The sequence below is a fragment of the Silene latifolia genome, chromosome 1 (genome assembly GCF_048544455.1).
Source record: "Silene latifolia isolate original U9 population chromosome 1, ASM4854445v1, whole genome shotgun sequence".
In the NCBI taxonomy this organism is placed as follows: domain Eukaryota; kingdom Viridiplantae; phylum Streptophyta; class Magnoliopsida; order Caryophyllales; family Caryophyllaceae; genus Silene; species Silene latifolia.
The window spans coordinates 45,194,075-45,266,163 of NC_133526.1; the positions used below are offsets into that span (position 1 = coordinate 45,194,075).

Here is a 72,089-nt window from a genome sequence, read left to right on the forward strand (position 1 = left end):
CTAGACTTCCTTCTTCAACAAAGTACCCATTTAGGGTAGGGAGATAGGGTCGCATTTGGACTCCTACATGCTTACGGTTTTGGACTTGAGCAAGCATCTCGAGAACCTCTTCTTTAGTGGGTTTGTACCCTAGTCCAAGTGGTATCCTCTTTGAGTTGCCTTCCTTATATGGTGCGAAGGTGTTTCTTCGGGTAGGGTTCAAAGGCATTCCAGGGAAGTATCCCTGGGTTTTGAGCATGTGGTTGACCACCAAGTTGGAGTAGGGATCATAGTATAAGGGTGTCAATTCGCTTTCTATGACACTTATGCTTTGGAAGCCCCCAAGTTCGTATACGGGATCTGCGAGGACTTGATTGTTCGACTGCTTTTCGATTATTGCCTTGATGGGTGACGAAGTGATCGTCACCACTTTGCCATTTAGTGGGATCTTGATCTTTTGATGAAGGGTGGATGTTACCGCTTTGGAAGCGTGAATCCAAGGTCTTCCTAGAAGTATGTTGAAGGAAGCTTCGATGTCCACTATTTGGAAATTAACCTTTCGCTCAATTGGCCCTGTGGCTATGGTTAGGTTAACAAGTCCTACCGCCTTTCGTCGTGTACCATCATATGCACGCACACCTTGATTGGTAGGGGTCCAATCCGACTCTTTCATGCCTAATTTGTATGCCGTTTTGAGGGGTATGACGTTGACCGCGGAGCCATCATCTACCAAGGTCATTGGCATGTTCTTCTTTAGACAAATTACAGTGATGTAAAGAGCTAAATTGTGACTAGCACCAAAAGGTGGCAAATCTTCGTCTGAGAAAGTAATAGGATTACTTAGCTTTGGTGACTCTTGGAAGACCAAGTTGACTACATCTTCGGGTGTCGAGTTATGTGCTACATTTAGTTTGGCCAAAGCTTGCAGTAAAGCTTGGCGATGTGGGAATGAGCTCGCTATTAATTGCCAGACGGAAAGATCGGCCTTTGTCTTCTGTAATTGCTTGAGCAAATGGTCAGTGGTGTCCTCTTCGTTATCATTTGGTGTGACAACGTTGGTTGGACCATTTTGAGTAGTGCTTTGATATGGACGTCCCGAACGAATTAGGTGGTCCACATCTTGGTCTTCACCATTTTGGACTATTTCCTTGACTAGGGAGTTCTCAATGAGGTACTCGTCCTCGTCATCGTCGGCCCAACCTCCATTGATTGTAGCTAGTTTCCTCATTCTCATGATTTCATCTTCTAGTCGTATGATTTGGTCGACTAGTTTATCAACCACGACGACTATTTCTTGCATAGTAGCGTTTTGAGAGAAGATTAGTGGCATATGTTCCTTGGGTGTTGCGTTGGGATCGCGTAAAGTTGTCACCATATTTCTTAATTCCCAAACTTACCTATCTACACTCCTTGCCCATGTGATGAAGTCGGAAACGGTAGGGGAGATAGTAGAATAGAACCCTTCATTCTCGATTGCATGGATTTCATCTTCAATTGGAGAAATGAGGTGTGAGCAATCTAAGGTAGATTCGTCACTTATAATCACTAGAACTCCAAGAGGATTCTGAGTGTTGTTGGGTTTACCTCCCGGCGGTATTGGCAATCGACTATCTTCAATCATGTCTTGAAGCACATTTTTCAACTTGTAGCATTTTTCTGTGTCGTGCCCCTTGCCCCTATGGTATTCACAATACGAATTCTCGTCCCAGAATTTGGATTTCCTTTCGGGTTCGGGAGTAGGTCCAATGGGTTGGAGTTTGCCTTGCTTCATTAACCTTTTTAGAGCGTTGGAGTAAGTGTCCCCAAGATTTGTGAATTTCCTCGGTGGGGTACTTTTCTTGGACGGCTCGAGAAGGTTAACTTCATCGGCCTTGCTAGTGGAGCCGTATGAACGACTTGTTGAGCCTTGATACCCTCGACCTACCGTTTTGGACAAGAGTCCTTTACGGATGTCATCTTCAATCCTTGTCCCTAGTACGGTTAAGTCCTTGAAAGTTTTGATATTTTGGTATCTCAAATGATTGGCATGGATGGGTTTGAGATTGTCCACAAACTTCTCCACAAGGGTAGCCTCATCCGGGCGTTCAACTAGTTGGGTACTAGTCTTCCTCCACCTACTTAGGAAGTCGGTGAATCCTTCTTTGTCATTTTCGGTAAGAACCTCTAGAGTGCGCATGTTAACTTGGATCTCGGCATTATCCGCATATTGCTTAGCAAACTCGATTGCGGCATCTTCCCAAGTAGCGACCTTTTTGTGTTCTAAGAGCATCCGCAAAGGTGAGGCTCCCCATATTTTCTCTTTCCTTTTCTTATTCGTCCACCTCATTTTCCACTAACTTTTCCATTTACCCTCCCCATTTTATAACTACATCTATGCAATAATGAGGTTCCCCAATTCACACACAAAAATTTGGAAACCTCCCCAAAAGCAACACAAATTGCCTTACTTTTCTTTTGGGGACCTTCCCTAAAAACAGTGGAGCCCCTAATGTTGGGGAGGTTGGTGCAACAATGAGGAGCCACATATGAGGAAATAGAGTGTATATGGGAAGCTCGATTTCCACTTTTGCGGATGCTCTAAGGAGTAGAACCATTGCTTCGGGATGGTGTCAAGAGATGAAGGAAATATCCTTAAGAACATCTCGGGTTTGATGCCTTTGATAGACATGTAATCCTTGAAGGCACGGATGTGGTTCAAAGGGTTCTCGTGCCCCTTGAATTTAGGGATATCCGTCATATTGAAGTTGGTTGGAAATTTGGAATTGACGGCTTCATACTTGCGATTATTCTCCCTATAAATGTCATCCCCTTTAAGGTACATCAATTGTTCCTCTAAGTATTGGAGTCTTTTCTCGGCTACAGTTAGTCCCATGGGAGGATTTTCATCCCTGGATTCATCCGCGGAGTCACCTATTACTTCACTTTCATTGGGAGGCAACCTTCCCTCTACGGCATATATCCGGCCCTCGATGGTCTCAAGGCGATCATGGACTTGGTCTTGGGTAATTTGGATTTGGGCTAGCGCGGCTAGGATTCGATCATTACCATCTTGAAGTTGGTGGAGGTTTGTTTCGCTGGATCCAGGCATCTTGAAAACTGGATAAGAGATCGATGACGAATCAAAACACGATCGACCATTCTAATACACTTGCTAAACGAAGAAATGTTTTGACTCATAAAGTGGGTGTGTGCCACTTGTGTTGAGTGAGCTTTGAAGAAAGGACAAGAATTTTGAAAATGTGTATCCTAGTCAACTATAGTGTAGTTGTAGGAGTGGACTCGAAGTGAGGTTTTGAAATGGGCTTGGGGCCCGAATTTTGACTCGACAAACGGACAGAGTTTTGACTGGGTTTTGCGCTAATCGATGGCCTATTTCGAAATATTTATTTAAAAAAGGGTTTTGATTTTTGCAAAATCGTCATGGTTTTGTTTAGAAATGGTGATCACATAAGGTACAAGCATTTATACAAGCATTATAACGGGATGCTGAGTGCATTTAAAAGGGTTTTGGTTTAAAGGGTGGGTTGTCATACCGAACCATCAAACCGAAGTCTGTGGAGAGGCTCGTACCAAACAAGAGTAAGGCTGATTCCTAGTCCATTTCCTCAAGTAGTGAAGGCCCTTGATACAAACAAGAGTAAGTACCATGGTATGGATGACGTCAATCGCTATCCATCCTTAGGCCCAAATAAGAATTAGGACCGTTTATTCAGGACGATTGGTCGAATGGGTTGGGTTGGGCCTAGGAAGGCCGAATGAAACGATCTAGGAAGACCGAGTTATGAAAACCGACAATTGTCTTGTACAAATTATTCCCTAACCTTGTTCAAGTTTCACCCTTGGCTACACGTAAGTGTATTATCCCCAGTGGAGTCGCCAAACTGTGGACAGCGGGGGGCCCACGGGGGCGCTTGGGAGGAAGAGAACAAGCGTTTGCATTTTTGTGGAGTCGCCACCAATTTTTATGGGAAATTGGAACCGTTCGAATACCTCGTGTAATGTCAAGACACAAAGTAAAGACATGAACACCAAGAACTCGTTACCCTTAGCATTCTATGTCTAGAATGACTCTCGTGGATGCCAATGAACACGGATGTTCACAGAGATCTGGAGTAAGGGGTGAGGGTACGTATTAGGAAGCTCTTTTGATCGAACACCTAATCCCGCCCGCCTCGATAGCGGCCTCTACTAATGATTAGGGAAGTTATCTATACTCGATATATCGTCAATTATATGCATGCAATGCAACACCCAAGTTTTAATCCTAACATGTGAAAATTAGGCTAAGTCGGTTGACACGTAATTTAACATACAATTGGGTCAAAGTAAGATTTAATGCTCAATTACATGTGAAAACATACAAATGATGCAAGATTCAATGATAAATACAATAGGAAAATTACAATAATAAAGATTACAACGGATTAGGCGATTCATGTCGAAAATACCTTTAAAACGGATAATTTGAGAAAAAGAATAAAAGAAATAATTAACGAACAGATCAGGAGGTGATAATACGGGTAATAGTCAATTATAGGTAAACTAATTAAACTAGGTCAAGCAACAATGGAATTCAGAGACAGAACTCAACCTGGAACAGGCGCAGCAGGACTGCGCCCTTTGGAAGAGGCGCAGCAGTTGCTGCGTCTGTTCCAAGGGTGAGTTCTGGCTGTGAAGCCGGAACTGCAAATCGTTAATGTTAATTGGTGATTTTAAGGATTGATTAATAATATTTACTCGGATGGAAGTGATTAGCATGTTATTTACATGTGATTAACGGTCATAAAAGCAATAAACATGGATGAGACGGAATTAAACGAATTATTTATATGAAAGAATGATTGATTAGTGACATAGGTGAATGAAATAAACTAAAAAAGATGGATTAATGACAAATTAATGACGAATAACATAATAGACAGATGAAAATATATCAAAGGTCGAATTTCAGAAACTCAATATGAAAGAATTGAATTTCTACAACCCGGATTGAATTTAATGACAAAAACACGCAAATATTGGATTATAAGGGATTTAAGTCGAATTTTAATGACAAATTACATGTGTTAATGATGATGATTAATATACACGTGAAATTATTACGATTGTATGTCAAAGAATTAGCATAAACAAACGAAACGAATAGAACGAACGAATTACATAGGACGAAGGAAGAAGAAAGGAAGCAGGAACTGCGGCAGCCTCACGAAGAGGCGCAGCAGGTACTGCGCTCCTTCGAAGAGGCGCAGTAGTTGCTGCGTCTTTTCTCGACGGTTTGTCTTCTGAAAATCCGTAAAAAGAGGTTTTAAAGTATGGTTTTAGAAATCGGTTTTAATTGGTATTTTCGACATAAACCTTACAATTGATGATACAAAAAGTAAATAACAATAAATAAAGAGAGATTTACACCTTCAGACTTACATGTTTGACGAAACGAGATGGACTAAGATATCGATTAGTGATGCTCGACGCGAATGTAACGAAAGTGCCCTCGTAAGAGGAATTAAAACAAATTGATTAAGTTGATTGATTGTGGAGTTGGTCAAATTGGTCGGTCATGCAAACGAGGCTGGTATTCAGAAGGATCCGAGCTTACGTGGTCGAATGTTCAAGCACGTAGACGCCAAAAAGTAAGAACAAAGGTCTAGAATGCAAAGGGAGAAGAGAAGGGCGGACACTCGCGTGAAAAATATGAGGAGCGAAGGCTCCTATTTATACTAATCACGTGAAGGATTTAGGGTTTCGGAGAGTCTTTGCAAGTGAATCTCGGAAAGATATGAAAAAGATACGAAAATTACGCAGAAAAGGACCTGGGAAGAGGCGCAACAGCCACTGCGTCTCTTGGAAGAGGCGCAGCACCTGCTGCGTCTGTTCCCAAGTGGTTTCCTCCTGCGGAAGAAAGATTTCCGTGTTTAAATTATGGTAGGACGGAATAATTTGGTTTTCCTTAATATTTTATGTGAATATTACGGGAAATTGTTTACCAAAGGATAAAGATTATGAAATATTTATAAAATATGGAATAGAAATATCCGGAATATTCCAGAACATTCTGACTCGGGATTTAACGGTTATCAGAAAATGAAGACGGTTTTAGGCCCGGACTCCAAATGTACTCTAATTACTGTCAAAACGATCGTATCGGCACGTAGATGACAACCAAGAGGTAGACAGTAGTGTTTGAGCAATCACTTGACGATAAACTTACGAACTGTCACAAATCGTTCCGCGTAGCAAACATGCGGCCCAATCATCACCGGGTGGTTTGCGGGAGGTGCAGAAATGAGGTATCTACAACTAGGCACTAGTATCCCTAGACACGCCTCACTATACTTCCCGAGCCTTTCAAATCCCAAACATAAACACAAAGCAAAGTTCTATAACCATAATAACAAATGCAACTCACACTTGACAACACAAATAATTCCATTAAACATCCACACTCACTTCATCAAGGAACTACGTATAAGAATCATTAAGTATGTCTCATCACGCCACCTAAGTTTTTCCAACATCACAACCTCTCAAAACCAGGGTTAAGGGTTAGACACAAACAATCTCCTCAAAAGTCTAATTTTCCAACCAAGGTCAACATTCCTCAAAAGAAAGAGTACTATCAAAAAGGAGTTAAGGGAGGATAAGCAAGGAACAAAGGATAAGTTAGGAGGGCACAAGAGTAACTTTCAAGGAAAGAGAAAAGAGAGTTTAGAAGAAGAAATAAGCATCAAGAATTAGAAGAATGAGGCAAGATACACAAAGGATGAGAAATATCTTCGAGAAAGTAGAAGCATTCTTCAAAGGTTGAACAAATCTTCAATTCCCGGCAATAGGCACCAAATCTTGATCTTCACGTAGGTAAGCTCACGGTCATTGATCCAAGGGTACAAAAATGATTGGCAACCAACAAACAAGTTAGAACCTAACAAAGAGAAAACACACTACAGACTACCACCTTAGATCCTTAAGTCTACCCATCTCTCATTTAAGTCATTAGGGTTAAGCTTAAAATTTAATATTTTATTTGGGTTTACCGAGTGTAAGCGTCGGGAGCAACCATGCTCTGATACCAGCTGTAACAACCACGGTAAAACAAGAATATAAATTATGTTCAAGGTGGCGGAAACACCCTGACACCGCGGTAGCTACTAAAAAAAGTTCTCAACAGGAAATACATGGTCTACGGGGAGTAAATACCCCTATATCCGAAATGAAATAAGACTAAAAACAAGAGTCAAATAAAAACTAATAGAGTGCGCTAAACAAAGGCGCTCGCTAGCTCACTCGATGCAACTCCATCAAATAATAATAAGCAACCATCAACCACCTGTCAGTCATAAGAATGACAGCCACAGTCAGTGGGGAGTAACTCGGACGTCCTCCCAGCCATATTACATCACGATAAAGCAACCAAATAATTAAGATAGATCAATAATGAACAAATGACTTACCAATAAACATATTATACAATTAAAATTATAAGCTCATTATAAATTAATCACACTTTAAACTAAATAAATCAAATGACTCATTTAATAAAGGTAAACTTATTAAACCAAACATACTAAATCGGTTACCACTCAGTAAGGCGAAACGTCAAGGCAACCCATCATTGTTACCTTATCCATACGGTAGGACTACGATATATATACAGTCACAGTCTAAGTATGGGCACACTCTCGGGACAAACAACCCCGATTCGACGATCACCAAGCCTATAAACATTCGGGCTGATGACCCCATAGACTCCATATTAGCCTATAAACAACCGGGCTAATAGGATGACTCCGACCTGACTAGACTGCCCATACACACAGCTACTAGGATACAAGTGAAGCGAATAATAAAAGACAGATTCATACTTACGTTGGTTAACCAGTTAATAGAAGTACAGAAGCATATGTACATACAAATATAAGTGTTGCGATAGTCAACTCTATAAAATTAGTCATATAAACTCATATCGTGACTAACTTGCAGTATTAATATAGTATTAATATCATATATTGACTGACATTGAAACCGTAATGAGAATAACCACGTAATGGCTCAAATGTTTACAATGACGTGACCAACTAACTCGATAACCTTTTAAGCCACTGACAAATTTGATGAACCATGGAATTAGAAATGACCAAACCCATAAATAAGTTAAACATTACCATAATGCACATGGGTTAATTTTATCGGTACACTATTCACTTTGATCCATATTTTACACGCACTACCATGATATAGAAGTCAAGGGTGAATTAGCTAAAATTCATTTCTCATATTAACATCACTAGTATGTAAACGCTTCCATATATTATCAGTATTATTATGTTCAATTGCATTAAAACATGAATCACGCAAACAATAGACCAACTTACACATAAAACACTTTATAATTCACATGCTGTAGTAGTCAAATACAACATCTACGTACCACTTACATTTATTTCCATGTACTTATATGATGATGACGATATTTAATCAATGCCCACAAATTTGCAACATGGAGTACGTACAACAGAGTTCTAATAAGTCTTGTTTCATGTGAGTTTTGTTAAATCAATATCAGTCCATACAACAGACTAAGCAGGTTGAAACACGATCCAATCAAGCAGGATAAACATAAACATCATTGAGAAATTATCGATCCTAATCTAATATACAAGATCGCAAAACCGCGACGTGATACCGAGGACAGTCGTCGATGTTACCTTTTAGCGCTTAATCTTCAATCGAATCGTCAACAACGTAAGAGTCGGCGTCTGGGTCGTCTGGGTTTGAACCTATGTCGAAAACGGAACGAAACGGCGTTAATTTACACGTTTTATGATACATGGACACGTATAAAAGGAGGCGAAATGGAACGAAAATAATACGAATACGATCCTTACCGCGAAATGAAGAGAATGGCGCAAAAATCGATAAAAACGGATGAAAAATAAGGGAGAACGGAGCTTGTGAAGATGAGGCTTTGATATAGAGAAGAATGGAAGGCGAGGAGTTGATATCTTAAGCGAGAAGAACACTAGCGGCTTCCTCTTATCAAAATACTATTGCTAACTAAAACGAGATATTAGCTACTATAATCTTGGGATGTGAAATGATCTTCAACAACCCAAATTTACGAGTTGACTAATTAGCTCAGTTACGGTTTTACATAAAAGCTTAGAGATTAAGCTTAGCATCAAAATGGTCTTATACAACATTAAAATAATGCGGCCTATATAATAAATATGTATCCCGATATTAAACTATGAGTTGAAAATAATTAGTTTTATATTTTATAACAAAAATCTAAGGTTTCGGAAATAAGAATAATTTATAAAAAATAACTTACTTGAATAAATACGGCGGCTTATGAAATATTATAAAATAGTTTAATGAAATTAAAACTCCCTACTAACTAATATTATGACAGATAAAACGCGGGTGTTACAGTTGACACCAAGACCACAAAATCAGCTGAGTACCAAATTTCCTGATAAACTCACCAATTATCAAACTGCTATCACAGGGAATAACAATCTTCTTGTATACCGCCACCACCAAATTGCACGATAAAATCATATGTAGAAGATTTTAATGATATATCTTACTTCCGTAAAAAGTAAATGAAAGCATCTTTTTATAGTAACTGAGAAATTGTGGTGCCTCAATTTGGTGACATGGTAAGCCGAAGTAAGTTGGAATTATCGAGTCAAAACCCTATGTTATCCATCACGTATCCGGAAATGGTGACAGATCAACATTTGTATTAGTTGTTACATAGTTGGCGAAGACGCCTTAAAATATCATGTTTAATGGAAAAACATCACATAACAAAAGTCGGAAATTCGAGTGCGAATGTGTAACACTACAAACGAAAATGGAACATAGCCCATGCCTCGGAGTTTATTATGCATTGCGAGAATATGTTTTCACTAACACCATCTTGACAGAGGCGACTTTAGCCATTTAGCTTTAGCATCAACGGTAAGATGATTAGAAGTAGAAAAAAATCAAAGCACGGTTAGCAAAGCCATTCATTTCATCAAGTGTACTGACTTTTAAACATCCTAGTTTGCTCATTAGTCATCTTATCGATTTTTGACCCTACTAATTTTAAAATGCCACACGGTCCCGGATTGTCTAGAAATTATTAGTTTTACTTTACGAAAAAACAATCCCACAGTCAATAAGGTAAAATATATTTTTTACAACAAATTGGGAAAGGACTCATAAAAGGAATCAGATTGAACTCGTCCTTTAAATAGTGGTTACAATGTTTTATAAACTAATTATGAAGTATGAACACTAAATTTTTTTTGTTAAACATATCAAACAAAATGGTTATGCGTAACTTATGCACCAAGTCATTTACAAATGATATAGTACTGAACTATATTACGAAGTACAACTTTCAAAAATGAGATCGTCAACCGAAACTTCACTCAACGTCTGGAACATAAAACTGCAATGCAATTTCAAAACAATATTTAAGACACGATAAAAGAAACAAAGCTCGATTAGTTAATACCATATCAAACACATTGGCTATAACTTTTTAATGACTCTCCCGAAGAAACAATAGGGTAAGTAGAAAGTGTTAACCAGTTGGTCTCATGTTAGAGTTTACTGTCTTTGTTATATTCAACCAAATTCGGAATTACTGCTACATGAGTACATGAGGTGCACTGATGTCAAGGACATAATAAATGAAGGAATATCTAACTCACAACAAATAACAATGGTGGTTCATCAAGTCGATGTCAAGCATTACAAAGGAACTCAAAGCTCGTATAGTTATCATGCTCTCCAATCTCCATCCTACCTCTCACCAAACAAAAGAACAACCCACACACCAAACCTCCATCGTCCATCGACGCTCGCCACCACTTGTTTGTCATACTTTCCACAGACAATACTTAGTGACCCGCCACAATAACGTTGACATTAAACATATGAACATGCAATGACTATACTAAGAACACTTAAAACAGTAAAACTAAGGCCCTAAGACACATGAACGGGCTAGTACATGCCTTTTTGTAGTACCATGAGAAGCTTGCAACTATTGAACTTTAAAATCGTTCGATGATGTCCCGCTACAATATGCCATCTTTGATAAGTTGAGTTCCAAACTGAGGCTGAATTTTTTTTTTAAAAAAAAAAAAAAAAAAACATTTTCAAGATTCAATCAAACGAACCCAACTTAGAAATAAAGATGCATATAAAAATCCAACTTCCACATAGTATATGCAAGTATATTCCATAAACTATTCATTATACTGGACAAACCTACGGCTGCCTATTCCCCTGCTCATACTCCTCCTTCCTCTCCTTTTACTACTATTTCACTTTGCCTCCATCTCGCCGCGTGAAGTGTATTAGGTAAAAAATGTAGCTAATTATATAGAACAAACAATGTCCCTTGTGTGAGTGTATTGTCGACTTGTAGTGCTCTACAAAAGCATAGCCTTGTGGCTTGTTTGTCTCTTTATCACAGGTCATTTGCGTTTGAGATGACAACATAGATGAAAATTACAGATAATAAAACAGATGCCTATAAAACTCGTTGGTATAGAAACATAAAACCTGATGCGGTCATTTTGTGATGATGTTATAGATGAGTAGATAGTCCCATATAAGTAAGAATCAAATCAATGACAGATGTGCCACATATCCGAAGGCAATCGGGAGATTATGAAGAAACCCAAGCACGTACATTCTACCTCCTTCCTTCTCCCTCTCCCTTCCCCTCCCCCTCTTCTACCGACTCTCGTCCCCTCTCCACTCCTCCTACTATTCTGCCTAGCCTTTCCCAATCCCCTATATTTTATCCCTATCAATCAGAGCAAAACTAAGCACAAATTATAGGCGCTCTCGCTTCCTCTTTCATCCTCTCCATTTCTATCTATCTCCTTCCCTTTTACCTACCCTAACCCGAAGTAATTATCTGCAGTGAGAATAACGGATAAACAAACTTAACAACCTCTTGAAACTATTATCATCATAATAACCTATATTTATAATAATACAGTAAAAACCATTATTTGGAGAAAGTGGATTATCGGGTATATGGGTAGAGTTCATAGTTACATAGGTTGGTCTTATCTTATATCACAAGACCACCTTTCTAAATACTAGCTACAGATAAAAAGTTAAGTGTGATGGCAGTTATGCATGTGTAACTACCTACCTTGTATTGAGGAGTCAAAAAAATATGGAAGTTGTCCTCCATGAACAACCCGAGAATGCGTATAGATAGTAGATACTTGTTTGAACTGGTTTTGTAAAAGACAACATTAGACTTCTATCAGGAAGCATCTTTTCTTTCGAAACATCGAGATATAAAAGTTCACCGACTTTTTCGCCCCTATTGAAGTAAGGCTGGTTCAACCATGGGAGAGCATCAAATATTTTCACTTTCGACTGTTATAAGAAAAGGTTACATATAAAATCAGCTCCTATTAATCATGAAGTCAGAGGATCAAAACGGGGAAAAAATACATTTTACATAGTTCAACATTAATGAGTACTCCTTAGCCTGAACTACTAAATACATTTGTAGTTAGAAAAGCTTACCAAATCCTTTCCCTTAACGTAGATGCACAAATTTCACACTTCGAAGTACCCTGAAAGAATAAATAGCATGACTGTTTTATGGACAGAAACAAGGCAACGATTGAGTAAAGAAACCATGAACTAAAATCACCATGAACTAAAAGTCTCATATATATCCTTGTAAGACCGTATCATCTATGTTTTTGTGAAACTAAAAATAGACAAAGACCTGCTCACCGCCTTAACTTTCACTGGATCAAAACTGAAGTTCAAAGGGAGCATTCTTTCTCACATGATAATAAGCATTAGCGAGGAAAAAGCTCAGGTAAATGAAAACGGGGTACGTCTAAGATGTCCTAGCCTAAAGATTTTTGTATTTCATAGCGACATGTGGTAGAGTAGCACTCATAACTCAATAACATAGCTGATAAATGACACAACGAAAGTAGTACGTGTTAGTATTGCACCATAATTAAACAGCAGACCAACTAGCAACTACTTACGAAACAATCCTCGTATGGTAAGCAGAAGACCTATATGTCTTTAAATATAGGAATGGTGGGCTCACAAATAGGCAAGAAGCAGAAATACAAGCTAAAGAAACTTCGTTAATTATAAAAATAGTAGTTGCAAGTAAAATAAGCTCGAGTTGCTAGTACATTACCGAAACACTCTCCAAAACCAGCCTAGTAAATGTAATTACCTCGCTAAATATTTTTTGGACTTCTACCGCAACCACTGAAATATATATTAAAAAAAAAGGCACTAAATAAATGGTCGGCAATATGAAAACCACACAATAGTATGCAGGAAAACCACACATCAACTCGTCTCGCAAAATCACACAAAATCATGTTGTATCAGTGATGTAGAGCAAAACGATTGAAAAGGGAAAAATCAAATGTTAGAATAAGATTGTGAGAATTTGGAGAAGAAATGGAAGGTAAAGCATGTTGTATCGGTGATGGAGAGCAAAAAGAATGAGGGACAACAAAGGAGGCATAGCAGGGCAATAGAAGAAATGGAATGCCAAGATTGAAAGGGACAAATGGGCTGAGGTGCACTACCGAGGTACTATTCCTAAGGAACGGGTAGGCCTTGTTAACGGTTTAAAGAAAATCCGATCATACATAATGAAAGAGGACACAGCTCTATAAAAAAACGGTAATAAGGTAATCAAGAGCGACATTTTATCCCATTTAACCAGTCTTAAGTTGAAAACAATCTGCTTCGTTCATCCATATTTAGCCAGATCAGATCGCCAAGGATGCTAGTCAAGAATAGTAGGGGAAAGCATCTTAATGTAAGCATTATGCCATGAAAGACTTAGCGATATCTGAACAGAGCTGGCCCTAAATGTCCCAAACAATTACATTAACATCTCAGTTGTTGGTCGGACTATATTTTTCGGTTACTTGTCGTTAGGAGCACCTAGACCAAAACACAATTTATAACTTCACCAACAACTCTACAATTAGTAAAGAGGCAAGTAAAGGTCGGATCCCAAGGGACGGGAATTGAGATGAGATTTCTAATGCAACTAGTGGTGTCTTAAGGGGTGTCACAATTGGGGTTTGATGTAGAAGATCACTAAACTAAATAGCAATGAAAGTAAACAAGCAAGATGAATTAAAAGGGATGTAAACAATTGATAAAAAGCACTAGAGTGTCATGGGGTCATAGGGGATTCATGGGAATTGATCATACAAACATATTCTCAAGTTATAAGCAAGCAATTATTATTGTGATGGATCGAGTTGGTTTATATCTTACAATCCTAGGAAAGTTTGGGTCCCGGAGCCGAATCGATTAGATTGTACAACAACTACAAGTCGACTTAATCTTCCCTACTCAACAATATGCATGGTCTAATGAGAATCGAGTTGGTTTATGTCTTACAAGTCTCATTGAAAAGATAGGTGATGGGTAAAAAATGCAAGGATTCATAGGCTCACATTTCATCAAACATAACATGTGCATAAGTTGAGATCACAACAAGCAAGCAAATAAACTATGAAAGCATATTAATTTAAGCATGAATCATTCCCCATGTTGGTTTCCCCTAATTACCCATCAACCCTAGCTAAGTAACTACTCACTCATTATCATGTTGAACATGCTAGGTAGGTTGTCAATCATACCAACAAAGTGAAACATGATGAATAAATGAAAGTGATTAACAATAATTAAAGAGGGATTAAGAGAATTATACCTACTAATGATTCCAATAATAAAGCAAAGAATAAAAGAAGTACTTGATGCTTGATTGGAAGGTTGTCAATCTCCCAATAATAATCCAAATAATCTTCAATTACCCAAAATAAAGGATGAACAAGAGAGAGATTAAGGAAATAAAACTTGTATTAAAACTTGATTAAATGTTGATTACAAGATTAAAGAGAGATTTGATTGATATTAACTACTCTAAAGATTGCTAAGAAGAACATGCTCTTCTAATTAGACTAATGGGGTATTTATAGTGGGGATTAGGTACATGAATTAGGGTTAACTAAGGACTTAAATGACGATTAAGTCCCTTGTTGAGGAAATGCCGGTCTTTTTGGGAAGACTCCGGTGTCTAGGGAGACTCCGGTCTCTAGAAAAAGATTTGCATCCTTCCTTGAAGCTTGAAGAAGACGAAATGGGTCTGCCTGGGAATCCGGGCGTCTTTAGCACGGGACGGGCAGATTTGGTGGTTTCTGCCCGGGCGTCTTGTGGAGGAAGACGGGCATCTTCTAGAGCTTTTGCCCGGGCATCCTGAGGGTGAAGACGCACGGGTTGAGAGGGGTGGACGGGCGTCTTCAGGGGAAGACGCACGGATTGTTGGGCAGTCTTGTTTCTTCTTCTTTTCTTCCTTTTTCTTCATAAAATCCTTGGGGATTTCCTCGGGGATGCAAAGATCTTTTCTCATCATTGCCCATCTACTATAGTATGTACAAAGGCCTTCTAATCTTGTCTCTACTTGATGCTTGGTCATTGAATTCAATCAATTTAGTCTCATTTTGCCATGAAAATGCAAGGTTTGCACTCCTTTCCTACCAAGGGATCAAAACCTCAAAGAATATGCAAAACAAAGGACTAAAGACAATAAATGACCCAAATATGCACTAAAAAGCATGGGAACAAGGCTAATTCGGGGACTAAATATGCTCTAATTATGGTCACATCAAATATCCCCAAACCGAACCTTTGCTCGTCCCGAGTAAAGAGGTGACTAAGACTAGGACCACTATTTAAACTAACCTAATAACATAGCCGATATGAGACAATTAGCGGGTCTCACTCCGCCCCTTCAACTCAAAACAAGACAACCATGAGGTAGGATGCTTTCTTGCAAGGCAAGGTGGGTCTTGCCAAAATGGCGACACATCCAATCATTAAGCACACAAAATCAAATAATGGATGCATCTACAAAAGAATAGCCACTTTCCTCATCTAAGTGGCGGAAATTATCTACAAGGGAAGCAATTCAAGGGTACACACTCCTTCATAGATGCAATATCTTCAAACTACTAAGCCTAGAAGGATACCAATAAATCACCTCCAAATTGTGTCAAGCTAGGGTACCTTTGTCCTCAATCGTTAAATGCTTTTGTCAAGAGTAGACTCCCTATGGTGTTAGAAACACTAGAGGATCGCGGAATTCCCCCTCTTGCCTAGACAAGAAGAAGGGTCGTCCCCTCTCTACCATGCACAAAAATGGATACGATGGATAAAGGGATCAATAGATATTTGAGTTTCACTTTGGGAGTTTGCTTTGTTGTTGTTTCCCCCCCCCCCCCCCCCCAATTTCTTGTGGCATATAACATTTGAGAACACTTTCTTGCCATTTCTTTTTTATTTTCGGCATTTCAACACTTGACAACTTTCAACTTTTCTTTTGCATTTCTTTTTGAACATTTTCAAAGTCACCCCATATGTAGTGAGGGTGCCTTATATTTGAAGCTTTAGGAGTCTATTTTTGCTCCTCTTTTCATTTGATGCATTTTTGCAAACTTTCTTTCACTTTTCATTTCATTGAGCTTAAATTGATTTCTTTTTGTGCCCATTCTCTTTGATGACAAAAATGTGGTAGAACATGGATGATGGATGCATGGTTTTAAGGGTCACCTTGGAATAAACGGTAGCCAAGGAGTTATCACACCACAAGGTACTCTTGACTAGGCCTTAATCCATGGGTCAAAAGATACTAGCATGACACATCCTAAGGTGTTTTACAAGTATTCTAACAAGCAAAGTCTTAAGAAGAAAAAGCATCTACTAGGGCCTATATACACTTGTCAAGCTTCCCAAGTAGACGGTTTCGCAAAATTTTCTAACATGCAACTACATGCCATGATGCAACAAACATATAAACATCCTAATGCAAATGATTCTACCAACTAATATTCCATATAAACTAAATGCAAGTCCTAAGTTCACATTGTTATACCGCATCAATCAAAATAAAGTCACATAGTCATTAACATAAAGAGGAAAAAGGAGATTGGAAAGATCATACCATGCGGTCTTGAATATCCTCATGTCTCGGATGTGGCGTAGTCAATCAATGTGAACAAGGATAGAACAAACACAATATATACAACAATATATACAAGACTACACTACAAAGGAAATGAACTTGTTTTTGGTTTTTCGATTTTTCAAATTTTTATGGTTTTTCGAAATTTTTCAATTTTTTGGATTTTTGAGTAAAAGTTAAGTTAGAATTCCCCATCCCCACACTAATATGGGTATTGTCCTCAATGGCCAAAATGATGGGAAATTATGCAAACATGATGCATGATTTCTACACTAAATGCAAGCTACACTAATCTACACTACATGATGCATGGGTTTTTGTTTCTGACGGAGAGCGTAATTTAGATTACCTCCCGTTGCGTATGCATGTACTTCCCCAAACCGAGTTAGACATTATTTCTAATGTCCTAAAGTTGGGGGTAGTTCATGCACACAAGATGCAATGCATGAAACTAAATTTGTCATTTTGGATTTTCAAAAGTGGGAACAATGAAATAAGAACACCTCAATGGGGCCGAGGTGTTACTCCTCTATGTTGCTAGGACTACTCCAACCATGATCAAGATAAATAAATAAAACAAAGAAAGATGTAGACAAACCTCAAGAGGGTAGGAGCCTTCAAAGCTTGCTAGTCTTCCACCATATCATCATTATCATCATCTTCCTCAATAGAAGTGGACTCATCACCACTTCCATCTTCACTTTCTTGCTCACTTCCTTCATCATCCTCTTCTTCTTCTTCATTAGCCTCTTCATCAATGCTATCAACAACCTCATCACCGACAACCTCATCGTCACCCGGAATCTCACCCATAGATGCACTCGGAAAGAAGACTTCCCTATCCGCCCAACTAGGCAAAGGGCATGAAGGATCAAGTAGTCCTTGCCTAGCTAAATGAAGGAGGGGTGGATATTGGGCTAACTATGCATCTTCCCGATCCTTAAAAGCTTGTTTGTGCATCTCTTGCATACGTAGAGTCATGTAGTTATTGCTTGCTTTAACACCTTCGGGTTTGAACTCTTGATACTTGAAAGGATAGGGTGGTGTGACAATGGAAGAGGAGGGCATTTCAACTTCACCCCTTTGTTGAAGGATGATGTATTCGGCTTCTTTTGAGAGGGGAAGAAGGTAGTTGGTCCGATGGACACTCAAACGGCATATCTTGGAAGGCAAAGTAAAAGATCTAGCCTCATTGGTGAGCCACCCATACTTGGTGTCAAGAGGGTTATGAGTGACCCACTTGTACTTGTTAATCATGGCATCCATGTCAATGAGATGACCCCCCTTTTTCGCCACATACTTGTTATCTTTGTTAAAATTCGGATCAAAGTAGTTAGCCAAAAGAGTGACTAGACCTCCATTTACAATAACGGTGGTGCCTTGCTTTCCACAATCAACATTTAGCCATCTTTCCACCAAAAGCCTTAGAGAATTGTAAGGCTTGGTGAATTCCCTTCCAATATTTAAGGCCGACTCAAGAAGAACACAATCGAGCTTGGTAAAGTGGTTAGTGTCTTTTCTTGAAATGATGGTATTCCCGATGACCTTATGCCACACTCTAATGCCCGGATGATGGACTAATAGAGCGCGAATAGCATGATAGTTCTCAAATTTCCTCCCGGAAATCGCCTCCCAAAGAGGAGCGGGGTCATACTTTCCGGGATTCTTGAAATAACTAGGTGAATCACTAAGACCCAATGCTTTACCCAATTCATCAAAGGTGATGCGCCTACTCACATTAGCAAGGAGGAACTCGATGTTCTCTAGTCTCTACCTTAGTAACTTTCAAAGAACTCGAGAATTCTAAGGTAAGGGAGGGGTATGTCAATTCTCTTGTAGCAAACAATTTTTCCAACCCCATGGCTTCAAAGAAGGCTTTAGTTTGTTCAAGGACACCCAATTTGTTCAAGGCATCTTCACATATGAATTTGGTGGATAGAAAGGATTTTCTAGCATACTTGGCAAATGTATCCCTATGGGAGTTAGAAATGAAAATTACCTCCGGATAGTTCGATAGCTGAGCAATTTCCGGAGTTGTTGATGTTGTTGCTTCCAAGGGAGGTTGTTGTTGTTTCACTTCCAAGTTTGAACTAGCTACCACCATAGCCAATGAGGCTTTATTTGCTTGAAGACTCTTTTGTCTTGTTGAGAGTGTCTTTGCTTTAGGTGCCTTTGTTGCTCCTTTTGTTCTTGCCATTGATGATTGAACCAAGGAAAGAGTGAAAATCTTCAATTTCCAAGTATACCCAAATCGATTTTAAGATGAAAGGCTTTGCCTTTATAATTTCAAAAATCGACTCAAAGGTTGAAGATTTTGGTGCTTGGTTTGATTTTTGTTGGAAGAGGAGTGATTAATTGTTGTTAAAAGGAAGTTTGGATTTGATTTTGTTGAATTTGGTTGAGGAAATCTTGTTTTGGTGATGGAGAGGATGAGGGTTTTGAGTTTTGGAGTTTATGGGTAGTGTTTTGAATGAAGAAATGAAGAAATGAATGTGGGAGGGGGTATTTAAAATACCCGAAAAATTTGAAATAACAGGGAAAGACGGGCGTCTTTCCTTCGGGACGCTCGGATTCTACCTCTTTTGGTTTGAGAATTCTCGCCTAAAGACGGACGTCTTTCAGTAAAGACGCTCGGGTTTATCGACTGCGGGACGGGCGTCTTCTGCTGAAGACAGGCGGATTCTCTTCCAGTGAGTTTTCTTGTTTTTCCCAGCCAAAAAGACGGGCGTCTTTCCTTCCAGGATGGGCGAATTTCTGAAGACGGGCAGATTCTCTTCCAGGACGCTCGGATTCATCAACAGTCCCAAAATTTCAAATTCTCAGCTAAAATGGACGGACGGATTCTGGAAAAGACGCCCGGATTGCCTGAAGACGAGCGGATTCCCATGAAGACGCTCGGATTCTCCCTGTTTTACCCGGATTCAGTTCTATCCGTGCACTTGCATATCCCGTGTCATTTTTCTCATTCTTCAAATCCCGTGTTCTTCATTGTAGGGGCACTACTAAGGCATGAATAGCCTAGGCAAATGTTATCCCTACACTAAGCTAAAGCACTACACATCAATTAAAATCATTAGTCCCTCTCTCACTTCTCTCGAAAATGATAATTATCTTGATCAAAGTATAAAAATCCAAAAATGACAAAAATGCAATGTAAGAATTAAAATGCGAGTTAGGGAGTTAGAAATATTTACAAATGGTGGTTTAGGGAGGACTCCACCAAACTCTCATCCTTAGTGAGAGGTCATGGGGGCATGCCCAAGGTGTTGTTGATGTTGCTCAACACCTTGAAGAAGTAATCAAAAGCTTGTTCATTGTCATGATAAAGGTCTTCAATAGACCTTTGCCCTTGTTGTCGGTCTTGATCGATAGCATTACCAATATAGGGATTGAAAATCCCTTCAAACTCATCGTCCCAAAGACCACAAACTTCATCTAATTGATCACTAAAGATCTCTTGAGTTGATAGAGACAACTCTCCCACTTTCTTGTCTTGGCCAATGAGGCCATCCTCTTCATTGCTTGACTTTGGTGAGCTTTTCAAGCTCTCTTTGTTACAATTCACTTGCTCTTTGAATGGAGCATCTTCAATTTTCTTCTTCCATTGGAATTCCGACTTCTTCCTATCATCCTTCCGGCTATCATGATCAACCATAAAACATGGTTCATGCAAACGGGGAGCTCTCATGGTCTTGTCAAGATTGAAAGTTATGCTCTCATCTCCCACTTCTAGAGTGAGCTCTCCATGTTTCACATCAATCACTGCACCCGCGGTGTGTAAGAAAGGTCTCCCTAGAATGATTGGAATGTTGGAGTCTTTTTCCATGTCAACAATGACAAAGTCCACCGGGATAAAAAATTTCCCAACTCTTACGGGAACATCTTCCCATATCCCTAATGGTGTCTTCGTCGATCTATCGGCCATTTGGAGTGTGATATTGGTGCATTTAAGCTCTCCCATCCCCAACCTTTTACTCACCGAGTATGGCATAACACTCACACTAGCCCCTAGATCACATAAGGCTTTGTTGATCGTGGTGTCGGCAATGGTACACGGTATTGAGAAGCTTCCCAGATCTTTGAGTTTTGGAGGTGAACTCCCTTGAAGTATTGCACTACTCACCTTAGTGAAGGCGATAGTCTCAAGCTTCCGGATCGACTTCTTCTTTGTGAGGATGTCTTTCATGTATTTTGCATAGGCCGGCACGTGATTGATTAATTCCGTGAAAGGAATTGAGACTTCCAAATTCTTCACAATTTCCATAAATTTTCCAAGTTGGTCATCAAATTTGGGATTGGCTTGACGACTCGGAAAAGGAAGTCTAATCACAATGGGCTCCTTCTACTTGACCTTGTCTTCATTTTTCTTTGAAATTTCTTCTTTTGATAGTTCTCCATCCTTGGAGTTTTGCACAATTTCTTCTTTGTCACTAGCTTCCACAACTTCATCCTCAACTTGCTTCTTTGGTGCTTCATACCTTGTATCACTCTTCAAGTGAATGGCACTAACCGTTTCATGTCTTGGGGGATTACTTTGAGGTGATACTTGCCCCTTTTGTCTTTGTGAGCTTGAAGATGCTAGTTGAATCAATTGGGTTTCCAACATTTTGGTGTGAGCTAGGATGTTGTTGATGGTGATTTCCTTTGCTTGGCTATCTTTTTGCATTTGAGTAAAAAACTGTTGTTGATTCTTTTGCATTTGGAGGATCGCTTTTTGGACATCAAAACCTTGGTCATTTTGTTGATTGTATGGAGTTTGATTTTGGTAACCTTGGTTTTGGTTGTAAGAGGGTCTTTGATTTTGGTTTCTCATGGGAGGTGGGGTATATGTTGGTTGAGGATTTTGAACATTTTGGCTTGTATGAGAGATTTGGATGGAATTTGGTATTTTCATTGTAATAGTTGGAATAAGGGGTACCACTCTTGTATGCTTGGAAAGTATTCACTTGTTCATTTGTTCCCCTACATTCACTTTGGTCATGTCCCAAAGTTCCACAATTCTCACATATCCCACTTGGGATTGATGAAGATGCCGTCATGGCATTAACATGATGCTTTGGTGATTTTGAGGCTTCTTCAAGTCTAGCCATAGCTTTTTCAAACTTCAAATTGATGGTATCAATGTGAGCACTTAGTTGAGCACCCAATTGAGTAATGGAGTCCACTTCATGCTTTCCTCCTCTAGTAGCCTTGCGAGGTCTACTATATTGTGAGTTATGGACCGCCATTTCCTCAATTTTGTTCCAAGTTTGATTGTCATCAACTTCGGTGAACATTCCATTTGATCCCATGTTGAGAATGTTCCTTGAATCTTCATAAAGACCGTTCCAAAATTGTTGTACCAAGAACCACTCGCTAAGTCCATGGTGAGGACATGAGCGACAAATTCCTTTGAATCGCTCCCAAGCTTCATACAAAGATTCTTCATCCCTTTGCTTAAAGCCCGTAATTTGAGCTCTTAGCATGTTAGTCTTTTCCGGTGGATAGAACTTTTTGTAGAAAGCTAGAGCCAACTTCTTCCAAGAATCAATTCCGAGAGTAGCCTTATCAAGGCCTTTCAACCATTGTTTCGCGGTGCCAATTAGAGAAAAAAGAAATAAGACCCATAGAATTTGGTCTTGAGTTAAACCGGTTTGAGAAATCGCATCACAATAGTCACAAAAGGTCTCCATATGAGAGTGAGGGTCTTCACTAGGCATCCCCCCAAATTGGCTTCTTTCGACTAATTGGATAAATGCGGATTTGGCAATAAAATTTCCGGTTAGATTTTATGGTGTGGGAGTACCATTGGATAGGTTCTCCTCGGTGGGTACGGAATGTGATGAAAACTTAGGCATTGTGGGTTGATTTTGTGTTGGATTTTGTGTTGGGTTCTCCTCACCTTCTCTTGCAAAAGGTTGATGAACTCAATAGTATTTAGTTGAATATCTACAACCTCACCAATACCTCTCAAAGTTCTCCTAGCAAGTCTTCTATTGGTTGTCAAAGTCCTTTCAATTTCGCGATCAAAGGGTAACAAGTCACCTTGTGACCTTCTAGACATGCAAAATATCAAACAACTCGAAAACAATTAGAACAAACCTTAAGGAGTTTTACTTCCCCAAGGCAAAGAAAGACACAACTAATAACAATACAAGAAAATCTAAATCAAGTTAACATCGTCCCCGACAACGGCGCCATTTTTGGTCGGACTATATTTTTCGGTTACTTGTCGTTAGGAGCACCTAGACCAAAACACAATTTATAACTTCACCAACAACTCTACAATTAGTAAAGAGCAAGTAAAGGTCGGATCCCAAGGGACGGGAATTGAGATGAGATTTCTATTGCAACTAGTGGTGTCTTAAGGGGTGTCACAATTGGGGTTTGATGTAGAAGATCACTAAACTAAATAGCAATGAAAGTAAACAAGCAATATGAATTAAAAGGGATGTAAACAATTGATAAAAAGCACTAGGGTGTCATGGGGTCATAGGGGATTCATGGGAATTGATCATACAAACATATTCTCAAGTTATAAGCAAGCAATTATTGTTGTGATGGATCGAGTTGGTTTATATCTTACAATCCTAGGAAAGTTTGGGTCCCGGAGCCGAATCGATTAGATTGTACAACAGCTACAAGTCGACTTAATCTTTCCTTCTCAACAATATGCATGGTCTAATGAGACTCGAGTTGGTTTATGTCTTACAAGTCTCATTGAAAAGATAGGTGATGGGTAAAAAATGCAAGGATTCATAGGCTCACATTTCATCAAACATAACATGTGCATAAGTTGAGATCACAACAAGCAAGCAAATAAACTATGAAAGCATATTAATTTAAGCATGAATCATTCCCCATGTTGGTTTCCCCTAATTACCCATTAACCCTAGCTAAGTAACTACTCACTCATTATCATGTTGAACATGCTAGCAAGGTTGTCAATCATACCAACAAAGTGAAACATGATGAATAAATGAAAGTGATTAACAATAATTAAAGAGGGATTAAGAGAATTATACCTACTAATGATTCCAATAATAAAGCAAAGAATAAAAGAAGTACTTGATGCTTGATTGGAAGGTTGTAAATCTCCCAATAATAACCCAAATAATCTTCAATTACCCAAAATAAAGGATGAACAAGAGAGAGATTAAGGAAATAAAACTTGTATTAAAACTTGATTAAATGTTGATTACAAGATTAAAGAGAGATTTGATTGATATTAACTACTCTAAAGATTGCTAAGAAGAACATGCTCTTCTAATTAGACTAATGGGGTATTTATAGTGGGGATTAGGTACATGAATTAGGGTTAACTAAAGGCTTAAATGACGATTAAGTCCTTTGTTGAGGAAACGCCGGTCTTTTTGGGAAGACTCCGGTCTCTAGGGAGACTCCGGTCTCTAGAAAAAGATGTGCATCCTTCCTTGAAGCTTGAAGAAGACGAAATGGGTCTGCCTGGGAATCCGGGCGTCTTTAGCACGGGACGGGCGGATTTGGTGGTTTCTGCCCGGGCGTCTTATGGAGGAAGACGGGCGTCTTCTGGAGCTTTTGCCCGGGCGTCCTGAGGGTGAAGACGCACCGGTTGAGGGTGGTGGACGGGCGTCTTCAGGGGAAGACGCACGGATTGTTGGGCAGTCTTGTTTCTTCTTCTTTTCTTCCTTTTTCTTCATAAAATCCTTGGGGATTTCCTCGGGGATGCAAGGATCTTTTCTCATCATTGCCCATCTACTATAGTATGTACAAAGGCCTTCTAATATTGTCTCTCCTTGATGCTTGGTCATTGAATTCAATCAATTTAGTCTCATTTTGCCATGAAAATGCAAGGTTTGCACTCCTTTCCTACCAAGGGATCAAAACCTCAAAGAATATGCAAAACAAAAGACTAAAGACAATAAATGACCCAAATATGCACTAAAAAGCATGGGAACAAGGCTAATTCGGGGACTAAATATGCTCTAATTATGGTCACATCAGTTGTAATAACCCGCCATTGATGAACTGTATTGCCTTATCTAATTACACTAATTCTAAGTAATTAACAAAGTCAAATGTCATTTGCCTTAAATATACCTAGTCACGGGTTTCCATTGAGGACTGCACTACTGTTGAAGTCACCATGCACTGTAAAAAGAATCCCTGAAATTCTCAATTTACCACGGTCAAACACACTAATGTCCTAACTTGGACTCTAATTAAGCGATGGAATAAATAATGGTCGTAGCTCCCAAAAAACGCATCAATCTAATGATCCAAGTGCTATAAATGATAGTGACCTGCAAAACTAAAATGAACCCCAAGTTGCGAAGTTCAATCCGGAAGGCAGCTGTCTTGCTAATTACAGTTGCCTATCTAGAAGCTGTACACTATTGGTGCGTTGACAAGGGTTAGCCTAACTGGTAATTTTGACAACGGCTAACTTGCTGGTAGCTCATTAAACACCTACATAAAACTGTATGTGACTAATTAAACAGGAGTACTATTTTCAGTTGCAATTGGCATCTAGTTAAACCGTCGTGCCTCATACCTAAACTAATGTAAGATGTGCGAACAGACATTTGAAACTGAATAGGCCAACACCCCAAAAAAATTATCTCCTACCCCTTCCCCGCTTGAAACTATTTAAAGGAGAAGTTTAGTTATTTAATTTAAGGTACGAGATGTTCAACCACCTGGAAAAAGGAATTCTTAGCATCTTTATACTCCTCAAAACGTAGGGAACTAACCCGTACAATTGTACATCGAGGACACTGAGAGGCGTCTAAGGGCGGCCATCAATAGTAACTGCCTACCACCACAGAGCCCCAAAATCTAATAATGCAGCAGGTTAGCTAAGTAGCCACCCATAAATCGACAATTAGACATAGATCTCCCTCCAGATTAAGAACCTTAAATTAAGTCAAACCAACAAACGATATGAGGGAACATAATTAGCATAGTTCACCAGAGTTCAGCTAATACTGCCTTTAGCTAATAATAGAGGAGCTATGATAAAACTAAAAAACTTTAAATTGGGCAAGACATCGTGATGACACAACTCAGTATACGAAATACTATTCTACCGAGTACAATAAAGTAATGTGAATCCATGCGGCAATAGTAATGGCACATACAACTCAAAAAATGTCACGAAAAGTTTAATTGTGATCTGAAAAAAAAAAACTCTAAAAGATTCACCTGCATTTGTGACGACTTTTCCTTGATTTGGATGCCTTTGTTCTTTGCTGACCATGAGCAATAGGAAATAACACTTGGGTTTTGTTGCGAGAAACAGTAAAGTAGGATGCATGTGTGTGTGTCTAATCACCCACGTGGCGAGTCTAGGTCGCGTTAAGAATTATGTAGCTGTCATTTGTACTCAATTAGTTTGATTTCCATCTAATAATTAAAAAAAATGATAATGCTCTTTCCTTCTTCACTCTTATAGTGTATATATAATTGCCAAAAAAAGGATCATTAAAATTTCTACTATAAGAAAATATTAGTCATATGTGAAGTATAATGACATAGAACTGTTGCTTTTAGGTGTGATATTGGTCCACCATATGAAGTATGTATTACCTGAAGTAGCAGAAGAGGAAACATTGACATAGCGTCGTAAACACCGTAGGGCACTAACCGTTCAAAACACCCAAATTAGCGAAAAGAAAACCTCAAGCAAACCTCAAAATTACATGAGCATGCACCAAACATACGCAAACTCAGAAAAAAGAAAGAGACTGAACTTAGTGGATAGACGACACTGTGGTGAGTGAAAAATTAAGCAACCAATAGAACAACTCAAATATAGCGAAGCTTCCACGGTCTTTCACCACTTTCAGCCGCCACTCACCGTCCTGGCTACCTGCAAAAAAGGCGAGGTCCATTTTTTCAGTCAGTGTTATGTGGCAGATCACACAAAACAACATTAACTATCTATCTACACCTGGATATATGAGCAAGGAAGCAGAAAAAAAGGAGAAATTAAACAAGAATACGGAATGGTAAGTAGAGAATGGAAGACAGAGATTAGGTGGTAACGTTACCATTCTAGCAGGGATCTTTAACGCTGCCAGTACGACCATCACACTCGCCATCGTTCACCACGGGCGTCTTTAAAACCCTAAATTCCAGATAAAGACGGATAAAAAGAAGGCGGGCAAACTAAAATTACAGTTGAAACAATTGAGACAGCTAGTTACACCCTACTGTTTTGTTCACAATTGAAGAAAAGAAAATAAAGTAACCTGAGACTGAAAGTATGCAGTGGAGTGGAGAGGATTAATCAAACTAACCCCAGCTTTATCTTATTAATTTCCACGTACACAATGTTTTAAAACCAGCACGGTACAATGGCTTAGACGACATATGAATGAATCCACCCGATGTGGAAGCCTTTCAACCTGCAAGTCCACGAGAAGTCCTGAAAACAAAATGAACACAACTCAGGAAATTGAAGCAAGGCAGAACCACATAATGCACCACGAATTTTCAAGTAACAACTCTTATCATCAGGCACCAAAAATGTCACACAAATCTCATATTCAGCCTAATGTCTAACAACAACGGTAACCCAGCAAAACATAAACTCAAGGGGCAAAAGACCATGTACAATAATCACAAAAAAAAACACATATAAGCACCAGATCGCGTAACCAAAACCCAAAAAACAACATAATCACCATATCCAACATAACCAAAACTAATTTAATCCCAAAAGCTTATCATAAAAAGAACAAAACCAAAAAGGGCAAAACGATTAGTGCTAACAAACCTGGAATTGGAAACCCAGAAGCTGATTAACACTTGGATGTTGAAAGAACAAGACCAAAAAGCCCAAATCGATCAGTGGTACCAAACGAGTTGTACAACTTCGTGTTCTAGAGGCAAACAAAATTTAGAAGCGAAAAAAGTTAGAAGCGAAGCAAAAGAGGAGAATGAAAGGCGGAACACTAAAGATAAGGAGAAGAGATTGATGAGATGGAAAGGAATCGCCATTTCAGGAGAAAATTGAAAAATGAGTGAGAGTTGGGAGTAGTGTGTTGTACCGTGAAAAAATTGAGTGATCAATCGTAAGAATTGGTGAGAAGAGAATGAATGGAGACAAGGATTGAAATGGATGGTGGGGAAGACTGAAGAATAGAGCAGAAAGAATGAGGGAGAACGAATGAGGCAGAGCAGGGCAAAAGAAGAAATGGAAGGCCAAGATTGAGAGGGAGAATCCTTAAAACCACAATCAGTAACCAGGCTGCAACATAAATTGAAAAGGGACATTTAGATGGTACTTATGTAGGAGAAATTGAATGACCGTATCTACAATCTTGTTTGACGAAGCCCTGACACGAAATGAAAACGTAGTCTGATGATTGATTATAAACCCCGTAATTCAATAATATCAATAATGCCGTAGAAATGGATCAACTTGATACCTGACATGAAACTCTCAGAAACAAAACAACAATCTCAATCACATAAATATTTGAAAAAGCAACCAAGCTTACCACAATCAGACCTGTAGAGATGTAAAAGTGGAACCCTGCCAAAGCTGCTTCGGATTTTCTAGGATCCTGCAACTTGGTTTATGACTATTTCTTTACAGACTCGGACTCTTATACTGCCCTACATTTTATAAACAACTGAAGGACGGAAACAAAAGTATATCAAAAGAGCTACCAAGCTTACCATCATCAGAAAGAGCAAAGAAATAGGACATCATATCCAAAGAAGAGAAGTAGATAACCTGATAAAGCAACGAAATCAAACCCATTAACTAAAATAGAAAAAACCCACATCTCTACCAGCATATATGAGGAACAGATATAAAGCAACAAAACCCTAAACCATTAAATAAAATAGCAAGCCCCACATCTCAACCATCATATTTTCTGATTCCTGGTAATTGAATCGACCAATTGATGATTGAATCGGTCAACACAATAATTGACGGGTCACCCAACTGAGAATGGAGTACAGATGAGAAAGTGAAAGAGCGCCTACCATATTAATTTGGACCATATCTCAGCACCGCGGGTGCAAGCAAGTAAATGATCAGCTTGAATAGCCCACAAGTGCGGTTGACCACAAACCAGCACCTCTATATGCGCAATAAGAATCGTAAGTAACAAACAATAACATATTGAAACCCTAAATAAACTTGTCAAATTAAGAACCCATAGATGCACAAACCAGATACAAAACTCTAACCCTCAAGGAAGCACATAAATGCCAGCCCTACAGTCCTCACTTAGAGCGCCCCTTTGGGCCCCGAACACATATTCAATGAGTACACTTAGCCGTAAATTCCAAAAAAACACAAGTCATTCCAGGTAGAATTAAACACTACAGGCAGTCGAACATTTGTCAACAAAATACAGATTAAGAATAATAACGAGAAGCAGCGGAAACCTGATTACTGTGCTTAAATTCCATCTCCAAGGCCCTCATAACAGCACCCCTGATGCCCTTGCCGACGTTTCCAATGAGTGTAGGCAGCCAGCAAAAACTTAAGTCACAACAAGTAAATGTTAAAGCTTCAAAAAAAGACAAGCAACAAAAAAAACATGTTGTCAGTTCCAAAAGTAGCGACAAGAATCAGCAGTAACCTGTATTGGTTTAATCCTGCATATTGAAACATATTGAAACCCTAAATAAACTTGTCAAATTAAGAACCCATAGAAGCACATGCTTTAAAGCTAAACACAACATCATCACTGATTATCAATTTTGTGAATTAACACACAAGAACACAAGGGACTCCACGGATCAGTTAGCGACACAAAACCTTACAGTGCTCTTTTTTCTCCTCACAACAACAACAACAATACCTAGAGTTATACTTTATAAACACCCACAATAATGATAATAGCAACAACACTAATAATAATAACATCATCGATTATATTAACAGTAGTAATCATAATAATAATAATAATGGTTATATCAACAAAGACAGTCACAATAGCGATATAGTGGCAACCACATAACTAATAATAAGCACAATAATAACAACAATAAAAAGACCAAGACGACGTCATTTAAGGTTGTACAACTACCACACCATACCTGAAATTATTAATTCACAAATCTCAATCAACAACAAAGCTCACCATCAACTGTTTACCACCACCGTTTCGCGGGAATCAGCCAGAACCACAGAACACACTATTGTAAAAAAACAAGGCACGGGCAACATATTAACCAACCACAACAACAATTGAACAGTTTAAAGCCGCCTCTACAGCAACTGCGCACAATAAAACCAAACTAACTCCATTTAAGTAATAACCTGATTAAGCAAGAAAACTCACCCGAAACTATTAATTCACAAATCCTAATTTCTAAACTAAACTATGAAGACGGCAATCACAGTAGACCAAAACACAACAACACGTTGACAACATAACAATAAATTGTAACGAGAAAGGAAGGAGATAAATCTGAAATAATCAACAAAGAATATAAATTGGTGTTAGAATTAAATACCTAGGTTTTGCTGAGGGAGCTCGATTGCGGTGCGAGAAACAAGAGAGGGAAGAGAATAAGTGGTGGAGTGGAATGGCAGAGAAAAAAGATTAGATTGTGGTTGAGAGTTGAGGAGAAATGGAGGGAGGAGATCTGTAAGGAGAATCCAACGGTGGGGGGCTCACTTGCTACTCTACTATTCATAGCTACAGTGGGTGTATGTTTACTTTTTTTAAAGGGTAGGGATATGCGCATATTTATTAAAGTAATATTGAGAATATCATTTTGTTTGAAACTCGAGTAAACATGGGGTTTACTCATTAAGTTAAATGTGTGTGGTGTGAGTGACTTGATATATTGTAATACATGGAAGATTAATTCTTGCTCTAAGAGAATTCGTCGCCATGATCCATATGTTGTGTTTCTTGTTAAATGGACCAAGTGGGAGAATGTAAGATATTTTCATAAATAAATAAGTATTTTATTAATATTTAATTAAGTTATTTTATGGAAATTAAGTTAGTCCATTATATGGTGGAATTTACCTAGGATTCTGTTTCCACTATTGTCTCCCATAAGTTACCACTCACAATTTAGGAAACTGTCTCATTGACTCTTTGATGGCAAGAGTCTATATAAGGGGAACATATCTGATTAGGGTTCACCAAGCCTGCCTCATTAAGAAAATACACCAATCTAAATTGTGAGGCTGAGGGTTTGGAAGCCAAGTCAGATTTGGGGCATAAAAAACTGGGTTATTCAGTAAGACGGATTAATAATTTCAAGTAATGACTGGAGATAAGTAATCGATCTCTTTTATCGCTTTCGCATTCAGTTTAATACATGTTTATTATGAGATTAGAACATGTTAATTTTAGATTATAGAACTTACAAAAAGAACCAAGTGATGTTAGTCCAGTGGTAGCTGGGTTAAACCTTGAAACTTGCAGGAGTTGAAAGGTCCCAGATTCGACTACCAGCTGGGGCGATGATCACTTGGCCACTGCAGCTCCCGAAGGGGGTGGCTTATATGGTCCATGTGATGGTGCGGGAATGCATAGACCCGGGGAGACTCAACCTCCTCATCATTAAAAAAAAAAAAAAAACTTACAAAAAGACCCCATTTAATTAATCAAGATGATCCACCTCCCTCCTAATCTAGATCATAATCTTAAATGAAAATTGTGTCACACATCTAATCTTTTACAAGCATGTGGGATCCTTTCAGAATTGTTGAAACTCGAGACAATTGACATTGTACATTTGTACGTGTCCACTGTCCACACTCCCAAAAATGAAGGATGAGTACAAAACATTTTGCGCTTTGCATTTGTTTTCTCTTTCCACCAAATCCCTTGTCTTCTTTTTCTTCTCAGCTCTCTTAGTTTCTCACTATCTCTGGCCTTCCAAAACCCTAGCAAACCAACCGGCAACCTACATTCGTCGTTTCAGGTAAATGTCTCAACTTTGCTCATCTTTTTTGCTGCTTTACACAAATGACTGTTGTTTTGGGGTGCATGTTCTTTGATATCATCATGCTCAATTATTGCTCATGTTGTTTTTTTCGTTTTGACAAGTTGCTCTGTTATTTTTTTTCATTATTCAAGTTACCCGCATTATAAATTTATAATATCCACTTACGCACTAACACGTTAATTTGGTGTCGGGTTATCACTGTTATGGGCTTAAGATTGAATACATCACGATATCAGGTTATGGGGGTGGGTTATTGTTTTGTGCATGAAGCATCATGATTGAAGCATATACTTCATACTGTTTAAAAATGTAGTTGAAACAAGTTGAAATTTAGTAAAGATTGGTTTTTGATCGATTTCTTAGGGAAAGTTTTGATCTTTCTCTGTTTAAGCTTCAATTGAAAGACTTTTTGTGCATTACCAACTGTTTTTTGGAGTGGGGCTAGAGTTTGATTGTGTTGTTTCAGTTAAAGCTCTCAACTTTGCTCGTCTTTTTTTGCTGCTTTACGCTGCTTTTGGAGTCTTGGGGTGCAGGTTCTTTAGAAATTGATCATGTTCATGTTTTTTTTTTTGATATTTTGCCCGGTTAATTGATTGGTTTTGTTTTGAATTTTTAATTTACCTACCTTTAACTAGTCTTCTTGGCTGGAAGCATAAATGGCTTGTACCCGCGTTATTTAGTGTAGTGTATGTAGTGTAGTGAATCTTTTGCTGTTTGACCTTGTACGATACGCAATATGTTGTTATGAGAATGTCCAAGTAACTATGCCTACAAGGCTACAACCCCCCAAAATGAAAGAGAGATATAGGGTTCGCTGAATATGGTGAAAGAGGTTCCAAGTTGTGGATCAGTATGGCCGTTTTTCGCTGACTGTCAGTCAAGGAATACTCGTAAGGTCGTATCTGATTGTGACGCTGCTGAATCCTGTGTAGTTGTACCATAATTAGTACTCCATATTATCCTTCTCACAAATTTCTTGGGCCGATTGTTTATTGAAAAACAAATTTTTTTGGGATGAAAGGGAAAAAAAACATATATATTTACGTGTAAGACCACTTTTGTAATTGATTATTTGATTTTTCAAAAATGAATGAATGGAGGCTTTTGCTTCCTTACAGTAAATCCGTAAGTTCAGGTTGACTTTTACATTTTGTAATTGTTGTGATGAGAACTCTAAGTAACTATCCCAAAGGAATATGAGTTTATTGATGTCATTTATGACAATTGCTTGGTATCTTAGAGTCTTAATATTTGATTGTCTTACTTTGCTTGAATATTTCTGGGGTTGATGGTTTTACCACAACAGGGGATGAGAAATACAATGGAGTACAGTTCCGAAGACGAAACTGATATAAGTGAATCTGAAATAGACGATTATGGTGATAAAGCGTATGAAGACATTAAAAAGGGAGAACTCAAGCTGAAGGTCTCAGAAGACAAGTTGACATGTCCTTTCTGTCCAAAGAAGCGAAAGCGAGATTATCTTTTCAAGGAATTGCTTCAACATGCTTCTGGCATAGGGAATGCCAACTCCAGCAAGAGAAGAGCGAGGGAGAAAGCAAATCACCTAGGGTTAGCTAAGTTTCTGGAAAATGAAATGCAAAATGGAGGTAACTCGTCTAAGTCTAACCAGGTTGCCAATGAGGATCCTCTCTCTTCCTGTGACCATGATGAGAAGTTTGTGTGGCCATGGATTGGAATTGTGGTCAACATTCCGACTGTTTACAAGGATGGACGTTATGCTGGAGAGAGTGGTTCAAAGCTAAGGGATGACCTCAGAGCTAGGGGTTTTAACCCTACGAGAGTTAATCCTTTGTGGAATTTCAGAGGCCATTCAGGCACGGCCTTAGTGGAGTTCAATAAAGACTGGTTGGGGTTTAACAATGCTTTATCTTTTGAGAAGGAGTATGATTTGAACGGACATGGAAAGCGGCATTGGCAATCAAAGAAAGCTGAGAAATCTGGACTGTATGGTTGGGTCGCACGTGATGATGACTATACGTCGTCTGATATTATCGGTGAGAATTTGCAGAAGATTGCTGACCTGAAAACCATTTCTGAAATGATGGCTGAAGAAAAACGAAAGGCTGAGAAACTTGTTTCAAATCTGACCAACTTGCTTGAGACTAAGAAGAAAAATCTGCTGGAAATTGAGTCAAGATTCACTGAAACATCCATTTCCTTCAACAAGTTGGCAGAAGAAAAAGACAAGCTCCATCAAGCATATAATGAAGGCATGTACTATTTCTGCATTCTTATGATTGTTGTTATGCACATTTCTCAGTTCTGCATCCTTATGATTATTGTTATGCACCATCTTTTGCATTCTTATGATTGTTATGTACCATATCTAGGATATGCCATTTAACTGCTTTATATAAATACTATTAAGTAGATAAGGATACAAGAGTCATATATTCTGCATATTGGAAATAACCTTGTTGTCAAGAATTTATCAAATATGCTTCCTAATTTTTACTTGTTAGATTCTTCCGGAAAACAGTGATTCTTCCGATGTACCCAAAGACCAAGCTAAGTCTATGACATATTGTATGCAAAACATACATACCGTACTCAAGAACTTTGTGTGCTACATTATGTCAACCCGTGCGTGTAATATAGAATACACTCCTAGCTTTTTACAGTATGCCATTATAATTCCATGAGACCTCCTATCTTACTTATGCTACTAAATATCCTTCGAATGTCCCAACTTATGAGAAGTTACTTTTGCTGCGATCTGTATGGTAAATGCTCAAGTTTCTTTGCTGCCACAAGTAACATAGATGCGTATTGTTTGAAATATGATGTGAAGTAAACTTGCTGTTTCTGTTCCTGGCTATTTTATTGCTCGGTGTTTTCATTCTTGTTTGAGCAACAACATAACCTTACTGTCTACTGCCTTTAGCGAGGCAAGGGGGTCAGATATGCACAGTCTCACCTGTTTGCTGTTTCCTATATTGAAAATTGCTAGGATTGCATATTGTTCAAGAATTTTGTTTAAACTGTATAAAGAAGTTCACGTATTAGTTAAGTAGCTGCAGTAACCTATACTAAGTCATCAAATACACTATCATATGCCACTTTCTGTTTTCATATATCCCCTTTGAGGTATGGTCATTATAGGCATATTTGTACTTCGTCTATTTTTGAACGGTGGTACCCTTCATTGGTTTATAATAATTTGTGTCGAGATCATTTTCACATGTGTCTTTCTTCATCAGAGATTAAAAAGATTCAGCTTATTGCTCGAGATCACTTCCAGAAGATATTCAATGACCATTCTAAGATCAAAAAGCAATTGGAATCTCAGAGAACAGAGCTTGAGATTCGCGTACATGAGTTAGAGAAGCGTGAAGCACATAATGAAATTGAAAGGAAAAAGCTTTCTGAAGAGATTGAAAAGGTATTTGATTTTTCCACAATACATACTGGTTTTGTTATTAGATTCTCTCTTTAACTTTACTATTTGTTTCTTAATGACCGCCATCTCAAAGATACTGTAATGAGAAAGACTATTTTGGACTCTTGGTAGCTGCTCTGTGTTTTCAAGTCCTCGATTGAGTCTAGTAGACATGTCTGTTGTTTTATGTTCTTGTTTTAGATTGCCCTAACACTATTTTCTTGCGCCATTTTCAGAATGCTATGAAAGATAGCTCACTTCAACATGCAGAAGTGGTGCAACAAAGGGCTGATGAGAATGTGCTAGCGTTGGCAGAACAACAAAAGGTTGGCACACTTTTCTGTTTGCTATGAAACAATTTCTTTTGACACAAACTTCGGAAAAATGATCTTACCATTACTTATGGCTGGACGGATCATATTAGCTTTCAGTGTTTATGACGACTTTTGAGATATTATTATGACGCACCTTTCAAGAAATTGAAATGTAAGGGTCCGATTTTAATTATGCTTACCTTATGTTTCCTCAAACTCACTCATCCATATTTAAAAAGTAAAATGCCAATTAAAAGTATGGGACTGTCTTGCAAAGTTTATTCTTTTATTTTGAGAAGTTTAGAATCTGATATGAAAGGCTCGAAACACTTACATGACAGAAAGAGAAGGAAGGTCTACACAAGCAAATTTTGCAGCTCCAAAAGCAGTTAGAGACAAAACAAGCTCTTGAGCTGGAAATAGAGCAGCTCAGAGGGAAATTAAACGTGATGAAGCATGTGGGAGATGAAGGAGATATGGAAGTTATAAAGAAGGTGGATGGTATTCTCAAAGATCTGCGCGAAAAGGAGGAAAGTCTAGAAGATGTGGAATCTCTAAATCAAACTCTCATTGTAAAGGAACGCATGAGCAATGAAGAACTCCAGGAGGCTCGGAAGGAATTGATTACTGTATGTACTCCAAAATACTCCCACTTATATTCTCTTCATTGAATTCAGTGGTCAAGTGATGTTTTGGCAGATAATTTCTCACCTTATACAATAGTTGTACCTTTGTGTAAAAATGATTATAGAAAATGGACCTATGGTTAAATCAAGCACGTCAAATTTCACATATTTATTTACACACATCTTAAATTAACGGTCAAAGTTAACATCGCTCAAATGAGGACAATAAATTTGGGACGCAGGTAGTATATTCATTCTAGCTCTTATCTTGTTGGTTGTGACTTCCTCCAGTTTCTTCACATCATTTTCTTACTTGTAATATGCACAATGTGAATGTTTGCATGAAATAAAGAATTTCAAAGATATGTCAAATCGTGGGCATATTGGCGTCAAGCGAATGGGAGAACTAGATAGCTCAGCTTTCCAAGAAGTGTGCAAGAGAAGATATCCTGAAGATATAGCGGAAGATAAAGCTGCAGAGTTGTGCTCGTTGTGGGACGAATACCTTAGGGATCCTGAATGGCATCCTTTTAAGGTGATTGTGGTTGACGGAGACCTTAAGGTATGTGATTGCTGAAGTATTAAGTTCTCCTTTCTAGTCATTTTTCCAACTGGTAGTGATATACTTCTTTTAATACTAGAGCTGCAATGAACGTCTGCATTTTGCAACTTGCAACTGTCCTTGACAGGGAACAAAGATATGACATTTCCAACTATTAAATTTGGTTTGCAGATTTAACTTGGTGTTTCTTTGAATTTGTGTTTTGACTTTGCTTTGAGCTTGAACCTTTAGTCATTGTAAGACATAGTACACCCTTCAATACTTTTAGTATACTTTTACTGGCCTCTTTCTATCTTGGAATGATTTAAGAAAAAGTGGTTAATTACCAAGTACCATTTGTGCCCCTTGAACTAAGGAGAACGTCGACAATGTTATCGGGGTTGAGATGAGATGATAGTGGTTAGTTATTTAGGGGTAATATTGGGGGTTACAACTTTTCCGTACCAAGTTTAGAAAGGGGACAATTATTTTTTTAATAAAGTTTAGAGTAAAAAAAGGACAATAAAAGTAGAATGGAGGGAGTATGATTCTTAATCCTGGTTTTCCTTGTACAGGAAGTAATAGATGATACCGATGAGAAGCTAAGAGACCTTAAAAGAGAGTGGGGTGACGATGTGTGCAATGCCGTGAAGACTTCTCTAAAGGAGATAAATGAGTACAATCCTAGTGGGAGGTACATAGTTCCTGAACTGTGGAACAACAAAGAGGGACGAAAGGCGACATTGCAGGAGGGCGTCTCCTACATACTAACCAAATGGAAGGAATTCAAGCGCAAAAGGGGCTGACTTTAAGGTTAGTATTATCTTATCTAATCACTTTTGATGCTGTGTTTTTTATCTAATGATAAATTGTTGAGTTGACACATACTCATTCACTCTGGCGATTAACTAGTTCAAATTGCTCGTCGGTTTCTGATGTAGGGAGCTGAATTTGATTAATCGGGCAAAAGGACAACGCGTAGTAGGCATTTTAGGAAGTAAAATGGTTCCAGATAAACCATATTAATTAAATACTATATATATATACTATTAACTCATCCAAATCAAGTCTCCTAGAAGCTCAGACGGTGTGAATTGCGGTCAGGTTGGCGTTGGAAATTGCTCCTTTCTGAAGGACTTTTGATCATAATTTATCTTCAGATATCTAGGTAATTGGCAACTGTATTTTTGTAGAGTAAAGAAACAAAAACCTTGCTAGTCCAGCATTAGTTGCTCAATTATCAGAGGTAAAACAGTACCGGAGGGATTGTATGAATGTGCATCTAATACATGTCAGTGTAGCATCATATTTTTGTGCATACAGGGCATGGCCATTTTGTATCATATTGCTCTCTAGCGTCATGAATGTAATGTCAGAACTCGGAACTGAAAACTAAAAACTCTTCCCATGGGTTGAATTTGATAAGAATATTGATAGATTGGGCTGTGACCATTTTCTATCATATTTGAGACGGTATTGACAGTATTAATCATGTAACTGGGACGATGAATTTTGATTCCAAGTTCCTAAACTCTCCAAATTGAGATTTATACAATGATCTGAAGAAGTTTATGACTCAATAGAATAAAACGTTTGTGCAGACCACAATAACTGAGACTGGAGACCACAAGATCAGCAGAAATCTCCATCTTTATTTAAATAGTCAGAAATTTGGATCATTTTTTTTTTTTTTTCACAAAAAGAATGGTAAATAGTATAAGGATAAAAGTGGAAATAGCGTTAAAAAGAAATTTAAAACAACCATTTAATTGCTAGTCATTTCCACAAACACAAAGCAACCTGTAGGGCGCCGTAGGGGGGAGTACATGGGAATTGGGCAGCGGATTTATATTCACAGTACTTTTACCGTAACTACAAAATTAAAACATTTTACATGTAAATTTTTTTTTTCAGCCAAAGTAAATAAAAACGTTGTTGGTGATTTTAATCACTAGTCATTTAAGTGTATTCGGGTTTTCAGGCCGAAATGGGTATGAGCTTGTGATTGATATAATGTGAGTTAGGGGGTGCGGAGTGCACACTCATATAATCGAAATTATCGAGTTCATGGGTTAAGTGGATATTATTATGATAAATGATTTTTATCATGATTAGCGGTTATTTACATTTGCTGGTTGGTTTTGGTATGAAAACCAATGTTCTTATCCACTAATAACATGCTTTATATACTATATGCTATGTATATATAAGGGAATGTGACAATAATTCATTTGACACATGAAAAATCAGATTTTGGTATACAAAGAAAATTATAAAATTCCATAAGTATTCTCTTTATCTTTGCCTAGATGAAGAGGGCCTCAACCGTCTTATCCTACAAGGGATTTCGTGTAACCCAAGGCATGAAATAGGGTCGAAATACTCTTAAGAAAAGCGTGCTCTTCGTGATTCGGTTGATATCCAAGTTTACGATCATTATCACTGTTACCCTATCATACACATAATACCAACATTCTTAAGAGTATTTACGGTTTTGTGATAATGACACTATTGGTATGCGAGAGGACGTCAATATGAATTGGTTTGTAATTATGGAGAGTAGTGTGTATGCACTACTGGTAAATAAATATTTGGCGAAGAAATCATAAAGCGGTTGGCAACTCATTGTAAATTACCAACCAGATAAGTGCTTTATTGCTTTATACATGTTGTTTGATTACAAGAAGCATCGACGATGATGATTATGTTAATGATCGAACCCGTATGCGTAAGACATCAAATTTGAGAGAATTTTTTGGATCATTTGAGATGATTTTATATGCAAAATCGGGACAGATTTGCGGTTATAAAGAATTTGGTTGTGAATTCATTTTGGGTTTTTAATGTTCAAAAGGAACATGTACTGTTTTATGACTTCGACGATAATTATGTGATTGAAGATCATGTGTTTGATCTGCTGGCGATATAAATTGACTTCACAAGATAAGTAAACTAACTGTACTAATGCTTTTATTCATTTATATTTTATCAAGAAGTCCATAATTATTATTCACATGATATTATTTGCAAGTTTTGATACTTGAATTTGAATCTTAATGTGCGGTTATAATGAGCATTAAGTTCATCAATTATCATGTTTTTCATTACGTTTGAGTTTTGACAGTAATGGAATGTGGAATTTGCATGCCAAGTATGATATAGTTAATGCCATGCATGTTAGACTATCTATGTGGTTAATTTTATTAAGATGTGAATCTTTGATAATTTCATTGATGGTAAATATGGTTATATATATGAACATAGAGATCAATGAATGATGATGGTTCACATATATACATTGATGGATGATTCATGAGATTATTATATTTACGTTGTGTTAAGTCTCACATTAGTTATTGACGTGAGATGGACGTTTACATGTTAAAGATTATTTGTGAAATATGATGTTTTGATCAATGGATAATTGATCGGTTATTTACTAATGTTGTTAGTGTGCTAACTATTTTATTATGATTGTTTAACATGTTCATGTGTTATGTAAAGTATTTAAAGTATGGTGATGTAATTGATTTGATCCTATAATCTCGGGAATTAGGGTTTGCGATAACCATGGTAAGATTATGGAGTCATGGACTCATGGTGGTTTAGCCATGTAAGAGGTACATCATAATAACATTGAATGTACAGTTATTTCACGAGTCCGGTTAAGGAGTAGTCATTTGTTGTAAGATTATTGTTAAGTTGATCTTTGGCATAGACCAAAGATGATTTACCTTATAAAAGGTGGTTTTGTTTTCGTGTCCTTCTATGAAGGACATGGGGGGGGGGGGGGGGAGGGGGGGGGGGTAATATGATCCTTGGTATTAGGATCAAGGGTGAGAGTATGATTATTATATACCGATTAATACTCTCAAAGGTCGAGTATGACATTTTTATTCAATAATGAAAGTGGAGTTATTACTCGGGTTCACAAGGGCTCAATTATTGCGGTTTGACAAGTTGAGTAAATATACTAGTTTAGCTAGTACTCATATTTGACAAGCGATTAGGCAAGTGTGAAAATGTATAAAGTAAACCATGAATTATGGTTTGTCCTATGTCATTTTTTCTTCGGTTATAGAGGGAAAATGTTATGCAAATTGATTTACCAATGTAGATGGTCCTTTCTACAAATGGTAGAGTATTCTTGCTTAAGAGAGGCGCCATTAGCTTATGGGTTTCCAAGAAGTGAATTTGCATAATGAGTTTGACATTGGAGTTTGTATGCGTAGTACTAGCATAGCCGGTTAAGGCTAAGTAGCTAAGAAAAGTAATCTACGGTATTACTTAAAAGTATTAGACCAATTTCATCCATGATTTTTTGATAGTGAATAACGGTGCACCGGAGTGTTTGTTATAACACGGTATATGGACTATCATAAAAGGGGATTGATCTTGGTTGTATTTTGTGAGATCTCAATGTATCTAGTGGATCACTTTGCATAAAAGATCAACTAGGGACTTGGCTAACAAGTCGGATATATCGGAATGGTAAAGCCTAAATTGATCTTTTGTGGTAGGACACCCAACTCCCCTCTAATATATGTTAGAGGCTGAGTTCAATGTGGAAAGCCTATTATGAAATATTGAAGCACATAATTTATAATGTCCCGAAAGGATGTGCTTGAACCTGCAAGAATGGTAGGATCTTTGAAAATATGCTATTGCTGGGCATGATTAAAAGAATCTACCTATATGAGTGTGAAGCGTAGCCGCTTCTTAAAGCTCGGGCTTGGCTTTGTATGCGCTCATGAATGGATATGGACACATGGCTGTTAAAAGTGTCAAGAATAAACTTTTTGGAGTTATTTGAATTTATGTGTATGTTATCTTCATGTATTCAAAATGAGTTGAAGGGTTCAATCCGTGGGACACCCTGATTCTCGAATATTTGAAATGTGTAATGTACTAATGTGGAAGTTCAATCCTTGGGACACTTTCATTTATGCATAGATTTGTTGCTTTGTTGTTTTATTGAAAACAAGGGATACACTTAAATGGGGGAGGAATGTTGGTGATTTTAATCACTAGTCATTTAAGTGTATTCGGGTTTTCAGGCCGAAATGGGTATGAGCTTGTGATTGATATAATGTGAGTTAGGGGGTGCGGAGTGCACACTCATATAATCGAAATTATCGAGTTCATGGGTTAAGTGGATATTATTATGATAAATGATTTTTATCATGATTGGCGGTTATTTACATTTGCTGGTTGGTTTTGGTATGAAAACCAATGTTCTTATCCACTAATAACATGCTTTATATACATATATGCTATGTATATATAAGGGAATGTGACAATAATTCATTTGACACATGAAAAATCAGATTTTGGTATACAAAGAAAATTATAAAATTCCATAAGTATTCTCTTTATCTTTCAGTCCGGATCGTCTGTCCCACAAATATGTCCCTTTTCCTGTCCCATTCATCCAATTGGTCCACGTAGCACAAAAGAAAATCCTACTCATAATACTCGCGTGGTGTTGGACTTCACAACTGAAAACAATTAAAAGAGGTGAAAGTTACGCGCAGTAGTAATTTGTTCATTACTTTTCTCAGTATTTCTCAAAAACTGGCTTGTTTCACAAAAAAGGTACAGTAACAACTTTAAATATACTTTTTTCAGTATCAACCACCTTCTTTGTCGACTGACGACGGCGCGCACGGCGGCATACTAACGCCTGAACACCTTAACCACATTCAAATCCGTTGACCACCACCATCCAAAGAGGCGCGCAAGGGAGGTGGGGACAACACATCGCCGAACGGGCGAGGTGGCTGTCGTGAGATGCTTCGGCGAGTCCAAATCTAAAGAGGCGCGCAAGGGAGGGTTGAAGATGACGACGTATAGGCTGATCGCCGGTAGCGATATGTAAAATAAATGAGACAATTAGAAAGGAAGGAGGGTGAGGATGAAGCAACGCGGTGGCCGCCTAATAACCAGCGTATGAGATTCGGGGTGAGTAGTAGTTTGGGGGGATAACTATGAAAATCAATCTAATAGAATACCTACATGTTTGACGGAAAATGAGAAAACAAATATTGGAGTTGGTGAGTTAATGGTGACGGAAGGAAAAGAAAGTTTGGCAAGCAACCCCATGTGCCAGAAACCAAGTAAAGTCAGAGAAAACAAATACTGACTTGCGCGTGCTATCAACCATATGTGGGAGCGTGATATTAATTTTAGAAAAACAAGATTATTATGAGCTGGATTTTCTTTTGTGCTACGTGGCCCAATTAGGTGAATGGGACAGGAAAAGGGACATATTTGTGGGACAGACGATCCGGACTGTTTATCTTTGCCTAGATGAAGAGGGCCTCAACCGTCTTATCCTACAAGGGATTTCGTGTAACCCAAGGCATGAAATAGGGTCGAAATACTCTTAAGGAAAGCGTGCTCTTCGTGATTCGGTTGATATCCAAGTTTACGATCATTATCACTGTTACCCTATCATATAATTTTACCAACAAACGCGACGAATGTTATGAATTGTTGTATCCAAATCAAAGATCTTGTTTTTTCTTTTTGTTGTATACTATCTTGTTTAGTTCAGATTCAAAATGATAGGTCTGGATAAGAATAACAAAATTATCGCTCACCAAATTTTAAACGGTTTCTTTTAACGTGTGCCCCTAAGGGCACACATTAACAAGCCTTGTAGGGAATTTTAAAATGGCTATATTTAGACCGACAAATTGACCCAGCCTCAATAACTCGACCCGACCCAACTTGCACCTGAATTGAGGACCCGAACTTGACCGGAGACCAGAATTGGCCGATCGGAACGCTTATAGTGCATACGGACCGTATCCCCAAATAAGTAGATATAACAACCCGTCCGAAAAAGACTCGAACCTAAATTGAGCCGAAGCAGGCCAAATTCTTGAAAACCCGAAGCAGAATTAATTCAACCCGATTGATCCGTTTTGTAGGCGGAGCTGTATTCCCAAAACTGTCGAAACATGTGTATTTTTAAGGATAGATTGATGTGTGATTAAGATGACACCAATTGTGGAGCTATAATCGGCATTAGGCGAGCATCTGCAGCTAAACTGCTAAAGCATGCACTATCTACTTTACTTTTGCCAGTAAGGCAGTAATAAGTAAGTAAGTAGGGAGTAACTCCCAACTTTGGTCAATTTTTGTCAACACATTCAAACTGTATTCCTCATTCATTCCTCAGGTAACCCAATCTCTGGAATTTAATTTTACTATTTCCAGTTCAAATCTTCATCATCTTTGCCTTAATATCTAACCAACAATATCTATTTGCTTTTTTCTTTGTTTATCCATGCATTTGTAAGAAATATTACTACTTTGTTGTTCTTCTTTGGAAAGAAAAACCCCATGTTTTTTAGATTTGCATTCGCCCCTTATCTTGCCAAGAATAATAAGCAGATTTAGTTGGATTGTCTTGTGTAGATTAGATTTAGTTGGAAATTTGTGTCTTTTTTCGGTTAAATTGCCAGAAAAGGTATCCTACCATCGATTGTATATACAAATACAACCCCTGGCAGTGCTCACCTTAACTCCTTCTGGCTCTTGTACATTCAACCCGTTCATTCCGAAACTACCCATCAATTGTTTGCTTGCTTATCAGATTTTGCAACTTATTAATACCTGAATTGGACATGTTTGTTTTGGGTGATATATAAACCTGGGATGTTGAGACATAGAACCTACACAAATTCTCATATGAAGCAGCCTCGTGATGAAGTTATCATGAGATTGGGCCACGCGAGAATTGAAAGGGGTAGTTATGGTAGAATCTAAGATCCATTTCTCATGAATATGTGTGCCATTATTATAACCGTCCTTACCAGTTGCATTTTCGTGTGTAAGGTTAACATGTTTTGTGTTTTCATGTGTTTGATGTGATTTCAAGATGTGATTTTTGGTGGGTGTAATGGAGACTGATCATTCGCCGGAGTTACAGCGGCTGCGTAAGCTCATTAAGAAGCTTGCAATGGAGATTGATGCCAAAAACATGAAACTCTTCCATATGGAAGAAAAGTATAATGAAGCATCTACAACTCTCCAGAAGGTGGAGATAGAGAATAGGAAATTGCAGCAAAATCATGCACGAGGTATCTGCTTTTCAACCACTTTTCTAGATATATGTCAACAGCAAATGTAAACAAATTATTGAATATATAGCTCAGAACTCATTTGAGTCTTGGTCTTCCACATTGATAAAACAGAAGGTAATGTTTCAATTAGTATTTTGTCGAGCCTTCTGTTTTGGAAATGATATTGGAGGCAAATGATCACTTCATTTCTCATTGCTTCATGATATTGGAAGCAAATGTTCTCTTTTGGATACTAAAACTGTCAACTATTCTGTTTGTAATTGTGCTTTATTATGAAGCGGCCTTTCCACTTCTGGGGACATAGTCACTTTGATTTGGACTTTCCTAGATAGTCTTATGCGGGTTTCACTATTATACATGTATAATTTAACTTTATTTGACCAGGAGCAATATGCTAGTACTTCATTGGTCTAAGTAATAGATGGCCTCGACTCTTTACTTATGAGGCTGCTGCACTCGTGTCTGACGCGAAATCCAAGGATATAACGTAAGGAATACGCTTACGATCCTAACCAATTCAACACTTTTGTAGAGTCAAAATGGGAGGTCCGCATGAGAAAAGAGAAAATAGACTGTCTATGGAGCATTTAATAGGATATGATTCTAACCTTATCTCTCAAACCGGCGTCTACTTATTTCACATTAAGAACTCCAAATATTTCAAGTTTATTGGTATGTTGTTGTTCTGGAAACATATCTATGCACACACATATTCTGTTTAGGACAGAGTCGTCAAAGTCGTCAAAGCTGAAAATTCAAGTTATTAGTACGCACATCTGGCACAGGTACCAGAGTCCAAGTTGCATTACTTGCATAGTAGATAGCTTATGTAATATAGTCATGTGTCTTCATCGTCCTGCTGCCCTATCTCCTGAAAATATAATCCTTCAATTTTCAAGTCCATTACATGTGAACATTTATGCTACTTTTATCACTTTTCTTTTAATTTGTCTCTGTAATTTTTGTTTTTTTTCAACCTTTACAGTCACTATGAAGATTTATGTTCATGTTTTTCTTCCAGAACTTGAAAAAATACATTGCATGAAGCTGGATAGTGAGAAATCAAAGCTTGAGTTGGAAATCAAAAGGAAAGAGGTTGAGATAAAAGCTGAGGAAATTGATAAGCGTGCTATGGAAGTCAATTCTGAAAAAGAGAGGGTACCTTATATCTTTTTTTTTTTCTTAAACTTTGATTCTAAGTTGAAGTATCAAAATTTTATTCTCAACTCCAATATAAAAATGCTCTACTGCATTATTATATGATGTAAAAAAAATCTTATAGAAGCAATTCACGACAAGTTCTCGTACAAATTGCCTGGACCATAAATCACCTCACATAGTATATACATTGAAGCTTCTTGTTAAAGAACCATTTTCTCTAACACTTCTAATTTGGATCTCATCTGTGGAGGAACATTAGAATCACTTGTTGACTCACATGCTTCTCTTCAATATTTGCATTGTTTGATAGGTTGGTGCATTACTAAGTGAATTGGAAGATGGTGGAGCTGATATGCAAGACTTAGAAACCCTGAATCAAACACTTATAAGCAAAGAGCGTACAACCAATGTGGAATTGCAGGACGCCCGTAAAGCTGTTATTCGTGTAAGACCTTCAGAGCACACTTTCTTGTTTTAATGTCCATGTTACATTGCTAATGTTTATTATTAGTGCTCGTATTTGAGTTTCTGCAAGTAAGGTGACTAATACGTTTATTTTCGGTTAAGACTTTGCAAGGATTAACCAATATTCAGGGTGACATTGGGGTTAAAAGGATGGGAGAAGTTCAAGTTACGCCTTTTCGAGATGCATTTTCTAAGAAGAGGGTTCCAGGAGATTGGGAAATGGAAGCTTCTAGAATCTGCTCATCTTGGCAAGAAAATCTAGGGAATCCTAACTGGCACCCTTTTAAGAATGAAGTTGTGAACGGAAAGTTACAGGTTACATTCATTCCCTCAGCCAGTTAGCTCTCCGCCCTCTTTTTTTATGATGTTTTATTTTTTTATCAAGTTATTTTCCCAAATTGTTGGTCAAGAGATTATAATGTCTTTTTTTCATTGCCTTATTTCTCTCATAAATTTTGTTGGGAGTATGAGAGCAATGATATTGACTCGTCCACTTTGTATTATTCGGTTTTATTTTCTTCCTTTTGTAGCCTGCCTCATATATTTTTCAAAAGCAAATTCCTGTTCCTTCTATCCTCATGAAATTAGAGAGGCAAAAAATTGGTGTAGATCTAGTATTAATGTTGTCATTGAGCTGTGGCAATCATGACTTGAGTTTAAGATACATCAACATTAAAATTACCTTTTTGACCCTCTTTATTAAACTAAAAATAATAAATCAATGATTGAAGATGATAAAACTTGCTGTCAGATGTCAGTGCCAGAATGCTGTAGTTTTTGTCGCGTCTTACACCCCCAATCCTTCAAGGGCTTCCACTGTTGGTAGTTTAGTGAAATCATCAGCCATTTAGTGTGGTCGAGATTTGGTTCAAAGGAGAGTTCGGGAATGCTACCTCGTGGGTTTGGGGGCGCGGAATGCACACTCACTTCCAAGTTTGCGAGTTGGTAAAATTATCAAGTTTACAACTTTTTTATGTATTTTGGAGTCGTCTTGTTGCAGCCTCGATGGAATAGGGCTCCGGTGCACTGGAGTGAATTCCACTATGTTTTTGCTCTTAAGCGTTTTTCACGTTTTTGGGCGTCAGTCTCACCCCCGGTTAAAGTCAAATTTGTGCAGCCTTATCCGCATGTTAACATCATAGAGAGACTGTTTCAGATGACCCACAAAGAAATTTGTGTCAATACTTGCATTGATGACTGTTGTTTTGCTTGAATCCATTGTAATTCATAACCCAAGAGTGATGTGTATTTGGCTCCATTGGTGCTCGAATTTTAATCTAACATAGATAAGCTTGTTTGGTGAATTCAGGAAGTTATAGATGAACAGGACATTAAGTTGAAAGAATTGAAAGGCGCATGGGGTGAGGCAGCATATGTGGCAGTGGTGAATGCATTATTGGAACTGAATGACTACAACCCAAGTGGTAGATATGTTGTCTCTGAATTGTGGAATTACAAGGAGGGAAGAAAGGCTAGTCTTAAAGAGGGAATTGACTTTCTTATAGAACGACTAATGACAAAATCCCAGAAGCGCAAAAGATAACAGGTACGAGACTGTCATAGTACATAATGTTAATCTAGGTACAGGACTAACATAACTCTCTTAATTAACTACATTCTCCTATCTGTTTTCGAAATATCATTGTACATTTGTACACTCTTGGGCAAGTTAGGAGAGGTGCGCCAGCAGCGAGCAAAAGCAAGCTGAAACTTTCTCGTGTCACTTTCTGATGTTTAAAATTGTGGCATTCTCTCATTACGTTTTCACTGAGTTTAAGATTTTGCATGGTGCAATGTGTAACTGCTAACACCTTCTTAATGCAGGTTAGCATTCAGCATCAATCTTTGCCGCCAGAGATGATCCAAGAACTGGTTGTGGCTTGGTGGCTATTTCCGTGTACTGTGCAGCTTCTCATAAAAACTGACGGTTCCTGAGTCTTCTCGTTTGGAGAAAGGGGGTTCCTTGTAGGATGGCTAACCATTTCAGTAAATTATTAGTGAAAACTGTACCTCTAATGTCTTAGACGATTTTTCGTCCTTATTTCAACTTAAGTGATTTGTGTGATTGTGTCAATGCCATGCCCATATTCGATAGGATTTGGAAAAAGGTTGAAGTCGAGCAGTGACTGCTCCAACCCTTCACCTTTAACTATGAAGGCATGTATTCGATTGATTCTATCAAAAATGAAAACTATTTGTGTTTTATGATAACCCTTCACCTTGTCCGCTAGTACTAATGATTTTTCTCGACTATCGTCGGTTTGTAGGGCATTTATTAAGTAATTAAGTAGTGAATGGGCCGAATACTCTAGCAAGTGGGTTACTAAAATTACACAAAATCTCATTGAAGACGGCACGTATCCGTCACTTTGGAGTGACGGATACCATTTCCTCTCACAAATGACCCAAATAGAGGAGAGAGAGAAGCACATGGGGGTGCCCCACCTTGTCCCCCCTATCCGTTTTGTGAGTGGTATTACTCGTCACTTGCTCCGACCCGTCTTCAGCAAGACTAACTGCTAAAATTAAGGCGGAATGTTTGTGGTGGGGCTTATGTTATACTTTATTTGTTTATTTAATTTCATCAATCATTCCCCTCCATTTTTAGTTTGAAAATCTATAAAATCATCATTTTTCATTATTCATCAGTTATCACCTCTATTTTTAGTGAAAATTGTTAATAACCACCTAGTATTTGTCGTATTTTACAAATTACCACCCTGTATTTTGTTTATTACAACTTACCACCTATATTACACCGTATATATCCCATTTACCACCGTATTTCATTTCCGATCAACATTCCACTTAAATCCCGACTAGTTAAGTTAATAAACTTTAAAATGACTAAAACAACCTTACCTTGATTCCATCAAAACACACACTACCCCTCTAAACTAAAAAGAAACAACATCCATCCCCAACATCATAGTTCATCACCATCATCAATTAATCAAATTTCCAGAATTCTATTACCTTACCCACCAACAATAATAAACTTAAAGCAAATGCTAACGATGGTACATGTATCATCATCAATTCATCTTTATCTCCTCTTTCTATTTACACAAATTCCATCTTTATTTTATAAACACTACTTTTTCATTCATACATTTCAAATTTAAATCCCAAAAATTGTTCTTTTATAAATTTATAGAAAGTTATCAAAAAAGATTCAATCTTTATAACAAAAATCACATTATTGTGTATGATTTTTGGGTTATAACAAAAATCTCATTAATTGTGATTAAATTTTCTGGGTTATAAGTAAGATTTAATATATTTTTTATAAAAAAAAGGGAGAAACAAAGAAATAAATCGCATCAGAAGAGTGAAAAAAACACAACAAATCAGAAGATCTATGGCTTTCAATCCAAGGAAAAGTTTAAGGCGTATCGAAATGGATGAAAGAACATCGAGGTGATGTACCATTGATAGACCTCCAATCGTTGCTTTGAATTTATTGTCGGTGGCGGTGGTGACTGGTGAGGTTATAAAATTCTGGAAATTGATGATGGTGATGAACTATGATGTTGGTGATGCCTGTTGCTTATTTTTAGTTTAGGTGGTGGTATGTGTCTTGAGGGAATTAAATTAAGGGTGTTTTTTTTTTTTGAAATCCCAAATTAAGGGTGTTTTAGTTATTCTATAGTTTATTAACTTAACTAGTCGGGATTTAAGTAGAATGTTGATCGGAAATGAAATACGGTGCTAAATGGGATATATAAGGTGTAATATAGGTGGTAAGTTGTAATAAACATAATACATGGTGGTAATTTGTAAAATACGACAAATACTAGGTGGTTATTAACAATTTTCACCTATTTTTATTATCTATATCTATCTATATCTATATCTATCTATATAATAACATAAAAAGGGTAGCTTGGGTAGTCTTAGATTGCCAAGTGGCAACCTTCTTAAGCCTCCGTCATATTAGCTTTCATAAATTAGTACATTAACACTATCGACTCTTCTAATTCCGGAGTATTAACTATCACCCCATTCAACTTCTATATTAATTTTGCACTAATTTTTCACTATAAAAATCGTAAGTATAAATCAATTCATTATCTACAACCCTTTAAATGCCAACTTTTTGAATGTTTTTTCCCAAATTAATTTTTTGTCATTTAAAATTTGTACATTAAATTTTAATGTAAATCATTCAACTTCCAAATTAGCATTATTTAATCTCTCTTATTTAAGATTGTTTTTTTGTTTTCCTCTAAAATAGTCATGCGGAGAAAATTTTTTTAGTAGTTTCTTTGTCTTCCTTGAATTTTGTATGATCAGTTACTAATTCGTGTGTTGTTCTTTGTTTTTCTTATATTGTGTAGGCGGAAGGCGTTTTTCTTATAACTAACAATGTCATGCATAGGTAATTTTATGATTAATTACTAATTCGTGTATTGTTTTTTTGTTTTCCTTATATTGTGTAGGCGGAGGCACTTTGATAAAATTATATAACTAACAATGTCATGCACAGGTAAATTTAGTTTTTACATAGTTAAGAAGTTAAATCTTCTTTTTTCTTTTTTAAGATTCCGTAATTTCTACATAATCAAATTATAAAATTTATGCAAATCTATGTTGAAGATGATAAATTTTTTAGAATAAAAATATGCATTAATGATGGATATTGAATTTTATTTGGTCTTCTTTCAAAAAATCAACTTTCTAATTGCTAATTTTATATGAGATTGATAATTGATTGACGTCTTCCCTTGTATTTCTTTAAAATTATGGGGTCATACATTATTTAAGATAAAATCGAATATCCTAATACCTAGATAGATACATGATACCTATAAAAAATGGATCATATCTCATTTTTTTTTGCCTAATTTCATATCACAATCCCTTTTTCATTTAACCTTTTTATCTTAGTACAAATTACTATCATTTATAGTATTTAAACGATAAATTTTCAAAAGGAAACGAGAGTTAAACGTGAAAGTTAGACCGATTATCATAACTCAAACCAACGGTGGATTGATGTCATGTGAAAGCAAGAAGTTGTAAGTTATGATCATGCTAATTATTGTCATATAATTACAATTAGGTTACAAATATATAACATTGACCAATGTAGAGGATGGTGGAAGTGAAATTGACAAACTTAGATGAAAACCTAATCTTTTAACTAAAACATTATTGGCATCTCCTCTCTTCGAAGTTATACGTATTATATTATTTGTACCATTTATATGTTGTGCAATTGTACTTTTCATATATGAAAAGAACAATTGTTTTTATGGCATTCGAACAATAATGGTTTACTTTGTAAATACAATAATAATCGTTTTTATAGCATTCGAACAATAATGGTTTTCTTTGAAGAACAATCCTTAACTACGTACATTCAAACAATAAATTATTGTCCATATTAATACATAACTAGTTTTGTGACCCGTGAAATTCACGGGGTTCCGTTTGACATATCTTATTTCATTGATATATATGTAAATTTCGATGGGTTTGAGGACGTGCATCAGTGGTTTGTTTGCAAAGACTTGGCCCAGAGGGTAAGAATGGGTTTAGATGGAGGAGGTTCAAGTGCCAATTGTCGGGTTCAAAATGGAGTTTTGGTCGTTAAAAACCACAATCATCAATTTAATCACTCTTAGGACAAATTAAGCTTCCCAAAAATTGTTAGCGTATATGTACGTTAAGAGTTGAGGGTTCAGACCCACCTGATTAAAGTGGTTGTTTTTTGAACAATTGAACTCCAAACTACAAAATATGACTATTTCAAATACTTTGAGGATTAAGAGTAAACGTACAAAGAAAAAACATAAAATTAAGGTTTTACTATTCTGGATTATATCGAAGAGTGCCAAATTATTTGGAGACTATAGAAAGTAAATGGATTGCTAACAATGGTAAATATTACTCCAAACATGCTAACAAAACTCATATTCATCAATACAAATGGATGCCTATATTAAAGAGATTGTTTCACTTTCAATTTTCTTGTTCGTAGTAGTCCAAACTCTAAACTCCAAACTATCACTTCAAGACATCATTCTTTTCATTAGTCTCATGCAGAAAATCATTAGCATTATAACGTTGTTGTTCTTAAGGTGCTTCTCAGCTTGCTTTTCGGCACTTCCAACTTTAGACATTTTATCAATTATCGTCTCTTGGATTGATTCTCTACTGAAAAAGGGACGATTAAATCCGTTGCGAGAAGTAGGAAATCCGTCGCAACTGGTTATTTGCTATGTCTTTAAAGTCCGTTGCAGAGATACCATCACTATGACCCTTTTTTTGCAGTGATCGCCGTCTCTTTTAATTTGTAATAGTAACATCGTCCCTTGTGCTTCCTGAAACAAATAAAGTTTATAAGAAGTGTCTTCATCACATTTATATTATGGTCCGTATTTTCAATTAATTACCGTATCTTGAATTAAAAATTTAGGTTGATCTAGTTACCGATTTCCTATCACAACGAAGAGAAGTTTATTCCAAAGCAACATTCATTAGATAGTTTGGATAACATAAGACAATATAATATAACAACAACTCTCCTATAGGACCGTCCTATAGCATAAGATTGACCCAAAAGAAGAGAAGCCTAAACAAAATAATTAAAATTATTTATATTTTAATTTTATTTTAACGACCCGACATTTTATGAAGAAAACTAACATCTCTAAATATACAATTTATCAATATAAAATTTTAGATTCTCAAAATAAAATAATTTTCTACAAGTTTACTAACTAATTTATTTGGGCTTTTAGTTATTGGGCTAGTCTTATAGATAAAATGGTATCACACAACAATTTGTGATAATATAAATAGAAGTTAACTTCATAAAACCAAACAATAATATATATACGCCTCATACCACTCTTCTAACTATCGTATGTAGTTAATTAGTGTTTGGCAAAAATACTCTAATAAGAATTTTCTTGACTTACTTTTGCCTCCCAATGAATTTAGAAATAAAAATTACTACGGTAATAATAAATCTTATCTTCATGCAAAAGGGTACATAGATCATTTAAACCCGTTAAATAAAAATGAAAAATGTTACACTTAAGTCAAATTTCCTACTCCTAGACAAATTACACATGGAGAACAACTAATCCTTTGGTCGTCACTTTTAGATATATATATATAGAACAACAAATCCTTGGGTTAATACACGCACTCTTTTGCTTGTCTTCTTGTCTTGGCGATATCTAACTTGAAAACGTAAGTAAAAAGATTGATAAGGGTGAAGTGAATAACGATACCCACTTTTTTTCCTCAATTGCAGGGAAGTCATGAATTTTTTTTTTAATAATATCACTAGTAAAATTGCAGTAGAAATCGAATATTAGCCGTAAAAATCGATAAAAGAATTAATCCATATCAATGGTTTAGTACGAGAGAGAGAACAATAAGGGTACTTGGCGAGAGAATAACTCCCAATATCAATTGTTTTAGTTTGCTTTAGCATATCAAGAGATTCATAACACCTTTGCTCTTTGCTCTGCAAAAACATTAACAATTAGTTAATCCCATCGCCAATCAAAGTAAGGACATAAAATAATTGGAAAATTACAAAAAGTGAATTCAAAGCAAGCAAATAAATTTTAGGGAGAGACGACTACATTTCAACCCAATAACCATGCATCTTCATGGATATAGGTGACATCATACTGTTAAACAATAACAATAACAATACCGTTGAAATAACAATACGAACTGATAGAAAAATAATACCTGATGATTGGAGATTATTGTGATGATACGAAGGTAGAAAACACTACACACGCAAACCGTTGTGAGTATTATTAGAGTAATTTCAATATTAATAGTAATGGTAATTGTCAACCCAATAAGAAGAATACATATTGGATCTCAAATACACAATAGAATTCAACGGAAAGAGAAAAAAAAGAGGAAAAACCTGAAATTCACACTTCAAAATATATACCCATAGAGATAGGACCAAATTACCTTGAGTGAGGCAAAATAAGGGATTCAAGATTGTAAAGTTTATTGGCAATTGTTCATATCGATTGATAATGAGAGAATAAATAAGATAGGAAGATAAGAGGGAGATGAAAAGAGATAATATTAATACCGTCAGTTCGTTGTCATAGGCTATTTTTTTTTTTTTTTGGTGCAATCGTTGTCATAGGCTTTAAAGTGGGAATTAGGGTGAGCGATATTAAGTTGGCTTTTATTGTGAGCATTAACAGATAATTCAATTGTGGGAGATGAAAAAGAAGAAACAAAGGGACGATGTCAATGATATAATTGATTGCAAATTCAATTGGGATGTTTGATTGATGATCAACTGATTTGTAGATAAAATTTCAAACGTGGCAGTCCGTAAACAAACGTGGCATTTCTAAATCCTGCGTGATATTTCTAAATCCTATGTGGATTTGTCTACATGGAGTTTATGGCTCATTTTAGCCTAGGCTTTTAATAGTATTTTATAGATTGCTCACATTGGTGTCTATAACAACTTTAGTTTATCTGGACTTATATAAAATGGTGGTTGATAATAAAGTAAACAACTAAATACAAAACATTGTCTACATATTAATTAGAACTCTAGATAGTCTATATACAACTCAAACTATAAAGGAGTATTATATAGATGATATATGCTATAGCGATTTCCAATTTTCTAAAATTTCTTATATGACTCTAAATGGTATTTATCACAATATGATTTCAATTGTAAGGAGAAAATTATCACCACAACAAATGTTTCAAGCACAATTATTTTTAGTCGAAAAATAAAATAAGGGAGATGTCATTTGATCACATTATCTCTCTAGATTTCATATACAATCGCAATAATATGAGTAAACTATTAATTGTCGACTAGGAAACAATCAACGAGAATTTAAAAGAAAAAATATCTAAGATAATGACAAAGAATATACAAAGATAACCCGTGATTTTCACGGGTAGCAAAACTAGTTGAAAATCTAAAAGCATTTAATCAGCCCATACGTGAAACACCACCTTGCCATTTGCTTAAACATTTTTATGCTAAGATGGTAACATTGTGACACATTTTTAAGGTAAAGTAATATGTTACTATTTTTGTAAAGTTGTAATGCTTACCTCTCGATCTTATAATGGATACATTTCAGACTAATATGATATCATTTTTACACAAATGCCCTTTTTGAGTTGTAACTATATGAGTTCATATATGTTTCCATTTTTAACTCTTTCAAATCGGTAAATCTATTATTCAACATGGTTACATTTCTGTACTAAGATGGTAACATTCTCATATGTCATCATGTTCATTCATAAATGTTATCCGTATAAGATTCATTCAAATTCTACAAAACATAGGGTAGAATGGTGACATTACTCACTAAGTGGTAATATTTTTAAGAGTAAATTATCAATTACACCCACACTTAATCCACTTTTTTACATTTACTCCCGTGTCAAATTTTTTTAATGATTTACACCCAAATTAATTGTTCATTTTATATTTTGCACCCAATACCATTTTCAGACCATATTTCCGTCAAAACAAAAAATTTATGACGATTTTGCCCTTCCTTCTTTTATTAAACATTCTTTCTCCTCATTCGTCATCTTCCTTATCATTCTCCCTCATTTTCACCAATTTGATTTTCCTCATTAATTTTCCCCATCTTCTCTATCATTCTCCAGATACATACTCTAATTACAGCAATTAGCTGAGTGTATGACGATTCTGAGCTCGTGATGTAAAAATCCTATTATTTATCTAAATAACCCTTGTGAATGACCCAAGATAAAATTGCGTCAAGAACCGCATCAAACAAGTGCTACTCCACAAACGAAATAAAGGCAGCAACTTACTCAAATTCATCTTCATGAAGAAGCTTTTGCTCGCTTTCCTTTTCTTCAACCAAATGGTGAAAATAATAAAATCATTGGAAGAATCCATCATTACCCATTATATTGTCGATTCAACAATCAATTTAGACTATGAACACATAATGTCAGGAACCCACATTATATGGGAAGATCAGCGGAAGATGGACAAAATAAAATCAAGGGAGTAATGATCATCACAAATTCTCATTTAAGAGAGACATATTCGTCTTAAGAGAAGACCAATTGATCAATCGTAACTAAGCACACCATTTTGCTGAAACTAACAAGAAAGAAGGTTTATTTAGACAAATAATGGGAAAAATTAAATTGGGGAATATTAATGGGGAAAATCAAATTTGGGAAAATTAAATTGGGGAAAATTATACCTGGCAAATAGATCAGGTCGTGTCGTGTTCGTGTTCGTGTCAACTTTAAACGGGTCACCGCTACCCCAACCCTAACCCGACCCAATTACATAAACGGGTCATTTGTCTCAACCCTAACCCAACCCATTTAATTTTTTTATAACCCAACCCGACTTGTTTAACCCATTTATCTTTTAGCAGATCATGTTTAACCCATTTATCTTTTAGGGAGTCATTTTTAACCCGTTTAACCCAATAAACTAATAAAATAAACCAAACTTTATAAGCCTATTATCCCACAATCGAGGAATGAAAATAATTACTTTTAAGTTGTTTGATTGGATTATTGACACTTTTAAATAAGCAGGTTATTCGTGTCGGGTTCGTGTCAAAAGAGCTCAACCCTAACCCGACCCATTTAAGTTTCGTGCCGTATTCGTGTCAACCCAATTACTTAAATGGGTCACAACGTCTTGACCCTAACCCGCTAACTTCGTGTCGGGTTCGTGTCGTATTTTCGGGTCGTGTCAATAATTGCCACCTCTAGGGAAAATGAGTGAGAAGGATAAAGAAGAGGATGAATGAGGAGAAAGAATGTTTAATAAAAGAGGAAGGAAGGGTAAAATCGTCATAATTTTTTTGTTTTGACGGAAATATGGCCTGAAAATGGTATTGGGTGCAAAATATAAACTGAGCAATTAATTTGGGTGTAAATCATTAAAAAAATTTGACGTGGGAGTAAATGTAAAAAAGGGGATTAAGCGCGGGTGTAATTGATAATTTACTCTATTTTTAAGACAAAGTAATATGTCATCTTTTTTATTAATGTTGTAATTCTTACCTTTCAGTCTTATAATGGTAACATGTTGATAGATTTACTCAGTTTGAAAATAAGTATAAAAATAAACTGAAAAGTTGAACAAAGAAAACATAGGGAAGGACAATTTTTTTATTATATTGATAGGAAATTCAAAATGAATGAAACAAGAAGAGAGGGGAAGTGATGTCAACTGACAAAGCAAGAAGAGAGGTTAGTATTGTCATAGCCGCTCAATGCATGGGGAAATCCCCTTTTTTTATTTTTTAATGGGTAATGTCAAATCTGCTTTTAGTTAATTAATACACAACTAGGTTTGTGACCCGTGAAATTCACGGGTTTATCTGTTTTAATTTTGTTATTTTTATCTTTTTATTTATACTTGTCTGAGCAATTTGTTGATCCATTTAAAAAATATAGTCTTGGAATACATAAAGGTTAGTCGGTTAGTGTCTTATTTCTTTGACAACTTTGGTTTATTTTCAAAACTATATATTGTACTTTAGTTGTTTATTTTGATTAATATACTAATAACATGTGGTTTTAAAAAAAATAATTACCTTTAATAAGTCTAGTAATTCATGATAAATGCTTAAGATTACCTTTTAATTAGATTGTATAGATTATGTATTAAATTTTCTATGTGAAAGCTTGAATGTCCCTTTGTCATTTATGCCAATAAAATTAGTACGTAAAGACGAAAGAGTAAATTAATCTATAATATTAAATTATTGATCTTTTTTTTTTCTTTTTTTTTTTAAGAATAATAAATCTCAAAATGTAAGGAGTTAAGAAGATATAGAATTATAGGACTTTTTATCTTCTCAATCTTTTAATTCTCATCAATCATATTTTCTAATAGTAACATAGTTATGAAGTTTAATAAATGATGATCTTAATATATCGTTTATATCAATTTATCAAAAATCCTAAATTGCATAAAAGAAAAAATGAGTCAAATGGTAGTCTACTACAAATCTCATTGCAATCTTATTTGTGTTATAAGACATACACACAAGATAATATGACATGTACGCATAAGTATTAGACAATAATTTACATTTAGCTATTATCAATACCAAAAGATATTTTTTTGTCCAACTTGTTAATAAGATTGAGATCCACGCAACTCCAATTTCATTCTATGAGAGCTATTTTCCAAAGAAAAAATGATGAATAAAAAAATAACACATACCCAAATAAAACATATAGTTGAAAGTTTCTGAAATAATAAAAAAAAAATTATGAACCTAAAAACAATTACTCATTCACATTCATGTTGTCAATCTTGTAGTTAGTTTATAACATAGTATTCAGTGTAATGGAGGGAGTATTTGTTTAAGCAATTATAGTATTTCTCTTCTTCATATAGTATTTTTTCTGCAATTTAACTATCCATACAAAAAAAATCCACTGAGTGATTAATAACAAATAAAATGGTGGAATTTGATTTATGTAATATTAACCTTATCGTTATTAATTTAAGTTTTCCCTTAAATAAGGTAAGAAATAGGCATTGAATTATAAAGATATAAGTATATTTACCTTTGAATAGTTCAACTCCACAAATCTTGATAGCCTCTAATGAAAACAAAATTACATATATATTAAAGTTAAAAATGTGAAGATTACTTCAAACCAATGGAATTTAAAAATAAATAAATAAATTATTAATTTAAAACCTTAATACACTTACCTTGATGTTGATACAATGATAAGAGAGATTATTGACACATACATACAATTCTTTTGGCAATAGGGGTAAAAAAAAAATTTGGCTTTAATTTTGTCTCACAAATGTTGCCTTCCATAAAACATTTATATAGCCAAATGAGAATGCATTTTATGACTTTTAGACTTTTTTTTATTATTATTATTAAAGTTAATATATACATAAATATGTAGAAAGGTTTCATGACTTTTGAGTATTCGTTTTCATTATTAGCATATTTATTATAGACATAAATATAGAGTAAATAGAAATGAAATGTAAAAGTTTTTTTTTTTTTTTTTTTACAAAATTCACATTACATGAGAATTGTTTAGGAGTTATCTTACGAAACTAAAAGAGGTGGATATTTTGCCTTTCCTTTTATTTATAAATTATATTTATAAATTTTTTTATTTATCAAATTTAACAAAATTGAGCAAGTTTATTGCAATAAGATCTAAGAGGGAGTTGCACATATAAACAGTTTAAAATTAGCGTGATGTAAAATTTTAATTTTTCGTTTAACCAATTCTAGTTTTAAAAATTAAAATATTAATGTTTAATTTTAAGTATGTTATTATTTGCTCTTAATATTTACAAATTATTTATTATTTTATAAATGGTGTAAAATGATAATTATGTGATATTTATTTGTTGCTTAAAATATTCTAACAATAAACATAAAAATTTTAAATTAGTATGAATTTATTTTTAATGGTTGTTTAATTTATCTAAAAATTTAAAAAGCCAAAGTTAATGTTTGTTATGCTATTTGCATTTAATGATTCAATTTTTTTTCTTTTTAAATAAGAAATAATGACGTGGCTTTCTATAATTGGTGACGTGGAATTTTGGTTATGCAAGGTGGCATTTAGTAATGTGAGGTGGCATTGTCTACGTGGCTTTTAAGGTTTACCCTTTTAATAATATTTATAGATATGGGTCCATTTGGTCCATATTAATACAATGTGGTATGTATCCGCTCCGTCTCTAGCTTGTGACCGTCACAAGGGAGACGGATTGAAAAAATAGATCCTTCTACTTTGGAGAATTCTTACCTCTCTTCCCGTTGGTTTGAATTCCAAAAGAGTGGTATTGGCGATTGTTTTGTTTGTCACCTTTGCGATAAGCAATATGTGGAATCTCTTGAACATGTTTTCCGTAAGTGTGGGTTTGCTTCAAGATTGTGGTGTGCTACTCTTCTTGGTATCAATACTAAGGCCCGGTTCTTTTGGACTTATTTTTGCGTAACTTAACTTAACTTATTTTTACTGAAATTTTCTAAACTTAACTTATTTTTGCTGAACTTAACTTACCTTTGCTCAACTTTTCTGAACTTATTTTTACTGAACTTAACTTATTTTTGCTAAACTTTTCTGAACTTATTTTGCTGAACTTAACTTAACTTATATTTGTTGAATTTAACTTAATTTTGCTTAACTTTTCTGATCAATTTTAATCCTAAAATTCCCAATTATTAAAAAAACATGTTCAAATATATTTTTTAAATTATTTTGGTGAAAAAAATATTCATAATATGAGAATTTTTAATAAAGTTACAATGAAATGTTACATGACCTATTTTATATTTTTGGTTCACATTTTTCTTTGAATAGGTAAATATTATATTTAATTTTTATAGCTATATTTAAAATAATTTTTACAATATAAAATAATAGGTTTTAGTTAAAAAAATGGTAGAATGCTTGATTTGTGCTTAATTGCACATTTTTGAAAAGTTATGGAGTTAATTTGTTACAAGTGAAACTTAAGGGGGTTGATTGGCACATAGTACATAAGTTATGGGGGTAATTTGCTACATCCCATAGCTTATAAAAGCTTAACTTTTCTGAACTTAACTTATATGAGCTTAACTTTTCCGAACTAAATGAATATTAACTTAAGTAATAGTTAGAGTAAATTATCAATTACATCCACGTCAAATACACTTTTTTACATTTACTCCCACGTCAAATTTTTTTATTAAATTACACCCAAGTTAATAGCTCAGTTTACAAATTACACCCAATATCGGAATCCGGCCAAATTTCCGTCAATTTTCAAAATTTCTGGGATAAAACATATTTTTAGGACGATTTTGCCCTTCTGCCTTTCTTTATTAACTTTGTGTGTGTTTGATGTTTACTCTCTCATTCATTCCCTTCCCTTCTTCATCCTTCTCTCATATTTTCCCTAATTTGATTTCCTCCATTGTTTTCCTCATCCTCAAGGTAATTCATTCCCCATTTCCTACAATATATCCACAACTAAAGAAATTGAAAGATTGGAAAACCTAAACTAAGCCACAGAAATGCAAAACCCCTAAACATTATAAACCCAGAAATTTCAAACCCAAACCCAGAAATACAAACCAAACCCAGAAATGCATAAAGAAACAATTCAAACCCAGAAATGCATAACTTAATTTAATGGCAAATTATTTTAAACACAGATTATGAAAACCTAGAAATTAGGATGAGCAAAATTAACCTAACTAATTCAATGGGTAGCAAAGATAAAGTCGCAAATTAGGATAAACAACATTGAATAATTCCATAGCAATGATTATTAACGTGATTGATAGCAAGAGAAATCAAAAATTAAAAATTAACCAACAAACAAATTACAAAGAAGAGATGAAAGGGGAACTTACAGATGATTATTAACGTGATTGATGGTGACGGATGATCAATATACTAATAATTAAGATTTAATTGGGGGAATTTGAAAGGGGCAGATTTTGGGGAAATATTTGGGATGAAATTAGGGTTAAAAGTGAAATGGGGGAAGTGAATGAAGAGTTAACGGGTTCATTCACAATCAGAAACACGCGGGGGCAAATCTGTCATTTTACACAGTTTTTCACCTGAAAATAGGATGGGGTGCAATTTTTAACCTGAGCTATTAACTTGGGTGTAATTTAAAAAAAAAAATTGACGTGGGAGTAAATGTAAAAAAGTGCATTTGACGTGGGTGTAATTGATAATTTACTCTAATAGTAATAGTAATAGTAATAGTAATAGTAATAATGATAATGATAATGATAATGACGACGACGACGACAACAACAGCAACAACAACAACAAGCATCATCATCATCATCATCATCATCGTAATAATAATAATAATAATAATAATAATAATAATAATAATAATAATAATAATAATAATAATAATAATAATAATAATAATAATAATAATAATAATAATAATAATAATAATAATAATAATAATATGGGAGGTTCAAGCACGGGTGCCAAGATTATGTCATTAAGGGTTCTTCAATATGGGAGGTTCAAGCAACTACCAATCTCTCAGAAGGCATGACAAGTGTTATAACAGAAGCAAGAAAGAATTGATAAAAACAATAAAGAGACAAACGCACAGATTTACGTGGTTCACTAGCGGTGTGTTAGCTACGTCCACAGGGCAGAAGGGAGAGAGTTTTATTGATATGTGAGGAGTTTTTAGATTACAGATTCAGACGGTATAACTACTAGGTAGAGGCTTAGAGAGTTTATATAATACTCTCTAAGACCTAATACAGAATGACCTAATAAAGGCCCAAAATAGACCTAGCCCAATGACAGATACAGATTCAGACGGTATAACCGCATAGTCGTTCAAAGCGGCGGTTAACAGAATCAAGGCACAAACCCAACAACAAGTATCTTGACTGTGAGGGACCACTGTATCACTGTTGCAGGAGGGATTGATAATGTTGTCACAATGCTTCATAGTTGTTCCACTAACAACAGCTTCTCCGTTCAAAAAGCTTATGAATGCATCAGAACTAAGTTTCAGGAACCTATATAGGCAAAGAGTCTTCAATGCAGTGAGATTATGCCAAAGCATAGAATCACTGCTATACTTGCTGCAGCAGGCAAACTAGCAACCATTGATAACATCACAACTAAAGGACTTATTCTTGTGAACAGGTGTTGCTTATGTGTGGCAGACTCAGAGGATCATGCGCATCTTTTCTTCAAATGTCACTATTTGACAAGGTTTGGACTGGCATCCTTAACTGGATGGGGATCACTGGTAGGGGTATGAAGTTACATCAGGAGCTTTACTGGATTAGTGGTAGAGGTCAGAGACGGCATTGGAAAGCTCATTGGTTCCAATGTAGTATAGCTGCAACAGTTTGTGCTCTTTGGACAGCTCGCAGCACAAAGATATTCAAAAACTTCCTACAATCCCCTCATTATCTCATCAGACAAATTCAATTTGAAGAGTCGGGTAAAATGTTAGCTTATAGAAAGAGTCTTTTTTATGATGAGATATTAACACATCTCAATAGCTAAGAGGTTTGCTTGTCAAATGATGTATATTGGCTAGTCTTTGTAAAAAACACCTTTGATTTTACTCCTCGATGGGAAGAATACAAACTACATATCTGTAACACCCCCATACTCCAAGTGCCTTCCCAGGACCACCTAAGGTATGAGAATGCTACCATCTCGGTTACCCGAGGCAATGTATATCAAATAGACAATAACGAAACGTACTTTATTAAATGAGTTTAAAGCGATACATGTTCAAACCAAAATTGTCAAATGAAAATACAACTATTCCAAAAAGCCAAACCAACTAAAGTAAATAAAAGTTCAAGACACAACGGAAGACTTCTAGACATCTCGTGGTGACTCAACCCAGCTATCCCATGCGCATCCATCTCATACCTGCTCACCATCCCCGAATGGATCACCACAGTTTTCAAAATATTTAAATGGGGTCAGTTACTGATTACACAAAAAACAATACAACAGATACAATAAACAAATCACCCAATCTCCATCACAACTCCACACACCTGACTACAGAATACCCATCGCAAAAAGTATTCCACAACGCCAGGTAGTTATTGAAGTTATAGTCGAGGCTAGTATAACCTCGCGTTTACAGTTCATGTTATGGTTAAGGTTACTATAACATTGATCATTAGTATTTGTTTCATATATAGAGTTATACCAGTTGTAGTATAACATTGTGTTTATTTATGTCTTTGGTTATTCATATAATAAGTAGTACAGTCCGTTACACTGTTCTATGGTTTGAGTCGTGATGTTGTTCACGCGTTGTTGGTACAGTCGGTTATTCTGTGCACTTGTTATTTGGTTGGTTGTATAGATGACAATAGTACAATTATATACTATCGGAATGAACAAATGCTACCCTTCGAGGATTCTTATGGTCTATGGTCGGGGGGGGGAGCGAGGCGATTCGTTATACGTTACTTCACCGAGTGTCGTTCGGTGTAGCAGAGGCAGTTCGTTATACGCTATGTGTTTCACCGAGAGTTCTGACCAGGTCTTAGGCATGTAGGCAGTGTTATATGCTACATATAGTGTGGATGCAATTCGTTATATGGTCCACAATGGATGCAGTTCGTTATACGCACTAGTGCTTAGAGGCAGTTCTTATACACTCTAACGCCGTTCATTCTATACACTGTATTTGTAGCTAGAGGCAGTTCGTTATACGCACTAGTAGTTGGAGGCAGTTCGTTATACGCTACATTAGTCAAAGGCAGTTCGTTATACGCTCTGAGGATTATTTGGTTTGGTTGTGGTTACATCGAGTTTGATTGTCCTAAGTTTCTACATGGTGTTGTAACATGGGTTGTATTCATGTGTCGTCTCATGTGGTTTAATTTGGAGTTATTAATTAGGTGGTTGTCCTAGTATGTCTTTGTTTGATGGTAAGTTGGTGTTGAGTCTTCATGAGTATAGATGGTCTCACATGTTTACTAGTTTTGCATTTCAATTGTTAATGAATGTTGGTTATATTCAATTGTTTTAAACATGACTGGGAGAGCATCTAGTTACTCCCGACTGATTGTCAACCCCCATTCTCAGGTTGAATGCTCGCCGCTGTTTGGAAGATGTTTGGGATGCATCGAGGGGCGAGACGAATAATAAATCAGTTGTTTGTTTTTATGTTTGAGAACCCTTTAATAATGTAATAGTTTGATTTGGATTTAGTAGCGAATCGGATTGGTCAGGTGTTTCCGCCACCTTGACCATTTAATCATTGTTATACTCTGATAATTCATTAAATATACGTTTTCCCTTTGTTTTATAATCAGGGTTGTTACATGGGCCGTCAAAAACAATGATATTATCGGAGTTGTCATTTTCACCGGTATGAAATCAAATATCTGTGCACATTCTGCTACTTAAGTTGAAGCCCTATCCATTCGTGAAGCTCTTAATGGGATAAGAGGAGTAAGAATTTAATGTGTGTATCTATTTGGATTGCTTGCAGGTCATCGCTCGTATTAATCTGGTTAACATAGATACTAAAGTTACTTTAAACGATATTGTAAGTATATGTTGTTATTTTCACTGCCTTCCTTTTAGTTATGTTCCAAATTTACAATAAAATTGTAACACCCCATTTATTTAAGAGTCTTAACTAAACCTTCCCAAATAAATAAGGTTGCTACCGTCTCGGTTGCCCGAGGTAGTACATATCATAAGGCAACAACTGAAGTACTTTATTGAAAGAATTAACCGTTTAAGTCTATTATACAAATAGAGCCGTCTTTCAAATAAAAATAATAAATGTAAAGTACAACTGATAACTATCGTTTATTCGCAAACTAAAATAAATAAAGAATTATGTGAATGACGCCTAGCCCTCCAAGTGATCCGTCCGACCCCATCACGCTTGTCAAGCAACAATCAACCAACCTGTAAATTAATCTGCTCCCCAATATGACAAGAAAACATCATATGGATCATCACAGGTGGTTTTAAGATAGACAAAAGAAATAAACCACGTCAACTAATGTTGAGTAGAAAATCTTAAACGATAAGACAAAATAAATTAATAAATATAGCGGAATCATTCAAATTGCTTTCAGGGTACCAAATAGGTTTTCTTGCCACGATAATAATAAATCACAATATACGGCACAACGGCCAACTGACTCAGCGGTCAGCCTCTATAACTCAATAACCACGGCACGACGACCAGCTGACTCAGCGGTCAACTTCTATAACTCAATAAACACGGCACGACAGCCAGCTGACTCAGCGGTCAACTTCTATAACTCAATAACTCATGATATATATATTATACCGCTTTCATTTGCCAAATTACAGAACTAAATAAGATTTCAAACCATTCATCCTACCAATAATAAACATTCAGTTAAGCAATTAAATTAGTCGAGTAGGAATTTCCTCCCTTTGCAGCAAATATTCCGTCTCAACAAGCAATGATTAAAATGATTCTTCTACAAATCCGTCACCTAGCATTAATTAATAGCATACAATCAATCTTATAGTCCCGTCAACAACAATAACTAACCCGAAACCCATAATGAAATCAGAGTTACGACACTACACTACACACGACATATGCAAATACTTTAAGGGTCAAAATAATATTTCACCACCTAATTAATTCATCTCTTCCAATTGTTTTACGTATCTATCCATAGTACAATACCACCGCCTTTTCATGTTTTTTTTTTTTTGTTTTTAAAGAATTGGCCACCAACATTCTCTGCAAACCAAGTCACTTTGTAGTATTATTTTAATTATCCGACCACACTAATCTAAGTAGAATGTTCATTCTCACATGCTGCACATGAACATCACGCACAAAGATTGCCAACTCCCAATTCCATTCTTATGGTCCAAACACAGGCGAGTCAACAGGGTTATCACGACGGTAACGAATCGACCCCAAAACACTACTACAATAGTACAATGTGACTCACCATCCAACTAACCTACATCATCAGTATTGTATTACAACTTATCTCATACCTGACATACAGTCTCAACGGAGCATCACCGAAACCGGAACAAAACAAAAAAAACAAGCTAATACCGCGATCCCCTTTTCCAATTCGTCGTAAACTTGCCTTAATCGATAACAAAGGTCTCATGGCTTTAATTTCAACTACTACCCTAATTACAACAATTAAATTAATTAGAAGGCTAGATTGAACTTACTATGAAGCAGAATGAATAAAGGTCGATACTTGTCTCACAAATCCCGTCCCTTCGTTCTTCTCACCGTTTCCGTGTTTTCTACTTCCCCCGTTTTTCCTTCTCTGCCTCTCCCCCTTTTTTTTGTGTGTGTTTGAGTTTCTGCTTGTAAATATAGGGCATAAGCTAGGGGGTTTGTTGATTTTTATATGGTGGCTTATGGGCTTGATATTTCGATACCACATGGCCCAATTTGTTTACTAGCTTTTATTATTGTTATTATTATTGTTAGTATTATTTATCACTATTATTATTTACTAATAAATGATAATCCTTACTCGACCCCAGTTTGTCTTGACCAAAAAGCGAGGTATTACAATCTTCCTCCCTAAAAAGAAATTCGTCCTCGAAGTTCACACTATTACACTTGGCAGCTAGTAGTTTAAGCTAATATACTCCACGAAATACCCAAAATAACTTAAAATGCTAGTATACTTTAACGAAAAAGTCGTGCTGTTACATCCTACCCTCCTAAAACATGGTGACGTCCTCGGAACCAAATTCATACCTGTTCGAACAGTTGCGGGTATCTTTCTCTCATAGTTGCCTCAACTTCCCAAGTTGCTTCTTCTACATTGTGATGAGACCACAATACCTTTACCAGTCTCGTTTCCCCATTCCTCGTGCTCCTTACCTTGTGATCCAGAATCTCTTTAGGCACCTCTTCATATGCCAACGATTCATCTAATTGTACAGTTTCTGGCTCTATCACGTGAGATGGATCACTCACATACTTTCTGAGCTAAGAGACATGGAACACGTTATGGACCCGGTCAAGTGCTGGAGGTAGTGCTAATCGATAAGCTACTTCTCCCACTCGATTCAAGATCTCATACGGTCCAATAAATTTGGGGCTCAGCTTCCCACATTTCCCAAACCTCATAACACCACGCATTGGAGATACTTTTAAGAGAACTTTATCCCCGACCTCAAACTCAATATCACTTCTGCGCAAATCTGCATAACTCTTTTGTCTGTCCTGCGCTGCTTTCATCTTTTGCCTGATCACTTGTATCTGCTCTATCATGTCCTAAATCATCTGAGGTCCCAACACTACTACCTCAGTCGAATCATCCCAACAAACTGGGCTCCTACACTTTCTCCCATATAGTGCTTCAAAAGGTGCCATTCCTTTACTAGCATGATAACTATTATTATTGGAGAACTCTATCAAATCTAGTCGGTCTTCCCAAGATCCCCCAAACTCCATTATACATACTCGCAACATATCTTCCAGTGTTTGGATAGTGCGCTCTGTCTGACCATCTGTAGCCGGATGAAAAGCGGTACTCATTTTTAGCTCTGTTCCCAAGGATTCCTGCAGCTCTTGCCAAAACTTAGATATAAATCTTGAATCTCTATCAGACACTATATCCTTGGGTACACCGTGTAGCTTAAGAACGTGCTTCGTGTAAGCCTTTGCTAAATATGCCTTGCTCCAAGTGTCTTTCATTGGAATAAAATGTGCTGTCTTTGTCAGGCGATCTACAATTACCCATATCATATTATTCCCCTTATGAGTCCTTGGTAGTCCTATTATAAAATCCATTGATATAGACTCCCATTTCCATCCGGGTACACTTAAAGATTGCACCTTCCCTTGAGGCCTCTTGTGCTCACCTTTTACCTTCTGACACACTAAACATTTTGACACAAACTCTGCCACCTCCTTCTTCATCCCTGGCCACCAAAATGACTTCTTAAGATCCTTATACAATTTATCTCCTCCTGGGTACACAGAATATGGAGTTGCATGTGCTTCAGTCATTATCTTTCTCTTCAAATCCTCATTCGCTGGCACACACCATCTCCCTTCAAACCTCAAACTGCCATCAGAATACACTGAAAATCTCGTTGCTTCTCCTGCTTCCACGACCTTCCTCAATTCGGTCAGTCTAGGATCTCCGACCTGCATTACTCGAATCTCTTCATATAACTCAGGTTCCATGGTTAAATCTCCCAAGACATCTCCCTTTCTGATCACATGAATTCCCATCTTTTCCACTTCATCCCTCAGCTTCAGTCGTGACAAAATAGTACACAAAGAGTGCACGGATTTCCGACTCAATGCATCTGCTACTACATTTGCCTTTCCTTCATGGTACACAATCTCCATGTCGTAGTCTCCAATCAGCTCGATCCACCTTCGTTGTCTCATATTCGGCTCCTTCTGAGTGTAGATATATTTCAGACTCTTGTGATATGAAAATACTTTAAAAGTTGCCCCATACAAGTAGTGCCTCCAAATCTTTAATGCAAACACAACTGCTCCCAATTCTACGTCATGAGTTGGGTAATTATCTTCATATGGCTTCAACTGTCTTGAGGCATATGCTATCACCTTGCCTTTCTGCATCATCACACAACCTAGTCCATACTTTGAAGCATCAGTATACACTTCAAATCCTTCACTTCCGTCTGGTAAAGCTAACACAGGAGCTGTGGTAAGGCGGTTCTTTAAAGCTTGGAATGCTGCCTCACAACTCTCATCCCACTTGAAACGATTCTCTTTCCTCATCAGGGCCGTGGTAGGTCTTGCAATTTTTGAGAAGTCTTTAACAAATCTTCGATAGTAACCCGCCAAGCCCAGAAAACTTCGTATCTCTGCCACATTTTTCGGTGCCTTCCAACTAGACACTGCCTCAATCTTGCTAGGGTCCACGGACACTCCTTCCTTTGATATTACGTGACCCAAGAAAGCTACTTTCTCCAACCAAAACTCAAATTTGCTTAGCTTAGCATACAACTCGTTATCTCGCAAAGTTTGCAGGACAAGTCTTAGGTGCTCTTCATGCTCTTCTTTATTTTTAGAAAATACCAGAATGTCATCGATAAAGACAACCACGAACCGATCCAAGTAGAGACTAAATACCCGGTTCATCAGGTCCATAAATGCTGCTGGTGCATTAGTTAACCCAAATGGCATAACAACGAATTCATAGTGTCCATATCGTGTCCTAAAAGCGGTCTTTGGTATATCTACATCCTTTATTCTGAGTTGATGGTACCCCGATCTCAAATCTATCTTGGAAAAGACATCAGCTCCACTCAGCTGATAAAAAAGGTCATCAATCCTAAGTAGAGGGTATCTATTCTTGACAGTCACATTATTTAGCTCTCTGTAATCAATACAAAGCCTAAAGCTTCCGTCTTTCTTTTTAACAAAAAGCACGGGTGCTCCCCAGGGTGATACACTAGGACGGATGTAGCCTTTGTCTAACAATTCCTCTAGCTGCTTCTTCAGTTCTTCTAATTCTTTCGGCCCCATCCGGTAAGGAGCCTTAGAAATAGGTCCCGTTCCTGGCTTAAGCTCTACACTGAAGTCAATTGTTCTTTTCGGCGGCAGTTCAGGAAACTCTTCTGGGAATACATCTTCGAATTCACGTACCACTGGTATATCTCCTGCTGCCAAAGTTTTCTCTCGGACATCTCGAACATGGCACAAAATCAAATGATCTCCCTTCCTCAAACAAGACTTTAGGGTAGCTGTTGAGATGAGTTTCACCCTAGACTTAACTAGAAACCCCTTATAAGACACTCTCACTCCCTTAGGTCCCCTTAATGTCACTCTCCTTTGATAGCAATCTATCTTAGCCTTGTATTTTGATACGTGCATAATATATAGTCTTTTTAGCCTATTTCAGCACGTATTTCTATGTATTTTTATACTGTTTTTATGGTATTTTGCCCCGAATTGGCTACTTTGGTTCGTTTTGTCCATTTTGTAGAAATGAACGCGAAAGTAGTGGAATCGTACTCTTTTTCGTCCTTTTTGCATGCATTTAGAGGAGACGGGATTTTTCAGAGTGAGATACTGCGTTTGGAAGCGTCATGGCACGGATTACGAGGCATTCGAGCGTGGACTTGAGCTGATTTGAAGACAAAGTACTTGATCGAGCAGTTTTACCACTCGATCGAGTGGTTTTTACGTCCCAGGATGGTCGATCGAGTAGATTTATACTCGATCCTTAAGTTGCTGAAATACGAGTTACTCGATCGAGTAACTTTCTACTCGATCGAGTAGATGCTGCTGAGGATTTGCTCGATCGAGTGGTTTTATTCCACTCGATCGAGTGGTTTCGCTGTTATGGGCTTTAATTAGCCCGTGTTATGTTTTAATTCCGCAAAACTTATTTACTTTTCCTATTTAAACCTACATTAGTTAGGTTATTAGCATCAGATTTATTCACTACTTAGTTTTTATCAAACTTTACTGCGTTAAACATTCTCCTTCACTGTAACTTTGTTCTTGGGATTATTTCACTCGGATTTTGTGTTCTTTACGCTGGATTCGCTTGGATTGTAATTCCTCTCTCTTCCTTTATTAATAATTAATCTTTTGCTTGCTTTAATTCTTCGTTCATTACATTTAATTCCCTTGCCCTAATTTCTCTTTTATGCAATTTACTTGTTATTTCATTATGTTTACTGCTGGAATTTTATCTGCTGTTAGTTTAATTAGCGACATGAGTAGCTAAACCCCTTTCATGTTGGGATTAGGGGATCTGCGGTAGGATTGTGACGATGTAGTGAATGAAACAGATGAATTAATTACGAGACTCTGTCACCATAGCAAATTAATTGTATTTATCGACTTAGTTGAGTGCACGCTTCTGAGTCATCCTTTAATCTGGCTAAAATTAATCCTAGATCGAAAGATTGGACTAAATAGGCCTGCTATGAACAATAGACTACCCTGACGAGAATGAAAGTTAAGTTAGTGGTATTTTAGGATAGAAAGTGGACCGAAAGGACCTTTCCTGTATCCGTCTCACATTAATTCGTCTGAGTCATTTACAGCTGAG

At 36.6% G+C, this 72,089-nt stretch overlaps 2 protein-coding genes and 1 non-coding gene across 3 annotated transcripts; all 3 read left to right on the top strand.

Moving 5' to 3' along the window:
• Positions 1-22,393: 22,393 nt before the first annotated feature.
• LOC141618541 (small nucleolar RNA R71) lies at positions 22,394-22,500 on the top strand. The gene has a single exon (XR_012531421.1). It is a non-coding gene; the product is annotated as a small nucleolar RNA R71 (small nucleolar RNA).
• A 9,285-nt stretch (positions 22,501-31,785) lies between these two features.
• Positions 31,786-38,185, top strand: LOC141604847 (protein INVOLVED IN DE NOVO 2-like). Its single transcript, XM_074423394.1, has 8 exons — positions 31,786-31,912; positions 33,243-34,170; positions 35,161-35,342; positions 35,576-35,665; positions 35,995-36,282; positions 36,632-36,841; positions 37,396-37,633; positions 37,762-38,185. Exons 2-7 carry the CDS (start codon positions 33,246-33,248, stop codon positions 37,624-37,626), a joined length of 1,926 nt encoding a protein of 641 aa, XP_074279495.1. The 5' UTR covers positions 31,786-31,912; positions 33,243-33,245; the 3' UTR covers positions 37,627-37,633; positions 37,762-38,185.
• A 5,618-nt stretch (positions 38,186-43,803) lies between these two features.
• On the top strand, positions 43,804-48,750 carry LOC141604857 (factor of DNA methylation 2-like). The gene is made up of 7 exons (XM_074423406.1): positions 43,804-44,006; positions 44,709-44,910; positions 45,935-46,071; positions 46,385-46,519; positions 46,642-46,854; positions 47,849-48,085; positions 48,364-48,750. The coding sequence occupies exons 2-6, from the start codon at positions 44,730-44,732 to the stop codon at positions 48,080-48,082; spliced, it is 900 nt and encodes a 299-aa protein (XP_074279507.1). The 5' UTR covers positions 43,804-44,006; positions 44,709-44,729; the 3' UTR covers positions 48,083-48,085; positions 48,364-48,750.
• Positions 48,751-72,089: the final 23,339 nt, after the last annotated feature.

Coding starts and splice junctions, on each gene's coding strand:
- LOC141604847 (XM_074423394.1), top strand. CDS start 33,246: ATGAGAAATACAATGGAGTACAGTTCCGAAGACGAAACTGATATAAGT. Junction 35,343..35,575: donor TTTCTGAAGAGATTGAAAAG/GTATTTGATTTT, acceptor CGCCATTTTCAG/AATGCTATGAAAGATAGCTC. Junction 36,842..37,395: donor TGGTTGACGGAGACCTTAAG/GTATGTGATTGC, acceptor TTCCTTGTACAG/GAAGTAATAGATGATACCGA.
- LOC141604857 (XM_074423406.1), top strand. CDS start 44,730: ATGGAGACTGATCATTCGCCGGAGTTACAGCGGCTGCGTAAGCTCATT. Junction 46,072..46,384: donor TCAATTCTGAAAAAGAGAGG/GTACCTTATATC, acceptor ATTGTTTGATAG/GTTGGTGCATTACTAAGTGA. Junction 46,855..47,848: donor TTGTGAACGGAAAGTTACAG/GTTACATTCATT, acceptor TGGTGAATTCAG/GAAGTTATAGATGAACAGGA.